The sequence below is a fragment of the Eptesicus fuscus genome, chromosome 7 (assembly GCF_027574615.1).
Source record: "Eptesicus fuscus isolate TK198812 chromosome 7, DD_ASM_mEF_20220401, whole genome shotgun sequence".
Taxonomy (NCBI): domain Eukaryota; kingdom Metazoa; phylum Chordata; class Mammalia; order Chiroptera; family Vespertilionidae; genus Eptesicus; species Eptesicus fuscus.
In genome coordinates this window covers 2,401,033-2,473,121 of record NC_072479.1, presented here as the reverse complement: position 1 = coordinate 2,473,121, position 72,089 = coordinate 2,401,033, and the positions used below count along the sequence as shown (strand labels likewise).

The following is a 72,089-nucleotide window of genomic DNA, read 5'->3' as shown; positions in this document are numbered from 1 at the left end:
TATGAGGCAAGAAGAGCTCAAGAAAAAGTGTGTGTGTGTGTGTGTGTGTGTGTGTGTGTGTGTGTGTGTGTGTCCACATGCTCATATTCTGGTTTAATACATCTAAGGTTTCCATTTTCTTGTACTTCTGTGACCTTCGACTCCTGCCACTGATCTGTGGGTGAGGGTTTTGAAATACTGTAAAACAAAAAGACTCAGTGCCCTAGGGTTAAAGGGTACCTGGGAAGCTACCTGACAAACCTCCTGCCAGTTCATAGAGTCAAAGCCAAACCAAGTTTGTCATTCACTCTACTCCCAGGTGATGTATGATCATAGATGTAGTCAACACAGCAGCCACCATTTTACAGAGGGCCTTTGTGTGGTGAGTCTCCCTCACAGTGCCTTCTCAAAGGATTTCAATGAAGAAGAACAGATTCACAAAGTTTACTATCCCTGAGGTAAAATGTGGATATTCTAATTCAACAGGTGTGGTGTGAGGCCCTTGGATCTTATAAACCAACTAGAGGCCCGGTGCACGAAATTCGTACATGGGAGTGGGGTGTCCCTCAGCCCAGCCTGCACCCTCTCCAATTTGGGACCCCTCAAGGGATGTCCGACTGCCCAGGATTGGGCCTAAATGGGCAGTTGGACATCCCTCTCACAATCCAGGACTGCTGGCTCCCAACTGCTTGCCTGCCTGCCTTCCTGATTGCCCCTAACCACTTCTGCCTGCCAGCCTGATCACCCCCTAACCACTCCCCTGCCAGCCTGATTGATGTCTAACTGCTCCCCTGCCAGCCTGTTTGCCCCCAACTTCCCTCCTCTGCCTGCCTGGTCACCCCTAACTGCCCTCCCCTTCAGGCCATCTTGTAGTGGCCATCTTGTGCTTACATGGGGGCAGAATCTTTGACCACATGGGGGCAGCCATCTTGTGTGTTGGAGTGATGGTCAATCTGCATATTACTCTTTCATTAGATAGGATAGAGGCCTTGTGCATGGATGGGGGCCGGCTGGTTTGCCCTGAAGGGTGTCCAGGATCAGGGTGGGGGTTCCTTTGGGGTGTGGGGCGGCCTGGGCAAGGGGCCTATGGCAGTTTGCAGGCCGGCCACGGCCCCTGGCGACCAAAGCGGAGGCCCTGGTATCTGGGATTTATTTATCTTCTATAACTGAAACTTTTTAGCCTGGGGCGGAGCCAAGCCTTCTGCTCGCTCTGTGGCGGCAGCCATTTCTGTTGGGATTTATATATTCTATAATTAAAACTTTGTAGCCTTAAGCAGAGGTCAAAGCAGCCCAAGGCTGCAGAAGCTTAGCTTCCTCCATCGCCAGGGGCAATCCTAGCCTCCTGCTCTCTCCAGCTCCGTGGCTGCCGCCATTTCTGTTGGCATTTATGTATCTTCTATAATTGAAACTTTGTAGCCTTAAGCGGAGGCCTGGGCCGGCCAGGGTGTGTGGAAAGCTTGGCTTCCTCCATCGCCGGGGAAACCCAAGCCTCCCTCCTGCTCTCTCTGTGGCCACAGCCATCTTGGTTGGGTTAATTTGCATACTTGCTCCTGATTGGCTGGTGGGCATGGCTTGTGGGTATAGTGGAGTGATGGTAAATTTGCATATTGCTCTTTTATTAGATAGGATTCACACAACTTACTAAAGCTTGGATACACTGAAAATGAGAATTCACTTATACAATTTATTATGCTTTATTTAGAATTCTACTATTTGAAAAGTAGACTCTTGAATACATAAAGCATTCTATTTAAAAACAGCCATTGACAATAATAATGACAATTTTGAAAGTCAACCTCAGAACCTCAAATTTTCTTTCTTGGGACCTGTATGTATGCAGTGCAAATCTATAAGCTGAGATACTATTGATATGCTTCTGTTACTTTTCATATTTTACTGTCTGGTAGTAAAACAGTGGCAGACCTAGTTGATGAGGAAGACCAATGATTGATTGATGTGGGGGCAGCATTCGAGTGAGGGCATTTTCATTTTCTCTCTAGCTGTTATGATTAGTTACTGTGCTTCATAAGACACAGGGTTTTTGCCTGCCTCATATTCACACTCTTATTCCCTAAAACTGCCATGCTTGCAAAGATGTCCCTGTATTTACATGGGGGACCCTTTTTCCTGGACTCATGTTCTCCTTTGTCTGTCTGACCATCCTTACCCATCCTATAGTTGCAACTCAAGGTGTACAGCCTATGTGTGTGTGTCCACATGCTCATCTTCTGCCCAAACAGATGTTGTTTCCCTTTTGCACATCATGACGCAGCACAGGCACTACTGGTTCATTTTCTGCTGTCCCCAGTAGGCTGTGTAGACACCAAGAAGGAATATCCCTATAAAAAATTATTATTATGGTTAACTGGGCCAAAATTCATAACTAGAGTCGAGTAGCCATTGTTTCCAAGGGGTGTCTCCTGCCTTAAAGTTTCAGGACAAAGCTGCACTCAGCTGCCTGCCTATTGCATTGTGTTCCTGCCCATTGTGAGGCTCACCCTTATAAAGGAGTTCCTAGGCTGCAAATCAACTAATGAGTTGAAGACCTGCCCCAGCCAATCAGGGCTCCACAGCTCTATCCTCATTTGCAGCATCACAATCAATCAGAATGACTCCATTCTGACCAATCAAGGCAGTGCTATTGGGACTAATCAAACTAAGTGGATTTGGATACCTTATTTGCATATAAATAGACCAATGAGTGATGGGGGTAGGCACTCCTCTCTGTTTAAGCCAGCTTTACTTCCGCATCAAGAGAACACACTTTCAATTTTCATGTAAGACTGTATTTCACCCAGTCTTGCAGAGCTAGAGTTGTCTCCTGGGAATTGGAGCCCAGGATGCCTTGCCCTAGCCTCTTGGTGCCCCAGCCATTTTCACTGAGTAAAGTCTTTCTCCTTACCATATTCAAAATTTGGAACTGCTGTTAGCAGTTGAGTTGTAGACCATGATCTTCGGTTGACAACTGTCAGTTTTCTGAACACAGTGTCCAGGAGGATAGGTTTCTGTTCCTGGAAGTTTGCATAGAGCCTAACAGTTAGTATATATTCAATAAGAATTTGTTGGAAGAATGGATTTATTAAAGGGAGTCAGAATGTAACAGGGCTCAGAGTCTCTGCCAGAGGACTTCAATTCCCAGGAGTCCCTGTTTTATTTAAATGTTCATACAATCAAAACTTAATTCATGGGAGTTATCAGCTTATAGTGTTGTCAATTAGGGAAAAGGGAAAAATAACTCGGAGCCATTCCTCACTTGTGCCCTTAAATCAGAATGAGGGGGCACTTCCCTGAAGAGAAAGCTGAGTGAATGTGATCTAGAATCTGAGAGTCCTGGATCAAATGTGACTTAGTTTGTAGAGCTCAGGAGTTAAGACAGCTGCCTGTTCATGTCTAGGGAGGTAAATAAAGTACTCCAGAAGGCCTTACTTATTCTTCAATTCCTAGGATTCATAAAGCTACTTCATCCTCCTATGGCAGAAAGAAGCATGGTAAATAGTGAGGGGTGTGTATGTGTTTGTGTGCACACATGTGTGCATGTATATACACCCTCCCACACATATAGTATTTATACCTATATACTTTTAAAAATTGATTTCAGAGAGAGGAAGGGAGAAGGGGAGAGATATAGAAACATCAATGTTGAGAGAGAATCATTGATTGGCTTCTAAGGATAATATATTTTTGGGATATATAGTTACAGAGATCATCCTTGCACTTTATGAAGTTATGGGTTATGGGGATGATCTGAACCTTGGTTAACTTTTCCTTTGCTTTCAAAGAAAGAAAAATAAATTAGAATGACTTCAAACAGAATATTCCTGTAAACTGCTTTTTAAGAAGTGGTCATCTTATGTGATATGCTACAGCAGGATTCCAGCCTAACTAGAATTCATAACATTAATGTTATGAGAACTTTTTGTTCTGTGACTTTCTAAGACTGTTAATGGAAAGGGCAACATGTAAATCTTTAAAGAATACTGACTTCTCCATTAAGGTTATACATAAAGTTATAAATAAGTAAACCTCTCTAGATGAAACAGCCTACATCTTTTTTAGGTAATATTTAGATAACGAGTTAGCAAGGTTGCCATGCACAAACCAATTCAGGGAGCCCCTTTCATATAGATGTCAATGGAAACAGTACCTCCCATGGTCATTCACATAACAATGTGTACAAATATCTTTGATGGCATTATTTTTTGCCATCTATCATTTGTATGGGTAGATACAATAGACTTTAGACTGTCTAACAAATGAACCATGTAGTCTGACTGTCTTTCTCCCCTGAGTTAATGTCCAAGAATGACCTGCCCTGGTTACTCAAAATTTCTATTATGAACCTTACTTTTTGTGTTATTTTGTCCTATCATTTTCCATTTGTCTCTCCAGATTTGTTCTCAGCTCTTGTCTGTCATGCCCAGGTGCCTTGTCTCTCATGATGTGTTGCCTGTGTTCTTTGTCTCAGCTTTCTAATTGTATTTGGTTAAAAGGAGCTGACAGACAACTAGAGAGCAAGAGGAACATTTGGATGCGTATGTCTGCTGTTTTGTCCTGCTAGGCTGTAGTTTTGGCAGCAGGTACCTTCTCAGGCTGTAACCACAGCTCTCTTGGGGCAGCCCCTTTCCCAAGGCTACTGTTTTTGTGATATTCCAGTAGCACTTCCCTTACAGATCTAGGTGACAATGGCTACCCATTGTCATTGTCCCTGAGACTTTCACCATTCCTTAATCCCTCAGTACAACTATAACAATACTTTTCCAAAACTCTTGTCGGTCATTCTTTTTAGTATCACATATGTTTCTTTCTGGAATTATGACTGATACAAACTATTTATTTTGCTTCCTCTTACCACTTACAACCTTCATGTTGACCTCACCAAAAACAAATCACATATCATAATTTCCCTTGTGCATCCTGACTATTGTTGGTCACCCTCAGAAACAGCTCTAGAGCTCTCAGTTAATTAACTTTATACCTCCATGACATAGTGTTTAGAACCTCACTTCCCCACTGCTGAGGTTTTAACATGATGCCAAGGTCTCCTCAGATTATCATCAATCACTGTTGGGTACTCCATCTGAGCCTTTTGTTAGAGTACAAACTCAAAATGAAGTGGTTGTGGATCCATTGTGGTATTCTCCATGGCATTTAGAGGAACACTTTGTAAGTTAAGGTTGCTCAATATACTTTATTGTATCAGGAAGCGATATCAGCAAATATGGAGCATCTGATAACTGCACATTTTGATGGTGGTATGTCTCTTCTTTCAGGTATATCTTTTAAAATGCTGATTCAAATGGTATTGTACTATATGTAATTAACTGAACCTGTTTTCAGTTAAGAATATATCTTTGAGAACTGTCCATGCCAGAAGGGAATTTTTAATCTCTTTATTAGTTCCCTTTTTCTGTAACATGAAAATATTATATATATTTTTGGGAAAATCTATAATAAAGAATTATAGCAAATAGAAAATGCTGAGTCAAATATAAGAGATTTTTACCCTATTTTAAGTATAAACATTTTGCCATTCTTTTTTCAAATTTCTTTTTTCCTAATTAAGAACAAAACAATTGACATCCTTTTTGTGCCTTCCCCTGTCTCTCTCTTTCCTCCCTTCTCTTCCTTGCTTCCTGCTTCTCCAAAATCATCATTCTCTAATTGGTGATATCTTTCTCACCCATGATTTTATACTATGCTACATAATAAAGAGCTAATATGCAAATGGTTGTCACGCCCTCACACAGTCATGCTGTAATGGCTCAGACACTCAACACTGGGGAGAGAGGTACAGGTAACATCCAGGCACAAATGAGCTCCTGAGAGAGGAATGGGGACCAGCCAGGTACAAATGAGCTCATGAGAGAGGAATGGGAACCAGTCAGGCTGTAGCCCAAAAGAGGGACAAGCCACCCACCCCACTGTCCAGGGTGCCAGCGGCTGGGGCTGCGACCCAGGAGAGGGACGAGCTGCCCACCCTGTAGTCTCGGGAGCCAGTGGCTGCTCCTGTGGCCTGGAAGAGGGACAAGCTGCCTACCCCACGGTCCTGGGCACCAGTGGCTGCGCCTGCACCTGTGGCCTGGGAGAGGGACAAGCTGCCTGCCCATGATCCCCTGCAGCTGCAGCCTGCCCGGGTGGAGCTGGCCTGGGTAGTGGGTGCCTGTGGCTGGCCAGAGGGAGGAAAGCCCGGATCCAGGGTGCCTGTGACCATCCAGAGGAGAAAATCCTGGGTCCCGGATGCTGAGAGAGGCAGAGGCAGTTAGGGATGATCAGGCCAGCAGGGGAGCAGTTAGGGGAGATCAGGCAGGCAGGCACAGGTGGTTAGGGATAAACAGGCAGGCAGAGGTGGTAAGGGGTGATCAGGTGGGCAGGCAGAGGAGTTAGGGGAGATTAGGCAGGCAGGCCGGAGAGCAGTTAGGAGCCAGCAGTCCCAGATTGTGAGAGGCAGTCATACATCACATGAAGGGTTCTGGATTGGAAAGGGTGCAGGCCAGGCTGAGGGTCACCCACCCCATGCATGTATTTCATGCCCCAGGCCTCTAGTTTATACTATAAATGTATTATTTTTGTGTTTAAAATCATTACAAACTCTGTTGTAAACTCTATTTTAATATTTTAAAACATTTTATTTGATAATAATTTAAAATTTTAAAGAAAAGTTGCAATACCCTATGATTATTAAGAGATCAGGATGTTTTATCTCTCTCCTTCCATCTTCTCTCTCTCTTTTTCTCTGTAAATATCAATCCTTCTTTCTTTTTTATTTATTTTTAAATTTCTTTATTGATTAAGATATTACATATGTGTCCTTATCCCCCCATTGCCCCCCCACTCATGCCCTCATCCCCCTTTTGTCTGTGTCCATTGCTTAGGCTTATATGCATGCATACAAGTCCTTTGGTTGATCTCTCCCCCTTACCCCCACCCTCCCCTACCTTCCCTGTGAAGTTTGACGGTCTGATGGATGCTTCTCTGTCTCTGAATCTGTTTTTGTTCATCAGTTTATGTTGTTCATTATATTCCATAAACTAGTGAGATCATGTGATATTTATCTTTCTCTGACTGACTTATTACACTTAGCATAATGCCCTCCAATTCCATCCATGCTGTTGCAAATGGTAGGAATTCCTTCTTTTTAACTGCAGCATATTATTCCACAGTTTTTTAATCCACTCATCTGCTGATGGGCACTTAGGCTGTTTCCAAATCTTAGCTACGGTGAATTGTGCCACTATGAACATAGGGGTGCACATATCCTTTCTGACTTGTGCTTCTAGTTTCTTGAGATATATTCCTAGAATTGGGATCACTGGGTCAAATGGGAGTTTCATTTTTAGTTTTTTGAGGAAACTCCATATTGTTTTCACAGTGGCTGCACCAGTCTGCATTCCCACCAGCAGTGCACAAAGGTCCTTTTTCTCTGCATCCTCCCCAGCACTTGTCCTTTGTTGATTTGTTTATGATAGCCATTCTGACAGGTGTGAGATATTACTGCATTCTCATTTTAATTTGCATATTTCAGATAATTAGTGACCTTGAGAATGTTTTCATATGTCTCTTGGTCTTCCTTCTGTCTTCTTTTGAAAAGTATCTATTTAGGTCCATTGCCTATTTTTTAATTGGGTTGTTTATTTTTCTTTTGTTAAATTGTAACTGTTCCCTGAAAATGTTGGAGATTAAACCTTATCAGTGATAACATTGGCAAATATGTTCTCCCATGCAATGGGCTTTCTTGTTGGTTTTTTTTTTTAATGGTTTCTTTTGCTGGGCAAAAGCTTTATATTTTGATGAAGCCCCATTTGTTTATTTTCTCTTTAGTTTACATTGCCTTAGGAGAGGTATCAGTGAAGAAATTGCTTCAGCATATGTCTAAGATTTTGCTGCCTGTGGATTCCTCTAGTATTTTTATGGTTTCCTGTCTTATGTTTAAGTCCTTTATCCATTTTGAGTTTATTTTTGTGTATGGTGTAAGTTGGTGGTCTAGTTTCATATTTCTGTATGTATCTGACCAATTTTCCCAATACCATTTATTGTCTATTTCTTTTACCAGGTGGGGGAAGTTTTCTGTCATTATTTCTTCAAATAGGTTTTCAGTATCTTGCTTTCTCTATCTTCTTCTGGCACCCCAAAAATTTGGATATTGGTTACGCTTAAAGCCATCCCAGATGCTCCTTACGCTATCCTCACACTTTTGGATTCTTCTTTCTTTCCGTCTCTCTGGTTGGGTGTTTTTTTCTTCCTCATATTCCAGATCTTTGGTTTGACTCTTCGGGTACAGTGGTCTACAATTGAGTGTCTGTATATTCTTTATTTCAGACAGTGTATGCATAATTTCTGACTGGTCCTTTCCCATTTTTTTTGGTATTCTCATTAAGGTTCTTGAAGGTCTCTTCAAGTTTCTCAGCGGTTTTTAGAAGATTCTTGTGTAACCTTATAAATGTGGTTCTGAACACTGTGTCGTCCATTAGTTTGCTTTCCTCCATCTCTCCTATTCGTGACATACTTCGGTGTCTCCACATTTTGGCTGCCTCCTTGTGTTGATGGAGTGGCTTTGTGTGGTCAGTGACCTATAGGGGCCGGTAGCTCAGCTTCCCCAATCACTCTAGGTGGTCGCTCTTGGTACACCCCTTTGTGGGCTGAGTGGAAAGTCTTGGTGTAGTTAAAAGCCTTGATTGCTGTTGGTACACTGGGAGGAATTGACCTCCAGGCCAATTGGCTGTGAGGACCTGCTATGTCTATAATGGAAGAATTGCTGTGCTGGAGACAGAGTAGGGCTTTGGTGCTCACTGAGTCTGCCTCTTGAATGTGTCCCTTATGAGAGTGGTTGAAATCTGGTGTCGTCCACACCGACCACTAGATACCCTAGTGTCTGGATCTCCAATGGGGTGCAGGTCTGAGGCCTCCCAGCAGGAGCTACAGCAAGAGCTACAGTTTTCTCCTCTTTGCTTGGGTGGTTTTGGAGCAGTCTGACTGGAGCTGCAGTTAATTTGGTTGAGCTGCCATGGAACAGGCCATGTATATGTAAAAGCCACTGTGTGGAGCCTGGGCGGGTTTGTAGAATGTATGGGGCAGGGTCTCAGGGCGGGGCGGGGTCTCAGGGCATCACTAGGCTGGGGTGTGGCCAATGGCCATGGCTGCTTTCAGCCGTCTCTGCCTTTCCGCGTTTCCAAGTCCTTGTGTCCCGCACTCCAGTGCAGCAAACCCTGATTGCTGGGCGCACCTCTGCAGAAAAGTCACTCTCACTCTCCGACAGATGGCTGAGAGTCCAGCTTCTCCCTGTAGGCGTCTGGGTCCCCCGCGTGTTCCCAGAAACTGGAGTTCAGAGTGATCGGGAGTTTGTCTCCCTTTGGTTTGAAGAAAAGCCGTGCGCCCAGTCGCCCGCCGCCAGCCCGCTTCGCGCATGCCTCCGTACCTCAGCTCTCCAGCCTTTGTGCTCCCTTCTCTTCTTAGTTGTAAATATACCACTCAGCCAGCTTTCCCGTGGTTCTGGGTGGTAGATGTTTTGTTTTTTAGTTGTATTTTTGAAATTGTTGTGTGAGGCGGCAGTTTAGTTGTTTAACTTTGCCGCCATCTTGGTTCCAAGAATCAAGGCTTCAATTTCTTGAGAACACTTAGATATACGGGCAGCTGTAGAATTGCTCTATGGCTGCTCCTGTCGTCACTTTCAACCATGCTTATTGGCCTTGTTCTTTTTATATGTGTTGAGGCTAAGGATTCAGAGACTAGAACTTGTGTAATCACAAAATTGTGTAGATGGTTTATTTCTCTTAACTTTTATCTAAACATAAATTGATACATAGGAAAATTTTATAATCATTTTATCACTTTGCATATGGAAGCAGCCAGGCATTTGGATCACTTTCTTCTCACTCTTATGTTGGATGTTGACCTTTTATGCTGTTGCAAGGATATGAATAAGTCAGTATAGTCCTATTTACAAAGAATAGAATCCTATTCTTACCTTCAAATATTCTCAAAACCAATATTCACATTTAGAGCAAATCAAATGTGGTGGAAATTCTTGATATCCCAAAACACTTGTTTTTTTTTTATTAGATTTCTTACTCCTCGAAATTGAAAAGTGGAAATAGTTAGGGAGGAAACAGCCATACACTTTTCAGATATTAATTGTATATTTACTCTGGGCAGTGCTATACTCAGCTTTCAGGAAATAAGGACGAATACAGTATCACCCCTGCCTTTCAGGATCTTAATGTTTAATGGAGTGAAAGATATTGCTCTAATTAACTGGAGTGTGGCAAGTACTCAAAAGAGGCTGAAAAAAGGGGAATGTGAAAACAAAGGTTAGGACTAACATTAAAAAGATGAGTACAAATTATTTCAAGGTAATTGTGAGTTACATGTATGTCATGACAGTATAAATGCTATTAGATAAGTGATACAGAAATGGTTACCATTTGATAAAACATATAGGTGTTGACTTTGGGATATTATATTTACTAATAATGTTAATATTAATAGTAATAAGGGTAGAATTAATACTGGGAAGCTCTTACGTGCCTGATTCTTGCAAGGTGTTACGTGGATGTATCACCTTTGCTCCTAGAAATAAAACTGTATGACAGGAAAACAGTAGAGGTAGTGGGTCATGAAAGCATGTGGGGTCAGACATTCTAGGATCAAAATCTTGGTCTACCCTAAGAACCACATGACTGTACACAAGTTACCTGACAGCCCAAGTCTCCATTGTTTTTCATGGGGAGAATATTGATGATTTATTCAGAATGTAGTTATAAGAAAATTGAATTAATTCATTAAGCACAGTGTGTTAATTTTTTTATCAGATGGGAAAATCCCTGGTGTAGGTAGTTTATATAACTTTATAAATACCACAGGCAAGTTTAGAGGCAGAGCTGATTCAACGCAGATTTGCAGACCAAAATGTCTTAATTCTTTTTATATTGTACTAGAGGCCAGGTGCATGAAATTCATGCACTCAGATTGTGGGGGCGGGGAGGGGGCGTCCCCTCAACCTGGCCTGCACTCTCTCACAGTCCGTGAGCCCTCAGGGGATGTCCAACTGACGGCTTAGGCCCGCTCCCCAGAGGAGTGGGCCTAAGCCGTCAGTTAGACATCCTTACTGCTGCGCTTGTCAGCTGTGAGCCCAGCTTCTGGCTGAGCAGTGCTCCCCCTGTGGAAGCGCACTGACCACCAGAGGGCAGCTCCTGAGTTGAGCATCTGCCCCCTGGTGGTAACTGAATGTCATAGCAATCAGTCGTTCCACTGTCAGGCTGAAACCAGTTCTCTGACATCCCCTGAGGGGTCCCAGATTGCGAGAGTGTGCAGGCCAGGCCGAGGAACCTCACCAGTGCATGATCAAGCCTGGGGAGGGACTTGGGAGGTTGGCCAGCTGGGGAGGGACCATGGGAGGGCTCCAGGGTGAGTCCGGCTCATCTCACTCAGTCCCAACTGGCTGCACCCCAGCAGCAAGCTAACCTACTGGTTGGAGTGTCTGCCCCCTTGTGGTCAGTGCACGTCATAGTGACTGGCTGACCATTCAACTGTCTGCCCCTGGTGATCAGTACATGGTATAGCAAGCAGTTGAGTGACCTTAACATATCGTTAGCATATTACGTTTTGATTGGTTGAATGAATGACCGAATGACCGGACACTTAGCATATTAGGCTTTTATTATATAGGAGTGGACATATTGTAACAATAGGTTTTATATATTTATGTTATAGTTATGTAAATCTTAAAACTTTACATCTCTACTTAAGTTATCTACAAATGAAAGTTGATTTCACTTCCTCATTTTAGATTTCAACTTTGTGTGCATTTTCATGTGTCTAATCAGTTTAGCTTTACCAAAAGACATAATTGTATGTATTTCTAAAAGTTGGCATGTCTAAATCATCCCATTAGCTGATATCAGATCAGATTTAGAAAATGTTATGTTATGCTTGAGAAGCCACTCAGACAATGAGTTCCCTTTCCTACTAGCTGCATAACTGATGATCTGTTTAGTTTTATTAGTTTTGGAACAATTCTAAGAATGTGAACCTAATATTTAAATAATGTTGAAACAAAACCAAAACCAAAGTCTCTCTGTTATTTCCTCTTCTGACATCATTAAAAGGAGCATGTTAATATGAGAGAACTTGGAATGAGAGAAGCTGGAATGAAAAAGTTGGAAGCCATAGAGTACCATGCTTCATGCTGCAAAATTTACAAAATTGCATTCCTGCCACATATGACACTTTTGTAATCAGCTTTAGGGAAGGGTGTCAGACTTCATTTCATCACATGCCATTATAACCATCTTCCATGATGGAAGGTACAGATTCATTTTTATTCTTCTTCTGTTTCATTGTGGTAGCCAAGTCCATGAATATGAGGGTGAATGTAATTCAAAGATCCATGAAATGAATGAATGAATGAATGAATGAATGAATCCTATATAATAAAAGCCCTAAGGGTGGAATGACTGGAATGACCACCAGGAGCCAGCCGCTCAATGGAGGAGGAGGAGGAGGGGGGGGGGCACAGTGAGGCCTGGAGGCACATGTTATGGCCCAGAGATCCCAGGAACCACAAGGCCAGAGCTTTCTTTCCAATAAAAAAAAGAAAATTAAAAAAAAAAAAAAAAACAGCCAATACTGCCACCCTGGGAAGAATGGCTCGAGGAGGGAAAGGCCTCCCCAGGCCCTGCCTGGCCTGGCTGATGTGCTTCAGGCTCACAGGGACCCAGGCAAGCGTTGGATGGCAGCTGCTGCTGCGAGGGTCAGGCCGAAGCTCAGGCAAGCAGCAGATGGAAGCTGCTGCTGCTGTGAGGGCTGGGCTAAGGCTCAGGCAGCCATGGTGCCTGAGAGGATGGAGTCTCAGGTAGCCATGGTGGCCAGCAGTGGCAGAAGCAGTGGCATGATGGGGGCACCACCTTCCCCTGATCAGCTGGTCGCCTCCCATAGAGGGAGGCCAGACTGCAGCTTAGGCCCACTACCTGGGGTGAGCAGGCCTAAGCCATCAGTAGGACATCCCCTGAGGGCTCCCAGACTGTGAGAGGGGGCAGGCCAGGCTGAGGCCACCCCCCCGCTGCCAGTGCACAAATTTTCATGCACTGGGCCTCTAGTAAATACATAAAATAATAATTCCATATTACATTTTTTTAATGTGGGAGGGGACAGAAACTTCTCCTGATTCTATGCAGAATGAACAACTCTAGCTCATGTAAAGGTTGTATTAGAAATGCACGCCATGCCTCCGTTTGCCTCTATTGTTCCTATTGCTGAAGCAGAAGGAATATTGTGATTAGATAGTGGCATTTATGTTTATTGAATCCACACCAAATCTAGGAGCTATATCTCCTAACATTTCATCTCGGTTGGTGTTCTGTTTTCATGATGTCTGCTCTTATCTTTATTATTTTCTCCTTCTTCTACCTTTGGGTATATTTTTATCTTTTCTTCTAGGTTCTTGAAGTAGGATGAATTGTTTGGAATATTTTCTTTTAACTAATGTAAACATTTCATGTCATGAAGTTTCCTCTCAGCACTGCTTTAGCCATGTCCCACAAATTTTTATTTTCATTTCATTTATTGTATTTTTTTTATTTCAATTGAGACTTCCTCTTTGACCCATAGAGTTAGTTTGTTTAATTTCCAAGTGTTTAGAGATTTCTATGTTGTCTTTCTGTTATTGATTTGTAGTTTGACTCCATTGTGGTTATGTAATATACCCTGTGTGATTTCAGTTTTTAAAAGTTTGTTGAGGTTTGTCTAATGATCTAGGATGTGGTCTATCTTGGTGTATGTTCCATGAGTGTTTGTAAAGGAAGTGTCTGCATGGAGTGTTCTATAAATGTTGATCAGATCTTATTGGTTGATGTATAGTTGAGTTTTTATTGACATTTGTTGATTTTCTGTCCAGTTGTTCTGTAAGTTGCTGAAAGAGGGATGGTAAAGTCTCCAACTTTAATTGGGAATTTTCTAGTTTTCCTTCCAGTTCTATCAGAATTTGCTTCACCTATTTTGCAGCTCTATTGTTTGATGCATACAAATTTAGGATTGCTATGGCTTACTGAATTGACCTTTTTCTCATTGTGTAATGTCTTCTCTATTTCTGGTAATAGTCACTCCTGCTTTCTTTTGATTAATGATTGTAAAATACAGTTTTCCCATCATTTTACTTTTAGTCTATCTATATCATTGCATTTGAATTGAGTTTCTCATAGACAAAATATAGTCATGTTTTCAAATTCACTCATTGTGGTCTGAGAAGATACTTGATATTATCTTCTTGAATTTGGAGAGACTGCCTGTGCCTCAATATGTGGTCTATCTTTGAGAATGTCCCATGTGCACTTGAGAGGAATGTATATTCTGTAGCTTTGGGGTGAAATCTTCTGAAGATGTCAATTAAGTCCATCTGATCTAGTGGGTCATTTATGATTGCTCTTTCTTTGCTGATTTTTTTGTTTAGAGGATTTATTCAGTGATGTCAGTTGGGTATTAAAGTCCCCTACTATGAACATATTGCTGTTGATCTCTCCCTTGATATCTTCCAGAAGATTTTTATGTATGTCAGTGCTCCTGCATTGGGTGCATATATACTTACCAGAGTTATATCCTCTTGTTTAATTGCTCCCTTTAGTATTATGAAGTGGCCTTTCTTAACTTTTGTTATGGCCTTCACCTTGACGTCTATTTTGTCAGATAAAAGTATTGCTACCCCAGCTTTTTTTTTTTTTCATTTCCATTTGCATGAAAAATAATTTTTCCATCCCTGCATTTTTAGTCTATGTGAGTCCCTTTTTCTGAGGTGGATCACTTGTAGACAGCATATATATGAGTCATGTTTTCTTCTACATTCAGCCTCTCTATGTCTTTTGATTGAAGCATTTAGTCCATTTACATTTAATGTTAATATTGATAGGTACTTTTTTGTAGCCATTTTTATTCTTACGCCTGTGTTCCTTCTTCCCTTTCTATTTCTTCTTTTTACAACACTCTCTTTAGCATTTTATGCATTGCTGGCTTAGTAGTGACAGCTCCCTTAGCTGCTTTTTTTCTGCAAAGATCCCTATTTCCTCTTCAATTTTGAATGATAGCCTTGCTGGATAGAGTATTCTTGGATTCAGTCCCTTTCTTTGCATCACTTTGTGTACTTCATTCCATTTCATTCTGGTCTGATGTGTTTTTGTTGAGAAAGCATTTGATAATCTAATGGGAAATCCTTTGTATATAACTCTCTGTTTCTCTCTTGTAGCCTTTAAGATTTCCTCTTTGTTGTTAATGTTTGCCATTATAATTAGGACGTGTCTCTGTTTGGGTCTTTTTTTATTTATCTTGTTTGGGACTTTCTGAGCTTGTGATGCTTTTTCTTCCCCAAATCAGGGAATTTTTGTCATTATTTCTTCAAATAGGTTTTCTAATCCTTGCTACTCTTCTTGTCCTTCTAGCATGCCTATTACATGAATGTTACTTCATTTCATGTTGTCCCAAAGTTCTCTTAGGCTGTCCTCATCCTATCTAATTGTTTCTCCAGTTGCTGTTCAGATTGGGTGGTTTTCTGCCTTATCTTCTAACTCACTAATTTAGTGCTTTGTTTCTTTTAGTCTACTTTTGAAACCTTCTGTTGTGTTTTTTATTGTAGCTATATCATTTTTTATTGCTTCTTGATTCTTACAAAAGTTGATCTTCTCATCCATCTGCTTTATGAATTGTATGACCCCTTATTCTGATTTCTTTTTCTGACATAGTTCATGCCTCTGTTTCATTGTATTCCTTTTATGGAGACTCCTTTTCTTTCTTTGGTGGGTTAATTCTTTGTCTCCCCATTTTTGCTGTCTCTTTCTGGCCCTGGACTCCCTGGTTGGGATTTGAGAGGTTGAAGACCCTATCAGGCAAATGGTCCAGAAATCGTTAGCCCAGAGGCTGGTTCTGCCATGAGTCTCACACTTTTATTACCTCTGCCCTGAATTGTATCCCATTCTCCCACAGATCTGGTCCCTCAGTTGTCTGCTTCAGATGCTAATGGTAGGGGGAGTGCATGTGCAATTACTCTGGTGTGTGACTCCCTGTGAGGACCCAGAGCCCTCTGGCATATGATTTGCTATGAGGCTCTGGCACCCATAGCAGGGTGGCACCCTAGGTCCCTCTGGCAGTGCACTTACAAAGTGGTCCTATGTCCCTTGGCTGGGCACACTGGATTTCTCTGGGTCACCCCTGCAAGACTGTCCCAGGGGCATGGGAGAAGCGAGTGGGGGTTGTAGTGTGTCATAGTCAGAGCTCCCCTGTGGCCTGAGTGGGGTGCATGCTTGGTTACCCCAGGTTGCCAGTTTGCCCCGGCAGCATGTTCTTATGCTTAGGGAGGAGTGGGCACTGGTTTCTCTGGGTCACACAGTCCTTGCTTTTTTGTAGCTCAGAGTGAGACATGCACTAGATTGGTCCATTTTGCCCCTCCTCAGTGTAGAGCAGGGGCGGGTTTCCCCTGGGTTGCACTAACTGTGGGGTCTTGGAGCTGGAACCTAGGACACTGGGTCCCAGTGGGATGGTGAGTATCTCTAGTGGGAAAGCTCACTCAGGCAGGGCATGCTCCCTGCAGATGTCTGGGAGCCTGCCATGAGGTACTGTGCCACTCACTTCCGGGGCATGGTGGTGGTTTCAGGCATATTATTGCTGGCAAGCAGCATTCTCTGCCCTTCCTTATGAAAAGTGTCTCCTCAGCTGTGTAATTTGTTAATTCACGGTGTATGTTCTCTAATTTAGGCCCTAGGAAGAGATGCACAACAATGCTGCCTATTCTTCTGCCATTTTCTCTCTTAGCATGATATTCTTTATATATATATATATATATATATATATATATATATATATATATATATATAATTGATTTTTTACAGAGAGAAAGGGATAGGGATAGAGAGCTAGAAATATCGATGAGAGAGAAACATCGATCAGCTGCCTCCTGCACACTGGGCATGTGTCCCCAACCAAGGCACATGCCCTTGACCGGAATTGAACGTGGGACCCCTGAGTCCGCAGGCCAATGCTCTATCCACTGAGCCAAACCAGTTAGGGCTAGCATGATATTCTTATGATTCATTCATTTTGTGGCAAATGGCAGAATTCATCTTTTGTTATGTTTGGGTCTCAATCACCCATTGAAAGAAAATTTGGTTGTTTTAATGTTTTGGCATGAAATTGCTGCAAGGAGCATTGGGGTACATGTATCTTTACAAACAAATGTTTTCAAATTTTTGAGTAGATATCCAGAAGAGGTGTTGCTGGTTCATATCATAATTATAGTCTTACTAGAGGCCTGTTGCACAACATTTGTGCACTGGGAGGATACCTCAGCCCAACCTGTGCCCTCTCGCAGTCAGGGAGCCCAGTAATCAATCACCCCACAGAGGGAGGCCCCTCCCACCCACTGCAGTGCCACTGTCCAGGTAGCCTGGGTCTCCCTCTGATGGGCAATCGATCACGGGGCTCCGTGATTGATCACCCCAAAGAGGTAGGACCCACCCACCAGGCTGAGGCTCCGTGATGGATCACCCCAAAGAGGTAGGCCCTGCTCACCCAGCTGGGGCTCCATGATGGATCACCCCCACAGAGAGATACCCTGCCCAACCACCATAGAGCCGCTGCCAGTTAACCTGGGCTTCCCTCTTTGGGGTGATCAATTGTGCCCTGCAGAGGGAGGCTCCCCAACCTGCCTCAGCCCTCGGATCACTGGCCTGGGCCTCCCTCTTTGGGGCAATAATGGAGTCCCCCAATTGATCACCCCACCGGCCGGTGGCCTGGGCCTCCCTCTGCGGGCAACCAATCACATCACACCCACCTTGGCTGGCCTGATGTCAGTGGGTGTCATAATGTGGTCATCCAGATGGTCATTCCGCTGTTTAGCTGTTTGGTAGATTTGCATATTACACTTTTATTATTATAGATTTTTTAAATAAATCTCTTAAAATATATTTGTATTGATTTTTACAGAGAGAGGAAGAAAGTGGTATAGAGAGACAGAAACATTGATGAGAGAGGAACATCATCAATTGGCTGCCTGCTGCATGGCCCCTACTGGGGATCGAGCCCGCAACCCGGGCATGTGCCCTGACTGGGAATTGAACTGGTGACCTCTTGGCTCTTAGGTCGATGCTGAACTGCTGAACCACACCAGCTGAGCTGAGAAATCTTGATACTGTTTTCCACAATGGTGGTACTGATTTACATTTCTACTAGCAATGAATGATGGCTCCTTTTTCTCTACAACATTTCCAACACTTATAATTACTTGTCTTGTTGATGATAACCATTCTGACAGGTGTGAGGTGGTATCTCATTGGAGTTTTTACTTGCATTTCCCTAATAGCTAGTGAAGTTGAACATCTTTCCATATATCTGTTGGCTATTTGTATGTCTTGTTGGGAGAAGTGTCGAGATCTTCTGCCCATTTTTTAAATTGGATTGTTTGTTTTTGTTGAGTTACCTGAATTATTTATGTATTTTGGATATTAACCCCTTGTCATAGCTGCTGTTTGCGAATATCTTCTCTCATTTGTTGGGTTGCCTTTTTTGTTTTGTTGGCAGGGTGTTTTGGTTTGTTTTTTAAATATGTTTTTATTGATTTCAGAGAGGAAGGGAGAGGGAGAAATAGATAGAAATATCAATGATGAGAGAAAATCATTGATCGGCTGCCACCTGCACAACTCCCACTGGAAATCAAGCCAGCTACCCAGGCATGTGTCCCGACCAGTAATTGAAATGTTACCTCCTGGTTCATTGGTTGATGTTCAATCACTGAGCCTTGCAGATCAGGCTGTTTTTTCTTTGTTTGTTTGTTCATTTGTTTGGTTATATTTTTCTGTACAGAATGTTTTAGTTTGATATATTCCTTTGAGTTCAATTCATAATATTCTATCTAATACCAAGGTTCATAACTTTAGTGCTTATGTTTTCTTCTATGTACTTTATTGTTTTGGATTTTATATTTAGATCTTTGATCCATTTGGAGTTAATTTTTGGTGAAAACAGCAGTATAGTTTCATTTATTTTGCAGGTGACTTTCCAATTTTTTTAAGAGAAAAGACTTTCTTTTCTGTACTGTATGTTTTGACACCTTTGATAAAGATTACTTGATCATGTACATCATATACTATGGGTTTATTTGGGGGCTCTCAATTCTGTTCCATTGGTCTGCATGACTGTTTTTCTGCCAATACCATGCTATTTTGATTATTGTTGCTCTATAATCTAATTTGAAGTCAGGGAGTATGATATCTCTGGCTTTATTATTTTTCCCCGTATGATTGTTTTGGTTATTTAGGGTCTTTTTTATTTCCCCACAAAGCTGATGATTTTTTGGGTCTATCTCACTGAGATTTTGTTGGGAATTGCATTATATCTATATATTGATTTGGTTAATATGACCAGTTTAACTATGTTGATTCTTCCAATTAATAAATACAAAATATCTCACCATTTCTTTGTGTCTTCTTCACATTCTTTTAAGAATGTCTTACAGTTTTCTGTGTATAGGTTGTTCACATTCTTTAAATTTATTACTAGTTTTATTACTTTTCTTGCAATTGCAAAGTAATTGTTTTTTATTTCTTTTTTTTTGGAAATTTCATTTTTAGTATATAGGAATGCAAGGGATTTTTACATTGATTTTCTGTTCTGCAACTTTATTGTAGTTATTTATTGTTTCTAATATGTTTTTGGTAGAATCTTTAGGGTTTTATATAAAGAATCATGTTGTCAATTTTAATTCTTCATTCCTACTTTGGATGCCTTTAATTTATTTATATATTTTTTAAAATTCTTTAATGTATAAAGTATTACATATGTCTCCTTTTGCCCATTGACCACCCTGCAGCCATTCCCACACCCCTACACATGCCCTCACCCCACTACTCTCTGTGCCCATAGTTTATGCTTATATGCATGCATACATGTCCTTTGGTTGATCTCTAACCTCCCAAACCCCATCTCCCCTCCCTTCCCTCTGAGGTTGGATGGTCTGTTCAATACTTCTATGTCTCTGGATCTATTTTTCTTCATCAGTTTATGTTGATCTTATATTCCACAAATGAATGAGATCATGTGATGTTTATCTTTCTTTGACTGGCTTATTTCTCTTAGCACAATGCTTTCCAGGTCCATCCATTCTGTTGCAAATGATAAGAGTTCTTTCTTTTGATTCAGGATTTGAAGTAAGATGGTGACTGGCAGAATGGTAGTGATGGAGAGAGTGAGGGAACTAAAGGGGAGTGTGTGGACATCTGTGGTGTGTGGGTGTGAGTGAGGGACAGTTAGATCCTGCAACACTGTTGTGGGCTGGTGGACCAGGCTGTCTTAGATGGGCAGACCCTGCTGCTGCTGCAAGCACTCACAGGCTGCTGACATTGGCACAGAAACCATGCCATCTTGAAGGACAGAGCTGCTGTGACTGGGATCCCAGCTTTACCACCACCTAGACTGGCCTCAGATGCAAACTGGAACCCTACAGCCACTCTGGACAAAGATCTGCTACCACAGCTGCAGACCTACAGACACTGAGACTCCAGCCATCCTCGCCTTACCACCTGCCCCCCAGGGTGCCCATGACTCTGATTCTCGGCATGAATAGGGGCCCCACCAACTGGCTGCAGCCACACGACTGGACTCCTGAGAGCACCCGTGTTGACCAGGCCTGTGATACTGTCTCTCAGCATGAGCAGGCACATGCACCCATCACTGACCTGTGGTGTCCATGCCACCCGGCCACTAAGTGCCCATGACTCTGATTCTCAGTGCATGCACAGCTGGTGCCATCCAATGGCAGATATCTCACCCAATCCCCGACCACCAGTGACTCTGACTCTTAGTGTGCACACGTGGGATTCCCACTGACACTCAATTCTGACTCTCATTGCACATGCAGCTCCTGCTGATCCACAGCAGTCACACGTCTTGGTGCCTGAGCTCTCTAGTGACTCTTGGATTCTGCTTTGCTCCCACCAAGCCCATCAACATGGCTCAACTTGGTGCTTGGATTGTTTAGGAATAGCAAAAATGGGGAGACAGATAAACAATCCCCAAAGGAAAAAAGGAGGAATAAAAAAAGGAACTAAATGAAATGGAGGCATGTAATGTGTTATAAAAATAATTCAGAGTAATGTTTATACCATTCATAAGATGGATAGAATCAAGAGGAAATCAAAAGTGATATAGCTACTATAATAAACACGATGCAAGGTTTCAATAGTAGACTAGGAGAAGTGAAGGTCTGAATTAGTGAGAAGATAAGGTAGAAAAACAAGCCCTATCTGAACAGCAACTGGAGAAAAAATTAGAAAGCAGGAGGAGAGCCTTAAGGAAGCTTTGGGACAACATGAAACAAAGTAACATATGTATAATAGGAGTGCCAGAACGACAAGAAGAGGAGCATGGATTAGAGAATCTATTTAAAGAAATAATTACAGAAAACTTCCCTGATTTGGGGAAGAAAAAAGTCATTCAGGCACAGAGTCCCAAACATGATAAACCCAAAATAAACCACACTGAGACACGCCTAATTACAATGACAAACATTAACAAAAAGAGAGGATCTTAAAGGCTGCATGAGAGAGCGAAGAGTTACCTACAAAGGATCTGCCATTATTTTATCAAATGATTTATCAACAGAAACACATCAGGCCAGAAAGGGAATGGAATGAAGTATACAAAGTGATGCAAAGCCAGGGACTGAATCTGAGAGTTATCAAATATTAATTGAGCATAATGGCTTGGGTAGATTTCTGGGTTCTCTGTTCTGTTCCATTGGTCTATATGCCTGTTCTTCTGTTAGTACCAGGAAGTTTTGAGAACAGTGGCTTTGTAATATAACTTGATATCTGGTATTATGATCCTAGGTATCTTACTTTTTTTGTTGCAATGATAAATGAGATTCTTTTTTTTAGTTTCTCTCTATGCAAGTTCATAATTGGTTTTTAAAAAGGCCATAGATTTCTGGGTGTTAATTTTGTATCCTGCTACATTGCCGAATTCATTTATGAAGTCTAATAGTTTTTTTTATGGAGTCTTTAGGGTCTTCTATGTACAATATCATGTCATCTGTAAATAATAGTTTGGCTTCTTCTTTCCCAATTTGGGTGCCTTTTATTTCTTCTTTTTGTCTAATCGCTTTGGCTAGCCCTTCCAGTACTATGTTGAACAGGAGTGATGAAAGTGGGCATCCCTGTCTTGTTCCTGTTCTTAGGGTTTTAGTTTTTTCTCATTGTGTATGATGTTGGTTGTAGGTTTGTCATATAAGGCTTTTATTATGTTGAGGTATGATCCCTCTATTACCATTGAGCTGAGAGTTTTTTTTTTCTTTTTTTAAATATATTTTATTGATTTTTACAGAGAGGAAGGGAGAGGAATAGAGAGTTAGAAACATTGATGAGAGAGAAACATTGATCAGCTGCCTCCTGCACACCTCTTACTGGGGATGTGCCCGCAACCAAGGTACATGCCCTTGACCGGAATCGAACCTGGGACCCTTGAGTCCGCAGGCCGACGCTCTATCCACTGAGCCAAACCAGTCTCGGCGTGCTGAGAGTTTTTATCAAGAAAGGGTATTGAATTTTTTCAAAAGCTTTTTGTGCATCAATTGATATGATTATGTGATTTTTGTCTCTCAATTTGTTTTTGTGATTTATGATGTTTATTGATTTGCAGATATTATACCACCCTTGCATCCCTGGAATAAATCCACATTGGTCATATTGTATGATCTTATTAATGTAATGCTGGATCTGATTTGCTAGAATTTTGTTGAGTATTTTAGCCTCAATGTTCATCAGAGATATTGGTCTATAATTCTCTTTCTTTACAGTCTTTATCTGGTTTTGGTATTAGGGTATTGTGGGTTTCATAGAAAAAGCTTGGAAGTGTGCCTTACTCTTGAATTATTTGGAATAATCTGAGGAGGATAGGTCTTAGTTCTTTTTGAATGTTTGGTAAAACCTCCCTGGGAAGCCTTTGGGACCAGGGCTTTTATTTTCTGGAAGTTTTTTTATGACTGCTTCAATTACATTGATAGTTATTAGCCGATTCAGGTTTTTTTATTCTTCTGGGTTGAGTTTTGGAAGATTGTTTTTTTCTAGGAATATGTTTCTTTTGTCTAGGGTGTCCTGTTCATTGAAAGAGTTGTTCATGGTATTATTTTTTACAATTCTTTGTATGTCTGTGGGGTCAGTTGTTACTTCACCTCTTTCATTTCTGATTTGTTTATTTGGGTCCTCTCTCTTTGTTTCTTGGTTAGCCTGGCTAAAGATTCAGCATTCTTGTTTATCCTTTCAAAGAACCAGCTCTTCATATTGATCTTTTGTATTGTTTTTTTTTAATCTCTTTGTCATTTATTTCTTCTCTGATCTTTATTATATTCCTCCTTCTTCTCACTCTGGGCTTTTCTTGTTGCTCTTTTTCTAATTCTTTAAGTTGTACAGTTAGATAATTTATTAACAGTTTTTTTTTTGTTGTTGTTGTTGTTGTTTTTGATTTTTGAGGTAGGCCTGTAGAGCTATGAACTTCTCTCTCAAGACTGCTTTCACTGTGTCCCATAGATTTTGGATTGTTATGTTTTCATTGTCATTTTTTTCCAGGATAATTTTTATTTCTTCTTTGATATCTTTGGTATCCCAATCATTGTTTAATAGCATGCTATTTAGCTTCCAAGTTTGTTTGATTTTTTTCATTGCTTTTATTTTAGTTGATTTTTAATTTTATGCCATTGTGATCTGAGAAGATGCTTGTTATTATTTCTATCTTCTTGAATTTGAAGAGACTTTGCCAGTGTTTCAATATGTGGTCTATCTTTTAAAATGTCCCATGTGTACTTGAGAAGAATGTATATTCTATAGCTTTGGGATGAAATGTTCTGAAGATGTCAATTAATTCCATTTGATCTAGTGAGTCATTTAGGGTTGATATTTCTTTGCTGATTTTTTGTTTAGAGGATTTATCCAGTGATGTCAATGTGATATTAAAGTCCCCTACTATGATTGTATTTCTATTGATCTCTCTCTCTCTCTTTACATCTTCAAGGTTTTTATTTATGTATTTGGGTACTCCTGCATTGGGTGCATATATGTTTACCAGAGTGATATTCTCTTTTTGAATTGCTCCCTCTAGTATTATGAAATGGCCCTTCTTATCTCTATTATGGCCTTCACTTTGAAGTTTATTTTGTCAGATATAAGTATTGCTACCCCAGTTTTTTGGGGGTTTTTTTTGCCAAAAGTTTTCCCCATCCCTTCACTTTCAGTCTGTGTGCATCCTTTGTTCTGAGGTTTGTCTCTTGTAAACAACCTATATGTGGGTCATGTTTCCTTATCATTTCAGCCACCTGATGTCTTTTGATCAGAGCATTTAATCCATTTATGTTTAAGGTTATTATTGATAGGTACTTGTTTGTTGCCATTTTATTCTTTATGCCTATGTTCCTTCTTTCCTTTCTATTTCTTCTTTTTACAACAGTCCCTTTAGCATTTCTTTCATTGCTGGCTTGGTGGTAATACACTCCCTTAGCCTTTTTTTTGTCTGCAAAGATCCTCATTTCACCTTCAATTTTGATTGATAGTCTTCTTTATGGTTTTTTATATAAAGGATCATTTTGTCAATTTAACTTTTTCATTCCTACTTTGGATGCTTTTTATTTGTTTGGGATTATTCTTGTTTCTTGAGATAGGCCTGTAATGATATAAACTCCTTTTTTATTATTGCTTTTACTACATCCCACATTTTTGATATGTCATATTTTCATTCTCATTTTTTCTATGTATATATTGACCTCTCATTTTATTTCTTCTTTGACCAAGTCATTTTTCAGTAGCATGTCGTTTAATCTCCATGTAAGTGTGGTTTTCCCCACTGTCTTTGTGCAGTTCATTTCTAATTCAGAGCATTATGGTCAGAGAATATGCTTGGTATGATTTCAATCTTCTTAACTATTTTAAGGTTAGTTTTGTAACCCAATATATGGTCTATATTGAGAATGTTCCATGTGCACTAGATAAGAATGCATAATTTTGTGTACTGGGATGAAAGACTTTGTAAATATTGACTATGTCCCTTTGATCTAATACAGGCGTCCTCAAACTATGGCCCACGGGCCACATGCAGCTGTTTTTGCTGTTTTGTTTTTTTAGTTCAAAATAAGATATGTGCAGTGTGCATAGGAATTTGTTCATAGTTTTTTTTTTTTAACTATAGTCCAGCCCTCCCATGGTCTGAGGGACAGTGAACTGGCCTTCTGTTTAAAAAGTTTTAGGACCCCTGATCTAATATGTCATTTAAGGCTGATATTGTCTTAGGGTTTTTCTGTTTGGATGAGCTACCTATAGCTGTCAATGGATAACTCATCCAAACACAATTATAGGGCTACTATAATTGTATTTTTGTAGTTTCTACCTCTGTGAGTAATTGCTTTATATATTTTGGTGCTCCCTGATTGGGTGCTTATATTGAGAAATGTTAAGTCTTCTTGATGTATTGTCCTTTTTATTATTAGAAAATGTTCATCTTTTTCTCTTGTTACCTATTTTATTTTGAAATCAATTTTGCCAGATATAAGTATGGCTATACTCTTCTCTGAATGCCATTTGCTTGGAGAATCTCAGTTTTCAATTACTTTGTGTGTGTGGTCAGCAGTTGGTTTATGCAAAAGAAAGTTTCATATATACAGTAGTTCTTTTTCCTCTGAATGCATTTTGTTTCCATTCCCCATTGCAAATTCCAATATTAACCCTCCTCTTCTTTTATGTTTGTTTTCTGTAACAAATAATCTCTATTTATGTTATAAATATATGTTTCCACATTGCAGTAGCTATTCTCTTCTCTATTCCTTTAAAAAAGTTTTTACCTCCTTTACGCTGCATATAATATTTAAGTGTATAATGCCCTATTATGCAAAAGGGTTGCAATATCCTGCTCCTGTATGTATGTTAATTGTCTTACTTGTAGTTTTGTATCCTTTTGTCTTTTGTTTCAGGTAACATAGCCCCCTTCAATATATCCTAAAATGGAGTTGTGATAAATTCCCTCAGCTTCTATATGTTTGAAAAAGTCTTTACTACTTTTTTATATCTAAAAATAAAGTTGTGGGATATATTATTATGTCTTGTCTGGTAATTTCTTTTTTTCAATAATTTGAATATTTTATTCCACTCTCTTAGTTTGTAGGGTTTCTGCTGAAAAATCAGATGATAATATAATAATATTTCCTTTATAGGTTACTTGCTGCCTTGAGAATTCTTTCTTTGTCATAATTTTTGACAGTTTTAATATAATGTGCCTTAAAGAGGCCTTTTTAGATTGAGATTACTAAGTATTCTGTTTTCTTCTTGGATTTGAGGACCTATATCTTTCCATAGGTTTGAGAAGTTCTCGTCAACTACTTGTTTCTTTCTTTCTTTTCAGATATTTGAAATACAACTTTATTCTGATTCTAAAAGAAAAGGAATGGGAATGGCAGTAACAAAAAAGTTTTCACCACTGAGTATTGTGATGCGACTGCAGCATTCTTATAGTTGAAACTCAATAAGGAAACAACTGCGTTCCAAAAGAGCTAAATATGCAGGTTCAAAAAGTGGAGGTATTTTTAACTGCCACAGTCACTCCGAAGCCCACTCATCTTTCATCATTCCAGGATCAAGCACAGGTTCTGGTTAGCTATATATTAATGTGGCAAACAAGTGGAACCACTGACATCACAGGACAGTTGCCTATAAAACTAGACTTCTGAGGCTGGGCTCCAGCTTCCCTCTCACAGGTCGTCATCCTTGTCTGGGAACGAGATGGTCTGAGAAACCTTGAGATCGTGCTCCTACTGTGCTGCCAGCACTGGGTCCATGACCACCTCTGGAGGGGCAAGAGTAGGCATGGTGACGAACTCCAAGTTAGGGTCTCCGATTAGTTTTCTAGCAAGACAGAGGAAGGGCTTTTCAAAGTTGTAGTTACTTTTGGCAGAAATGTCTTAGTACTGAAGGTTCTTCTTTCAGTGGAAGACAATTGATTTTGCCTTCACTTTCTTGTCCTTGATGTCCACTTGGTTGCCACACAAGACAATGGGGATGTTCTCACACACACATACCAGATCTCGATGCCAGTTAGGCACATTCTTATAAGTAACTCGCAAAGTTATATCAAACATTATAATGGCTCACTGGGCTTGGATGTAGTAGCCGTCTTGCAGCCCCTCCACCCCCACCCCCAACTTCTCCTGGTCGGTCGTGTCCCACACGTTGAAGGATGGGCCTTCAGTTGGTGTGGAACACGAGGCGGTGCACCTCCACGCCCAGGATGGCTACATACTTCTTCAATTCGCCCTTCAGGTGACATTTCACGAATGTTGTTTTCCCAGTCCCTCCGTCACCAACCAATACAAGTTTGAACTGAACTCAGGGCATCACCTGCATGTGACACAGCCCTACCCAGGCTGACCTGAGTTAGTGTCTGCATACATTATAGTCAACATTAAATACCAGACACAATGACAAAATCCAGTAGGATCAGGCCTAAACGGGCAGTCGGACATCGCTCTCACAATCCAGGACTGCTGGCTCCCAACTGCTCGCCTGCCTGCCTTCCTGATTGCCCCTAACCGCTTCTGCCTGCCAGCCTGATTACCCCCTAACCACCCCCCTGCCAGCCTGATTGATGCCTAACTGCTCCCCTGCCAGCCTGTTTGCCCCTAACTGCCTTCCCCTGAAGGCCTGGTCACCCCTAACTGCCCTCCCTTGCAGGCCTGGTCACCCCTCACTGCTCTTCCCTGCAGGCCTGGTCCCCACCAACTGCTCTCCACTGCAGGCCTGGGTCCCTCCAAACTGCCCTTCCCTGACAGCCCGGTCACCTCCAACTTCCCTCCTCTGCTGGCATGGTCACCCCTAACTGCCCTCCTCTGCAGGCTTGATCACCCCCAACTGCCCTCCCTTGCAGGCCTGGTTCCTCCCAACTGCCCTCCCCTGCTGGCTATCTGTGGCGGTCATCTTGTGTCCACATGGGGGCAGGATCTTTGACCACATGGGGACAGCCATCTTGTGTGTTGGAGTGATGGCCAATTTGCATATTACTCTTTTAGTAGATAGGATAGAGGCATGGTACACGGGTGGGGGCCAGCTGGTTTGCCCTGAAGGGTGTCCCGGATCAGAGTGGGGGTTCCCTTGGGGCATGGGTTGGCCTGGGTGAGGGGCCTGTGGTGGTTTGCAGGCTGGCCACACACCCCCGGCAACCCAAGCGGAGGCCCTGGGATCTGGGATTTATTTATCTTCTATAATTGAAACTTTGTAGCCTTGAGTGGAGGCCTGGGCCATCCAGGGTGTGCAGAAAGCTTGGCTTCCTCCAATGCTGGGGAAACCCAAGCCTCCTGCTTGCTCCGTGGCCGCAGCCATCTTGGTTGGGTTAATTTGCATATTCACTCCTGATTGGCTGGTGGGCGTGGCTTGTGGGTGTAGCAGAGTCGTGGTTAATTTGCATATTACTCTTTTATTAGATAGGATATTTGATGACCAGATTATCTGCTGAGGCAGCAATAGAGAAAAATGCATTTTGTGTTTGGGCTCCAACTGCTCCTCCTTCTGTCTTTCTTCTGTTCCGGCATTCAATTTTCTAAACACTTGCCTATTATGGGTTTTGTCTTTGTTTGTTTTTTTATAGATTGATAAATATGCCTTTTTGACATCCTCTTTTCTTTAATATTTTCCTCCAGGTTTTTCTTTGCCTGATTTTATGGGCATCAGACCCAGCCTGTTTTATATTCTTTTTTGCATCTATACTCATTCCAAAATGTTTCATTCCTTTATAATCATTATTCTCCTTCCTTTGCTTTCTCTTCAGAGAAATGTCTCCTTCTATATCTTTAAAAATATTCTTTTGTCATGTTAGAAGATGGCGCTCAGGTCCTTCCTCACACATTTTGCTGCTGAGTGACATGCCATTTGTTTTGAGCATGCTTGCATCATTCTCTCTTCTCCACTGAATCAGACAGAAACTGTGCAGGAGCTTTGTGTGTTTGCATGCCTCTGTATGTGCCAGTGTTTCAGTCTGTGGGTCTGTGCAGCTATGTGTAATGCAGGGTCCATGCACAGAACACTCCATTGTGCTTGGCCATGTTTATTTTGAAATGTCATTTCCAATCACATCTAACATTTATAACTGCCCCCCCTTCATGGCTTTCTGGGCCACAGTTTAAATGCCCAAGAATAAACATGTCAATTCTAAATGGAAGATTATGGCCACAACCAAGATAGATTGCCATCTCATCCGCTGCTTAAGAATTAAGATCTCCTTCTGTGGTTAGACTTGCTTAGAACTCTGTCTACGGGCTTGGAAAAAAAGCAGATATTTAGTGGACTGAGTGGGATACAAACGATAAAATGTTAAAAATACATAAGATACCTTGTATGCTAGTTTGGATAGTCTCAAAGAATGCCAAGTTGAGTCTCCAGCTTTTATTTTTTATTTTTAAATATATTTTTATTGATCTCAGAGAAGAAGGGAGAGGGATAGAGAGAGATAAAACATCAATGATGAGAGAGAATCATTGATTGGCTGCCTCCTGCACATCTCACTCTGGGGATCGAGCCCACAATCCAGGCATGTGCCCTGACTGGGAATTGAACTGTGACCTCCTGGTTCATAGGGCAATGCTCAACCACTGAGTTACACCAGCTGGGCTGAGTCTCCAGCTTTTAAAGAAATTTCTAAAAAATCTTTGTAATCTAGTAATTTTAGATTCTAAGAAGATTGAATTGTGGGTGGGATATGTATAATTTAGATATTAAAACCCAAAGTCATATATACATGTGTAAGGGCATACATTCTAAAGATGTTTGCTTACAAAGAGAAATGTAATTTAAGTTTTATTTCCTACCTAAAAGTAAAGTATCACAAATAACTACATTCCACCTACAGATACATTCTCTGGATTTATAAAGTAAAATAGCACAGTGTCAAGAGAAAAAATTTGCCAGGGTCTTCAGTAGTATGAACTTAATGTGTGTTTTACTAGTATATTCAAGATGCCATCAGAAGCTGTCAACTTGTGAAATGAAGGGTTGTCCCACTGAATTGGGTTAATATTTTCAAGTGAATGCGTAACATATGATTTCACTGATGATGGCACATTGTGATTCTTTTGGAGGTTTCCCTTAGTTTCTATGGCTTTCTGTGATTATTATAAAATACTAGAGGTCCAGTGCATGAAATTTGTACACGGGGGAGGGGGAGCAGGCGGGGTGGTCCCTCAGCCTGGGCTGTACTCTCTCCAATCTGGGAACCCTCTTGCAATCCAGGACTGCTGTCTTTTAACTGCTCGCCTGCCTGCCTGCCAGCCTGATTGCCCCTAACCACCTCTGGCTGCCAGCCTGATCACCCCTAACTCCCTCAGCCTGATGGCCTGATCGCCCCCTAATTACTCCCCTGCCAGCCTGATTACCCCCTAACTGCTTCCCTGCCAGCCTTATTGCCCCCTAACTGCCCTCCCCCAGTGGCCTGATCACCCCTAACTGCCCTCCCCTGCCAGCCTGATCACCCCTAACTTCCCTCTCCCACCAGTCTGATTGCCCCTAACTGTCCTTCTCCACTGGCCTGATCGCCCCTAACTGTCCACACCTAACTGCCCTTTCCTGCTGGCCTGATCACCCCTAACTTCCCTTCCCCACCAGTCTGATTGCCTCTAACCACCTCTGCCTCAGCCCCTGCCGCGTGGCTTTGTCTGGAAGGACGTCCAGAAGATGTCTTGTCTAATTAGCATATTACCCTTTTATTAGTATATATATTGATTCTTGCCCTTTGCTCTGGCCATCTGAAGGAGTCTTAAAAAGGTGTTTCACAAACAATTCAAATGTATTCTTTAATATGGAATGCTAGCCTTAGTGATATCATAAGTTTGGGCTTTATCTGCTAAATTAAGGAATTTTGGGGATTTTCTTGCAAAATAATAAGGTAGAAGTTGATCCCTTTAAAAATCAAGCTGTGGCACTGGGGGAAGTGACAGTGACCAGAATCTTCATGAATGTTTCATCCTGTCCTCACATTCTTTATTTCTTTTGCCAAATTTTTGCTTTTTAAATTTTATTTATCATTTTCAGTTTTCAATATTATTTTGTATTAGTTTCTGGCATACAGCACACTGGTAGTGGCTAGACAATCATATACTTTACAAAGTGTTCCCTGGATATCCCCATGTCCTCATACTTTAACTTTTGAGAGACCAGCCTTCCAGTAGCTGTTGAGCTAGAATGGTGGGTTGTGCTCCTGTCTGTAGCCTGCATTACTTCCTTATCTTTGCAGTTGTGTCCTATTGGGTTTCGAACCCAGCTGTCCCAAAAGACAGAACACTTAGAGCTGTGGCACATGCAGCAGTCAATCTGTTTTATTTATAAAAAGGTAGCAGAGATGGAGATGCACTAAGATGGATTTGCCCAGATCAAATAAGGAAGAGCAAACAAACCATGCACTTACATAGTCAATAACTTTCCTCAAGGAACACTTAGCTTGTTAAAGGATCATTTAAAAAACATTGCTTCCATGTAGAAAGTCTTATATGTCTTTAGATGCAGAGCAGGAAATAATGTTTATTTTTTCTTTAATATAAGGTCTATGTTCATCTAAACAAAATTAAATAAAACATTGAAGTGTTATCTGTGCAATTCAAGTCCCTAAACATATCTTTAACTAAATATTACAAGAGAAAAATCTTGGTGGATGTAAATAGGGCCTAAATTATCTTCAAAATTGATCTAATTATAATTTCATTGTTTAATGTTTTCATAACATACAGGACATTATTTTTAGAAAAATAAAAAGAAGACATTATCCTATATAATCCTATATAATAAGAGAGGAATATGCTAATTATCCATTATGCCCTGAGGTGTAATGACTGACCACATAATGACCAGATCATGGATCTGCAGGAGGGTAGGGCATCGAACTACAAGCAGGAGGTGGAGAGCTACAAGAGGGGGCAGGACAGCAATCTATGAAGGGGGAGAAGGGGAAGGGGGATGGGGGAGCTACAGGAGGGCAGCAGTGACCTACTGGCACATGGATTTGTGCGCAGGGTTACTAGTTTAATATAGATTACAAAATTGATAGTAAAAACTGTATCAAGTTTGGATGTAGCAATCTTGATAAGGTTTAGTAGCCTGTCACCTTAATCTCAGCTGTCACCAGGTAGACATAATCAGTGTTACTGTACCTATAAAATTTGGACTCTAATATCTATAGTCTCTACAGTGCTAAAATTTTAGAGTTTCCCCTTGCTCTATTTTCTTTAAATTTAAGTATTAAGTATGTGTTTACAGATAATATTTCCCCTGTGGCAGTTATGCATAAGAATCACTTTCTTCCCCAGGCTTACTGTAAAAATAAAATTTACTGATCCTATGTAATAAAGAGGTAATATGCAAATTAACCCTCATGCCCTCACAAGATGGTTGCCTATGACCAGGCCGGCAGGGATTGTTTAGTGAGGGACAATCAAACAACTGAACAAGCAGGCTGTGTGGGGTGACCAGGCCTGCCGGGGGGTTGTGAGGGGTGACCAGGTCAGCAGGAGGGGCAGTTGGGGGCTACCAGGCCAGCAGGGGGGCAGTTGGGGGTTATCAGGCTGGTGGGGGGGCAGTTAGGGGCGACCAGGCTGGCAGAGGGGAACAGTTGGGGGCAACCATGCCAACAGAGTGGGCAGTTGGAGGTGACCAGGCCGGCGGGGGGAGAAGTTAGGGGCAACCAGGCCAGTGGGGGGTGCAGTTGGGGGTGTCCAGGCTGGCAGGGGGGACAGTTGGGGGCAATTAGGCTGGCAGGGAGGAAGAGGGACAACTAGGCTGGCAGGGGGGCTGTTGGGGCAACCAGGCCAGCAGGGGGGGCAGTAAGTGGTGACCAGGCCTGGGGAGGCTGTTAGGAGCAACTAGGCCAGCAGGGAGGGAGTAGTTGGGGGCAACATGGACAGTAGCGGGGGCCAGTTAGGGGTGACCAGGCAGGCAGTCAGCTGAGTGATTAGGAGTCAGCAGTCCAGGATTGTGAGAGGGATGTCTGACTGCTAGTTTCAGGCCTAAACTAGCAGTTGGACATCCCCAAGGGGTCCCAGATTGGAGAGGGTGCAGGCTGGGCTGAGGGGACCCCCCCCTCCCCGTGCATGAATTTCGTGCACCAGGCCTCTAGTGACTATATAATGATATATATCTGACAATTCCCTAGTCACAGTAAATTTCAAACATGCTGATATTACTTTGAGAAAAATGATTTGTTTCCTCACTCCCATCACAGCAGAGTGTCCTTACTTTCTCAATAATGTTTAGTAAATGATATCAAGAAATGGGTCAGCTAGTGAGCACATAGACCTATAAAGCAAATCAACTTGAAACAGCTCAAATTCACAAATAAGTCACACCATAGAAGGTATTTTATTTATCAAAAACCATAATGAACACTGACATCATAATTCTCTTCAAAGTGGTCTTGGAACAGTGGGTTTTTCCTTCTTATGGTCTTTATGACTCTGAAACCCCCAATTGAGACAGGAGCAAATCACTGAGGACACTTGGCCAATCTGGGATGCACCTTGCACAGGACCTGCATCAGCAGCCAGTAGAGCATTTATTGTTGAGTAGTAGGTTAGCTGCCTCTCTTGTGAATTTAACAATAAATTTCTCCATTGGTTGGTTTGAAACCTTTCTTCACCTTAAATGGCACCTGAAAGAAAGTTGTAGACATTGAAGATTTAGAAAGAGGATTGTTACATTGTTGGTGTTTCTTAGTGCATATAGACCATTGCACTTCCATGATTAGTATTTAACATTTGTGAACACTTTGTGTACCAGGTGCATTGGCAAGAGCTCTATATCCAAATTGGAAAGTACATAGACTAGTGGTCCTTTCTCCTCATAAGAAACTGGGTGGAGCTTAGTATAGAAACCCGCGAATTTGAGTGCATCTGACACAGGGGTTCCTGACTAAAAATGAGACAGAGATAGGTAAGTCATTGCCTTGATCCATTCATGCTGATATAACAAAATATCATTGACCTAGTAGCTTATAAAAACATAAATTTATTTCTCACAGTTCTGGAGGCTGGAAGTCCAAGATCAAGGCACCAGCATGGTCACATCTGGTAAAAGTTATATTCTTGGTTCACACAGCCAGCACCTTCTTCCATACCTCATATGGAGGAAGGAGTTAGGGATTTCTTTCATGGGGCTTTACCCTCACAACCTGAGCTCCTCCAAAAGGCTCCATCTGCTAATACATTGCCTTGGCGGTTAGAATTTCAACATCTGGATTAAGAAGAGAGGTACATAACCTTTCAAATTATAGCAGTCATCCTACCTTATAATAGAGAAACATGCAAATTGACCGCACCTCCGCTATGCCCATGATTGGGCCTGCGAGAGGCTGGGGGCGGGACTCTGGGTGGCCTATCCGGCAGTTGAGAAGACCAAGATGGCGGCGCAGAATCCTCTTAGTTAAGGGGGTCCCGGGGCCGATCGCCACCCGGGGGGGCGTGGCTGGGCCAAGCCGGGCGCTCCCCAGGGGGTCCCCGGAGCCGATCGCCACCTGGGGGGGCATGGCCAGGCCTAGCCGGGTGCTCCCCGGGGGTCACCAGGGCCGATCGCCACCCGGGGGGGCGTGGCCGGGCCCAGCCAGCCGCTCCCAGGGCGGGGGTCCCGGGCGATCACCACCCTGGCCTAAATGGCTGGTGCTGAGAGGGATCAATGGGGCCAGCGGAAGGAGCGGGTGGTAGTTGACCACCGAGGGCATCTGCAGCCGCTGGATGCAGAGCTGGGGTCCGCGTTCTCCAGGTTGGCCTCTGTGAGGTCCGCGTCGCACCCATAGTAGCTGATTGGGGACGCTGGCATCGTAGCCCCAGCACGATGCCAGCTTCCCAAGCCAGGCTGCGGAGGGAGGGATGGCCTCTGGGCTAGGAGCACTCCCCTACCCCAGTGGACAGGGCAAAAGGAGAGAGCAGCAGAGAGCTACTAGCGGTGGTGGGTGTGGTGGCCTGGCTTCCAAGAGGCTAGCTTCAGCTGATGTGGCCTGCGCTGAGGTGGCTGGTGGAGGGGGCAACTGCGGGGGCGCATCCGAGGCTGGGGCACTGGGAGACGTGGGACAGCAATACAGAAAGCAAGGCTCCGGAGGACCTGGTCACCGACCCCCCGCATTGAAGCCGCCTCCTACAAGATGTATCCTAGCCTAGGTGTGTGGGAAGCAGGTTCAGGAACCTCTCCCTTTGCGGCGCCAGAGCCCAGGCCTGCCAGCGCCCCAGAGGAGACCCCCGCCAGGATCGGGGGCTTGACCAGTCTCTAAACCAGGGTGGCCATTAGCCCAGGCCTGCCAGCACCCCAGAGGAGACCCCCACCAGGGTCGGGGGCGTGACCGGCCTCAAAACCGCCAGTGACCCTAACCCAGGCCTGCCAGCGCCCCAGAGGAGATCCCCACCAGGATCGGGGGCGTGAACGGCCTCCAAACTGCCAGTGACCCTAACCCAGTCCTGCCAGCGCCCCAGAGGAGATCCCCACCAGGATCGGGGGCGTGAACGGCCTCCAAACCGCCCGCAGCCCTAGCCCAGGCCTGCCAGCACCCCAGAGGAGACCCCCGCCAGGATCGGGGGCGTGACTGGCCTCCAAACCGCCCGCAGCCCTAGCCCAGGCCTGCCAGCACCCCAGAGGAGACCCCTGCCAGGATTGGGGTCATGGCCAGCCTTCAAACTGTGGCGGCCCCTAGCCCAAGGAGGCCTCCTGGCCGAGGACGCCTGAGTCTGTTCTTGACCTAGGGCCGGGCTCTCCCCGCAAGGGACTCAGAAGCCGCCAGAGTCTAACTGCCAGTCTCTGGGAGTGCATCCACTGTCCACCAAAAAGTAGGGCCATCAAACCGTTCAGTTTCAGTGCAGGCACAGGTCCGTGGCTGACGGGGTGGAGGCCAGACCAAAACAAAACAGCAGAAACACCCTGCCCACCTGGGCGGGTACTGCTGTAGTCCACGTGGCCTGGGCAGTGTAGAAAGCGCTACCTTCTCCCAGGTCCTGTGCTGGCACCGCCGCCTCGCTCACCCTCAAGCCCCCCTGAGTCCTGACAGCAAAGTGTGTGGGGCATTCTGCAGGAGTTGTGCCATTCTGGGTGCTTTTGCCCAAAGACACACTTTGGGATGAATTCAGAGCCACATCTCATTTCCTATGAGACTGGAAGAACCATGTAAAAGGATTTTGACAAAAGCTTTCCACATCTCTGTTTATTCTTTTGAATCCATAAAACGACCTTAAAAAATGCATTCGGGCCACCTAAGAAAGAATGCACTTTCTGGCCAGAGCACGCAGGATTCTTTTGCCCAACAGGTTAAAGGGAGCAGAGCTGGCATAGTGGGAATGGCCCTGGTGCCCTATGAGGAGACCGGGGGAATGGGGTTGCCAAAATTCCATAAGCCTCTTGCCACCTTCTCCTTTGCAAACCACACCATCCAGATCCACCAGGACTGGAGGCAACTGGGAATCACAGCTGTGATTTGGGACATGGTAAGCAAATCTTGAGGGGCCTCTGAAAACATCTGCAATTGATTATAAGACTGGTCTTTATTTAAAAAGAAATAAAAGAACAGCTTTGTTGAGATATAACCCATATACTGTACATGTCACCTAAAGTGTACAATGAACTGGTTTTTTAAAGTAAATTCAGAGTGGTACAACCATCACCATGCTCAATTTTTAAATATCTTCATGACCCATCCCCTCCAAAAAAAACTTCTACCCACTGGAATCACTTTCCTGATCATCTTCCCCAAAATAGATTGCACTTTAAAGGTGGGTAAAGGAAAGTTGAGGGAAGTTAAAACACTGCACAAAGGATATTGTAAGATGACAAAGCCCAGAGTGAAGATCATGTGTTTTCTTTAAAAATATATATATTTTTAAAATTTCAGAAAGGGAGAGGGAGAGAGAGATAGAAACATCAATGATAAGAATCACTGATCAGCCGAAACCGGTTTGGCTCAGTGGATAGAGCGTTGGTCTGCGGACTGGAAGGTCCCAGGTTCGATTCCGGTTAAGGGCATGTACATTGGTTGCTGGCACATACCCCAGTGGGGGGTGTGCAGGAAGCAGCTGGTCGATGTTTCTCTCTCATCGATGTTTCTAGCTCTCTATCCCTTTCCCTTCCTCTCTGTGAAAAATCAATAAAATATATTAAAAAAAAAAAAAGAATCACTGATCAGCTGACGCCCACAGGCCCCCTACTGGGGATTGAGCCCGAAACCCAGGCATGTGTGCCCCTGATCAGAATCAAACCTGGACTCTTCAGTCCACAGGCCGATGCTCTCTCCATTAAGCCAAACTGACCAGGGCCATGTGTTTTCTTCAAGTTCTGCGTGGTTGTAATGGTCCCCAAATCTATACTAATAAAAGGGTAATATGCTAATTAGAGTGGTTGTCTTCCGGACATCTTTCCAGACAAAGCCACAGTGGCTACAAAGGCCAAGGCTCAGGCAGCCATAACCAGCTGCAATGGCAGCAGCATTGGGGTTATGGGGGTGGTGCCTCCAGAGGGAGGCCAGACTGGGGGCCAAGGCACAGGCAGTTTGGGGTGATCAGGCTGATAGGGGAGGGCAAGGTAGGGGCAATCAGGCTGGCAAGAGATCAAGGTAGGGGCGAGCAGGCAGGCAGGCAGGCAGTGGGGTTAGGCAGGCAGCAGGCAGGTGAGTGGTTAGGAGCCAGCGGTTCTGGATTGTGAGAGGGATGTCCGACTGCTGGAAGTTGGACATCCCCTGAGGGGTCCCAGATTGAAGAGGGTGCAGATTGGGCTGAGGGGCACCCCCCCCAGTGCACGAATTTCGTGCACCGGGCCTCTAGTATATATATAAAACCAAGACTTATTTAAGGGCACAAGAAGTGGTATGGCATTTATTTTACGTTACTGAAAGAGAATTTCCTTTTTCACTAAACTCTCTTTTTTTGTCCCATTCAATGTGTCTTCACTCCATCAGAGACTAAAAAAAAAAAAAAAAAAGCAGCATGATGATCAACCTGTCCTTGGGAGCTGGCCTAAATGTGGCAAGAGAATGTGTTCAGGGGAAATGTGAATTTCATTTATTATAGAGTCAAGATATTGGCCTAATGACTATACCCAAATCAAAATTAGATAAAATATCATTAGATCATTGTAGTTACTAAAAGTAGCATAAAACTAGAGGCAAAGAATAAAAAATGTTATTAAACAACACTAAGTAATTATATTAATCTTCCCCTTTCTAATTTAAACCCAGTGACTACTAATAGCTATTCTCTATTCCCAGAACTCCAGTAGAGTCTGTACATAGCTCCTGTCCTGTCCCTCAGCAGGTCATCTCCTCTAGTTACAGAGATAAAATTTCACAAAGATGTGGAGCAATGAAACTTCCTCACTTTTTAATTTCAGCTTTGCCTGCTCAACAAACCTCCTCTTTAGTTTCTATGTCTCTGCCCCAAACCAGTCTCTCCTCAGGGACATTGGTCCCAAATTCTTTTTTCTAGCATTGTGTACCCCAAATTTATCCCCTCTTTACTAATTTCTTTTCTTTAAAATATACACTTGGTCAAAGAGCCTCTCTTTAGAGAAATTATTGCTTGATCTTGAATTATACTAGTACTCTAACTGGTGTTCTTTCTCTTTCCTTATCATTCATTGTTGTTTATTTATTCAATAGAGGTCATTGAGCATCTATTATGTGCTAAACACCATGCTAAATACTTATTTTTAATACTCATCTGAAGATTATATATATATATATATATATATATATATATATATATATGCTGTAAATATATACTGAGTGGCTAGATTATTATGATCTCTGAATGCATAATAATCTGGCCACTCAGTGTATATCCTATATAAATATGCAAATTGTCCTCTCGACCAGGATTTCAACCAGCAGGCAGGCCAGCCAACCACCCATGTTCCCTCCCCCAGGGCAGCCAAGCTGACTGGACCCCACTCATGCATGAATTCATGCATTCATGCACCGGGCCTCTAATTGTGTATATATATATATATATATATATATATATATATATATATGCTGTAAATATATATTGAGTGGCCAGATTATTATGCATTCAGAGATCATAATATGCTGTAAATATATATTGAGTGGCCAGATTTAATATGCTGTAAATATATATTGAGTGGCCAGATTATTATGCATTCAGAGATCATAATAATCTGGCCCCTCAGTGTATATATTAATTGATTTTAGAGAGGGTAGAGGGGTGGGAGAGGGAGAGAGATCTATTTGTTATTCCACTTATTTATGTACTAGAGGCCCGGTGCACGAAATTCGTGCACTCGGTGGTGGGGGGACCCTCAGCCCAGCCTGCTCTCTCTTGCAGTCCAGAAGCCCTCGAGGGATGTCCAACTCCCGCAGGGAGCAGGCCGAAGCCGTCAGTCAGACATCCTTAGCGCTGCTGTGAGCCCAGCTCCTGGCTGAGCGGCGCTCCTCCTGTGGGAGCGCACTGAACACCAGGGGGCAGCTTCTGTATTAAGCATCTGCCCCCTGGTGGTTAGTGCACATCATAGCGACTGGCCAACTGGTTGACTGTCTGCCCCTTGGTGGTCAGTGTACATCATAGTGAGCGGTTGAGCAGCCTTACCGTATAATTAGCATATTACACTGATTGCTTGAACAGATGACTGGATACTTAGCATATTAGGCTTTTATTATATAGGATTCATTGGTTAATTTCTATATGTACTCTGAACTTGGATCGAACTTACAATCTTGGTGTAATCAGTGTAATTTCAGGCAGAGTGGTGGTAGACAAAGAGATAGAATTATAAACATTACACAATATCAAAGGCTGCGTTTGGGGAGAAACTGAGTCACAGGGAGTTTTCTTAAATTCATTTGCCTAAATTTCCCATGTGGTAAGTGATTAAGCCAGCATTAGAACTCAAGCAGTCATATTCTAGAGCTTTGCTCTTAGCTTCTGTACTATACTTCGCCATTGTACAAAGGAGAAGATGGTGGGGTAGTGCTTGGAAGGCTGCCACAAAGTCTAAAGAAAAATCTCTGAACCTGCAAAGTTCTGAAAGACATATTTGAGGCCAGATTGAGAAAAGATGGTGAAATGTTGAGGAGATGATATCCAAATCCTGTTTCCTATTGTCAGGCTTCTAACAATAGAGTAAGGAAAAATAATGGATGTTACTTCTGAGATAAGGTCACACAAAAATGTGTGTTATATCTCATCTCACTGTTTGGTTGTGTTTCCACTAGGGGAAAAAGGATTCTTTATGCACTGAATATTTTAATATGCTGTAAATATATATTTTCTTTTTTATTGTTTAAAGTATTACATATGTCTCCCTTTTCCCTGATTGACACCCCCCCATCCACTCCCACCCACAAAGGCTAGCCGCCACCACCCCAGTGTCCCTGCCCATTGGTCATGCTAATATGCATGCATACAAGTTCTTTGGTTGATCTCTAACCTCCCCTCCCCTGCCAATTGTCTCTCTATCTACTTTTGTTCTTCAGTTTATGTTGATCATTATATGCCACATATGATTGAGATCATGTGATATATCTTTATCTGACTAGTTTATTTCACTTAGGATAATGCTCTCCAGTTCCATCTATGCTGTTGCAAATGGTAAAAGTTCCTTCATTTTTATAGCAGTGCAGTATTCCATTGTGTATATGTACCACCATTTTTTAATCCACTCATCTGCTGATGGGCACTTACGCTGTTTCCATATCTTAGCTATGGTAAATTGTGCTGCTATGAACATAGGGGTGAATATATCCTTTCTGCTTTGTGTTTCCTGTTTCTTGGGATATAGTTCTACCAGTGGGATTACTGGGTCAAATGGGAGTTCCATTTTTTTTCTTTATTGATTAAGGTAAAAATGGAAATGAGAAAAAAGCTGGGGTTGCAATACTTATATCACACAAAATAGACATCAAAGTAAAGGCCATAACAAGAGATAAGGAAGGCCACTACATAATACTAAATGGAGCAATTCAACAAGAAGATATAACTTTAGTAAACATATATGCACCCAATACAGGAGCACCCAAATACATAAAACAACTTCTGGAAGATTTCAAGGGAGAGACCGATAGCAATACAGTCATAGTAGGGGACTTTAATACACCACTGACACCACTGGATAAATCCTCTGAACCAAAAATCATCAAAGAAACAGCAATCCTAAATGACTCACTAGATTAGATGGACTTAATTGACATCTTCAGAATATTTCACTCCAAAGCTACAGAATATACATTCTTCTCCAATGCACAAGGGACATTTTCAAAGATAGACCACAGATAAGGACACAGGCAAAGTCTCTTCAAATTCATGAGGATAGAAATCATAACAAGCATCTTCTCAGATCACAAAGTCATAAAACTAGAAATTAACTACAATAAAAACAATGAAAAAAAATCAAACACTTGGAGGCTAAATAGCATGCTATTAAACAATGATTGGGTTACAAAGAGATCAAAGAAGAAATAAAAAGCATCCTGGATACAAATGACAATGAAAACACAACAATCCAAAATCTTTGGGACACAATGAAATCAGTCCTGAGACGGAAGTTCATACCTCAAAAAACAAGAATAACGGGTAATAAATTATCTAACCTTGCAACTTAAAGAATTAGAAAGAGAGCAACGAGAAATAGCCCACAGTATACAGAAGGAAGAAAATAATAAAGATCAGAGCAGAAATAAATGACATAGAGACCAAAAAATCAATACAAAAGATCAATGAAAGCAAGAACTGGTTCTTTGAAAGGGTAAAGAAGATTGATGAACCTCTACCCAGGCTCACCAAGAAGCAAACAGAGAGGACCCAAATAAACAAAATCAGAAATGAAGAGAAGAAATAACAACAGACCCCACAGAAATAAAGGGTTGTTAAAAAATACTATTCTAAAAAACTAGACAACCTGGAGAAAATAGACATATTCCTAGAAAAATTTAATCTTCCAAAACTCAAAAAAAAAAAATCTAAAAACCTGAATAGGCCAATAACTATGGAAGAAATTGAAGCAGTCATCAAAAAGCTTCCAGCAAACAAAAGCCTGGGCCAAATGGCTTTACAGGAAAATTTTACCAAACATTCTAGGAAGAACTAAAACCTATCCTCCTCAGACTACCCCCAAAAATTCAAGAGAAAGGAACACTTCCAAGCTCATTCTATGAAGCCAGCATCACCCTAATACCAAAACCAGATAAAAACAACACAATGAAAGAGAATTACAGGCCAATATCCCTCATGAACATAGATGCCAAAATCCTCAACAAAATTCTAGCAAATAGGATCCAGCAGTACATCAGAAAGATCACACACCATGACCAAGTAGGATTTATCCCAGGGATGCAAGGATGGTACAATATCAACAAATCAATAAACATGATACATTACAAAAACAAATTGAGAGACAAAAATTGCATAGTCATATCAATTGATGCAGAAAAAGCATTTGACAAAATCCAGCACCCTTTAATTGATAAAAACTCTCAATAAGGTGGGAATAGAAGGATCATACCTCAACATAATAAAAGCCATATATGACAAACCTACAGCCAACATCATACTCATTTGGGCAAAAACTAAAACCATTTCCCCTAAGAACAGGAACAAGACAGGGATGCCCACTCTCACCACTCCTGTTCGACACAGTACTGGAAGTACTAGCCATTGCGATCAGACAAGAAGAAGAAATAAAAGGCATCCAAATTAGAAAAGAAGAAGTAAAACTGTCTTTATTCGCAGATGACATCATACTGTACATAGAAAACCCTAAAGACTCCATCAAAAAATTATTAGACTTAATAAATGAATTCAGTAATATAGCAGGATACAAAAAATTAATGCCAAGAAATCTATAGCATTTCTATACACCAATAGTGAACTTACAGAAAGAGAGACTAAAAAAGCAATCTTATTTACCATCACACCAAAAAAAAAAAAAAAAAGATACCTAAGAATAAACTTAACTAAGGAGGTAAAAGACCTGTACTCAGAAAATTACAGGACACTGAAGAAAAGAGATAGAGGAAGACATAAACAGATGGAAGAACATACTGTGATCATGGATTGGTAGAATCAACATCATTAAAATGTCCTTACTACCCAAAGCAATCTATAAATTCAACGCAATCCCCATTAAAATACCAACAGCATATTTCACAGATCTAGAAAGAACTCTCCAAAAATTCATCTGGAATAAAATAAAATAAAAAACCAAATAGCTGCAGCAATCCTGAGAAAGAATACAAAAGTACGAGGGATCTCAATACCAGATTTCAAACTGTATTACAAAGCCACTGTTTTCAAAACTGCCTGGTACTGGCACCAGAACAGACATATAGATCAATGGAATAGAATAGAGAACCACGAAATTGACCCAAACCACTATGCTCAATTAATATTTGACAAAGGAGGCAAGAACATACAATGGAGTCAAGACAGTCTCTTCAATAAATGCTGCTGGGAAATTTAGTAAGACACATGGAAAAAAAAAAACAGAAACTAGACCACCACTTACACCATACACAAAAATAAACTCAAAATGGATAAAGGACTTTAACATAAGACAGGAAACCATAAAAATATTAGAAGAATCCAAAGGCAACAAAATCTCAGACATATGCTAAAGCAATTTCTTCACCAATACAACTCCTAGGGCAATGGAAACTAAAGGGAAAATAAACAAATGGTACTACATCAAAATAAAAAGCTTCTCCACAGCAAAAGAAACCATCAATAAAACAACAAGAACATATTTGCCAACATTATCTCCGATAAGGGTTTAATCTCCAACATTTACAGGGAACTCATACAACTTAAATAAAAGGAAGACAAACAACCCAATAAAAAATGGGCAAAGGAACTCAATAGATACTTTTTGAAAGAAGAAGAGACATGCTCAAAGTCACTAATCATCTGAGAGATGCAAATCAAAACAACAATGAGGTAGCTTTTCACACCTTTCAGAATGGCTATCATCAACAAATGACAAATGCTGATGAGGATCCAGAGAAAAAGGAACCCTCGTGCTCTGCTAGTGAGAATGCAGACTGGTGCAGCCACTGTGGAGAACATTATGGAGTTTCCTCAAAAAACTAAAAATGGAACTCTCATTTGACCCAGTGATCCCACTTTTAGGAATATATCGCCAGAAACCAGAAACACCAATCAGAAGGATATATGCACCCCTATGTTCATAGCAGCACAGTTTACAATAGCTAAGATTTGGAATCAGCCTAAGTTTTCATCAGCAGATTAGTAGATTAAAAAACTTTGGCACATCTACATAATGGAATACTATGCTGCTGTAAAAAGGAAGGAACTCATACCACTTGCAACAGCATGGATGCAGCTGGAGAACATTATGTTAAGTGAAATAAGTCAGTCAGAGAAAGATAAATATCACATGATCTCACTCATTTGTGAATTATAATGAACAACATAAACCGATTAACAAAAAATAGATCTAGAGACAGAGAAGCATTGATCAGGTGCTCAAATCTCAGAGGGAAGGCAGGGGAGGGTGGGACTAAGGGGGAGAGACCAACCAAAGGACTTGTATGCATGCATATAAGCATAACCAATGGATACAGACACTGGGGTGTGAGGGCATGAGTGGGGTAATGGGGGGACAGTGGGGAGATAAGGACACATTTGTAATACCTTAACCAATAAAGGAACATAAAATAAAATAAATGCAGATGTTTCACCCTCAAAAAAAAAAAAAAAAGAAAGAATGTCTCCAAAATGTTGAGGATAAATAACATTTAGGCAAATTGATTCTCAAATATTTACTGACCACTTTTCATTTGATTAAGTCTATACTCAGAAATTTGGGGAAATTTACAATTATGGTCCTTATGAATACATAAGTTAATTTAGCATGGGAGAGAAAACATACACACACAATGTATGTGGTACATTCTGTTACGGGAGGACAAAGAATATTGGGGACCAGCTATAATGATAAGAAATATTAATCATGCTCTGTTCACCATGACTGTTTTGTTCTGATTAAAGAAAGCACATTCCAACCAGGCTGGGAGTTGCATGTGGGACCTGAGAGCTCACTTGGAAATGTGGTCCATCCTCCACATCCAGGAGCTGCCTATTATCATTGAAAGGTTAACAACCTTGTTGCAGAAACCAGAGGCACCTCCAGGCCTTTGCAAACCCCCCGCCCACATTACATTTAAACTGCCCATTTTGCATATCTATTCTTATCCCTTTTGCCTACTTGCCCATGTAATCTTTGTCCTTCTACCCAATATAAGCAGCTGGCTTATGGTGGGGGGCAGAGCAGGTTTTTGTGGATGACCTGCTGCTCTCCCATACTGCAGGCAGTATTGGAATAAACGCTCATATATGATTCAACCCTGTCTCTGCTGAATTGGCTCAAGTAGTGACAGGCAGCCTGGACTCATTGATTGTCTGGTTACAATTATAAGTGACTAATCAAAATTTGTAGAATCAATGAATGAGTGAGTGAAAGAATGCGATGGAGTTAATAGGTAAAAAATAACAAATGAAAAGTTGAATACTGTATGATATATTCATATACAGATTTTTAACAATGAGAAGAATGGTTGTAATTTGGTGAAACCAAAACCTCATCAATATAATCTCACACTATAACCTTGCAAATGGAAAATAATATGCAAAGTAGCTCAATAATACTAACGACTGGGTGGAGGGTTATTACAAGTAATTTTTATGTTTCTGGGTATTTTCTGTTTTCAATGAGTATATATTATCCTTGAAAGAAAATAATTTATTTTAAAAAGTGGAATAGACAGGAAGTGCTTTGAGTTCCAAAGAGAGATATCACTTTGGACTAGAGTTATTTGGGAGAGCTTCTTGGGTTAAGGAATTCTGAGCTGGGTTCATGCAACTTAAATTGGAAGAAAGGTGGCAATGTGTTTTAGGCATATAACCTGGCAGGAATAGGGTAAATCAAATGATATTTTCAGCAGTTTTCTAGAACATTTTTAAATAAAATTTTATAAAGACAAAAAAAAAATCAATATTTAACAAGGTGTAAAAAGAAAGGAGAGAGAAACACTAAAGCAGGAACAGAATAAGAGAAACAAAACAAAAAAGGGAGAAGTCTGGAAGAAAGTGAAAAAAATGAGATAACTAATACAGGGAATAAGAAAACAAAAGACATTTTGAAACTTAACTGATATTTTTGACTTTCTGTGTGTAAAATATGAATGTTTATTAAATTGAGGTTTTCTTAAACAAATCAAGACATTATTATTTTCATAAGACCTTTCTTTGTAAGGTCAACAATTATAAATTGAAAATTGGAAGGAATGACCACAGAAATAAATGCCTAAGAGAAAAGTACAATTAAAGCGGTAGATTCTACAAAACACAGAGACAGTGAAACAGCAATTCTCTAATACTGCCCTGATGACCTCAATTATTTGTTCACATAAACAAAGGTATATATATATATATATACCTTTGTCACTCACACACACACACATACTAGAGGCCCGGTGCATGAAATTCATGCACGGGGGTGTGTGTCCCTCAGCCCAGCCTGCACCCTCTATAATCTGGGACATCCCTCTCACAATCCAGGACTGCTGTCTCCCAACTGCTCACCTGCCTGCCTGCCTGATTGTGCCTAACTGCTCACCTGCCTGCCTGCCTGATTCCCCTAACTGCTTCTGCCTGCCAGCCTGATCACCTCCTAACCACTCCCCTGCCAGGCTGATCGATGCCTAACTGCTCCCCTGCCGGCCTGGTCACCCCTAACTGCCCTCCCCTACAGGCCTGGTTGCCCCCAACTTCCCTCCCCTGCTGGCCTGGTCACCCTAACTTCCCTCCCTTGCCACCATGGTCACCCCTAACTGCCCACCCCTACCTGCCCTCACCTTCAGGCCTGGTCGTTCCCAACTGCCCTCCCCTGCTGGCCCTGTCACCCCTAACTGCCCTTCCCTGCAGGCCTGGTCACTCCTAACTGTCCTCCCATGCAGGCCTGGATGCCCCCAACTGCCCTCCCCTGCAGGCCCGGTCACCCCTAACTTCCCTCCCTTGCCACCCTGGTTGCCCCTAACTTCCCTCCCCTGCAGGCCTGGTTGTCTCCAACTGTCCTCCCCTGCAGGCCTGGTCACCCCCAACTGTCCTCCTCTGCAGGCCTGGTCATCCCCAACTGCCCTCCCCTGCAGGCTTGCCCCCCCCCCCAACTGTCCTCCCTTTCAGGCCTGGTCCCTCCCAACTGCCCTCCTCTGCCGGCCATCTTGTGGTGGCCATCTTGTGTCCACATGGGGGCGACCATCTTTGATCACATGGGGGCGGCCATCTTGTGTGTTGGAGTGATGGTCAATTTGCATATTACCTCTTTATTAGATAGGATACCTTTGTGATCTATCTTAGAACCTGTTCTGTGTACACTTGAAAACACTTTATATTTTGCTGCTTTGGGATGAGATGCTCTGAAACTATTAATATAATACATCTGGTGCAGCGTGTCATTTAAGGCCATTGTTTCTTTTTTGATTTTTATGTCTGAAAGATTTGTCTATTGATCTTTCACTTTATATCCTCAAGATTTGCTTTATATATTATGGATCTCCTATGTTGAGTAAATAAGTATTTACAAGGGTTATATCCACATTTTGGATGGATCTTTTTAGCCCTTCTTTAGCTCTCTTTTTTTTAAAAAAAATACATTTTAGTGATTTTTTACAGAGAGGAAGGGATAGGGATAGAGAGTTAGAAACATCGATGAGAGAGAAACATCGATCAGCTGCTTCCTGCACACTCCCTACTGGGTATGTGCCCGCAACCAAGATACATGCCCTTGACCCGAACCGACGCTCTATCCATTGAGCCAAACCGGTTAGGGCTATCTCTTATTATAGCTTTGTTTTAAAATCTATTTTGTCAGATACAAATATTGCTACTCCAGCCTTTTCTCTCTTTCTTTTTCATTTCCAGTTGTATGAAATATCTTATTCCATCCATTGTCTGTGTGTATCTATTGTTCTGAAGTGGATCTGCTTTTATTTCATTAGGTGTATGTTTCTTTGTCTTCCCAGGGCTGCCTCTTTGTGTTTGTTTTTATGTATGAGGTGTATTTGCTATGATTTCCATTCTCAGTAGGGTGGCCTTCTTTGGTAGGTGTCCTGTGTGAACCAGTGACACAGTCTCTGAGCTGGGTGCTCCAGGAATGTCCTTTGTGTGGGTTATGTGTGCCCTCTTGTTGTAATTGAGTATTTATTGGTATTGGCCCATTCATACATGGGTTCATTCTTCAGATAGTCTGAATGTGAAGATTGACAATGACTAGAGTGTACTGTGTAGGTGCTGACCACACTGAATGGAGTTCCCCACAGGGTATACTGTCTGCTAAGATCTCCCTTTGGAATATGCCATTTGTGAAGCTATCCACAGTTTGTGGCTGGTGTGAGAGAAGAACCAAGCTGTGCACCAAGGCCTGCTTCCAACAGCACTGAGTTTGGGTCGGGACAACAAAAAGCCCAAGGCATCCTGAGATCCACCTTCAACTGCTTCTGCCTGATAGCTGCCTTTTAGATTCAGCCACTGAAAGAACCTGTGATTGTATTTGAGTTGTTTGAGGTAAGTTCTCAGTGAGTCACTAGGTAGGGGTGAATGGTGTTCACCAGACTGATACACATTCAAATGCAGCACCTGGATTCATGGAGCACTCACAATGATCAGGCATTATTGGCAAGCTTTCAGTGATACAGTTCAACATAATAATCTAATGATTGCTCCTTGTGGGGGAGAAAACCTACTCCACAAATGTCTTTAAAAAAGACATGAGTTTAGAGATGAATGTTTTGAGCCTTTGAAAGAAGGATATATTGGAGGATAGAAAATGGCAACCGAATAAACAGAGGTGTCATGCATCTCATCCCAGGTCCAGACTGGAAAAGCAACTAAATCAGAGAACATTTACCAGGAATTAAAAAATTAGACAGGGCTGAGAAGACAATTTACAACAAGGAAGGGCAAAGGAAACCTGGAGAACAGTAGGAATGGGAACCTGAGCTAGTGAGGGCCAGCCGGCCAGCAAGCCAAGGGAGTGAGGAGGAAGCTGTGGTGCACCAAAGCTACATCCCTTGGCAATAGGCATAACAGCCAACTGGAAAGGAAAAGCCACAGGGCTGCTGCTGGCTAGAGAATTTGGATATAAGACCACAGCCGCAAAAGGCCGAGGTGGCCCAAGCCGTGCAGTGCTGGGGGAGAGAAACCCACAGTTTTGTGGTTGTTTGGTTTTGTTTTGTCTTTGCTTTTATTCACTAAACCCAGAACATAGGACTTTTCAATTGCAAACACTCAACCAAGGCTTTAGCCCGGGGAGAGGTGCAGACTTGAGGTGTCGGGGAGATATGGCCAGGACTCTGGAATTGGGACATTCTGAAAGCTTCCAAACCTAACGGGCCATTTCTCCCCTTAAGAGCTTACCCCTCCCAGTAGCCTCAAGACAGGTAATACAGCCTGCGACACCCTGCCCTGCATTTTGAGCTATACAAAGGAAACAAAGGCAGAGGCTAAGTTATAGGTCTAAATAGTACCAAAGAGCCCTCAGTAACTGGATTGGAAGAGGGGCCTGAGAACTAGACTGATAAAAGTTCCAGTTTGCCAGCCAACCCTATTGGTCTCCATACAAGGATCCCTGACCAACCAAAGCCAGAGTAATAATTTGGGCCAATCACAGGGAGTAGCTCTGGGTCAGGGAAAAAACATACATCTTATTCTCAGGAAGTGAAACAGCACGACCCCCACCTAAAGCCCTTTCAGTGATTAAGATTGACAGCTGGCAGACAGGCAAAGCAGGCAGATTGGGCCCACCTGCAGCAACAAAGGCCTGTAGAGACAGACACAAGCAGAGGAGCAGTGGATCACTTGGACCTTCAAAAGGGAGCTAAAAGCCAAAAGACAGTGCCAGACAGTGGTCAGCACCCAACTACCTAAAAGAAAGCCCTGAATTGGCAGACAGAACAGAATAGTGGAGTCCTAAACCAGATCCCATGGGGCATCAAAACTCCACTGAAGCAAATGACACTTAATTTTTCTAGTGTGTGTGTGTGTGTATGTGTGTGGGAGGGGGGTTAATTTTTAACTTTTTAAATTATTTTTTATTTCTTATTGTTATTGCATTTTATTTTTTTGTTCACCTTTGTCTATCTCACTTCTCCTTTTTTCATCCTCTTTTTCTTCTTTCCCCATTTTGGTTTTTCTCTTTTCTTTCTTTTTACCCCTTTTTATCTGCTTTATTGATATGTTATTATTACTGTAGTCTCTGTTGGCTTATTCATATATCTAATTTCCTCTTCCCTGCTCCTTTTCCCCTTCCCTTTTCTTTTTCTTTACTACTCACTTTTTCCCTCTGCTCTCTTGCTCTTTTCTTTCCCTAATTTTTAAATTGCTTTCACTTCCAGTATCTGCTCTCTCCTCTATTCTCCTTTTCAAAAAAAAAAAAAAAAAAGGAAAGAAATATATATTTTTTCTTTTTGTCTACTCATTCTCTTTACTATAGTGGTCATTCCCCTGTTCATCCAATTCCTTAGCCTAACTTTTTGTATTTAAGTCTTGCCTCTAAAGATTCTGCCCCTGTCCCCTTTTTTTCTGGGTGATTTTTGTTTGTGCTTTTTGGTTTACTTGCTTGTTTTGTTTTCCCCCGGTATTCTTTTGTTTTCTTGATATCATTTTTGTTCTCTTTCCTAATTCTTTTTTCTCAAGTAGTCACTTTTATTGGAGTTATAGGTGTCTTGTGTACATTCGCGTTCTGTTCCTTCTGTGTCATGTCTTGTCATGTTGCATTTTGTACTGTTTGGTCAGCACCTCCACAATGGCTGGTACAACATGGTAGAGAGAGAGCCATATAATCAGACACCCTGAGAGGAGACTCCATGCATGAACAGGACAATAACATTCAAGACTCAACTACGTCAGGAGAACCCAAATATCTCAAGTAGGGTGCCTCCCTAGAACACCCAGCCTAGAAGATTTTAGAGACTACACCTTTGGGTCCCACAAAACAACTACTACATAAGACCAATTCAAAAAATCTGGATGGCATAGCAGTTTTATCTAATACATAGAAACAATTACAAAGGAACAGAAAAAAATGGGGAGACAAATAAACAATCCCCATATGATAGAAAAGGAGGAATCACCAAAAGAGGAAATAAATGAAACGAGGCAAGCAATTTGACAGGGAAAGAATTCGGAGTAATGGTTATACTAGTAAGGATGCTCTAATGTATGGATGAGAAATTCACCAACATATCCTATCTAATAAAGAGGGAATATGCTAATTGACCATCACACCCTCACAAAGATGGTGCAAACAGAGCCAATAAAGAGGGAATATACTAAGTGACTTCCATGCCCTCAAATATGACAGTGCCCACAACCAATAAGGAGGGAATATGCTAATTGACTGTCATGTTCTCAAGATAGCGGCACCCAGTCCCTTCAGCCCTGCTGGGCTGGCAGGCACACAGCATGGCCAGGACCATCCCCAGGTGGGTCCGGCTACTCTGCATGCCTGCCTCCAGAGTTCCCCAGTCCCCTCAGACCCCCAGCCACCCAGGGCCGGCCTGAGGCACAGGAAAGCCTCAGATGGCAGCTGCCCAGCCAAGGCACAGGCAAGCCATGGATGGCAGCTTCCCAGCTGCTCAAGGCTAGCCAGGGCAAACTGAGGCTTGTGCTGCCAGCATGGCTGCAGCAGAAGTGTGATGGGGGTGTCACATTGCCCTGATCGCTGGGTCGCCTCCCACCCCTGAGGGTTCCCAGGCTGTGAGAGGGGGCAGGCTGGGTTGAGGGACCCCCACTTCAGTGAATGAATTTTCATGCACCGGGCCTCTAGTGTAAGAATGAAGAGAAAATGAAGACTGACATAGAAGCAATACAGAACACAATGCAAGGTTTCAAAAGTAGACTAGAAGAAGCTGAGGACCTAATGAGCAAGTTAAAAGACAAGGTAAAAAAAAAAAACAAAAACCCAAGTGAGCAGCAACTGGGGAAAAAACAACAACTTTAAAAGCAGGAGTAGAGTCTAAGGGATCTTTGGAACAACACAAAATTAAGCAACATTCACATAATAGGGGTGCCAGAAGTGGAGGAAACTGAGAAAGGAATAGAGAACCTGTTTGAAGAAATAATGTCAGAACATTTCCCTGACTTTGGGAAGGAAAAAGTCACACAAGTCCATGAAGTACACAGAGTCCCAAACAAGATGAACCCCAAGAGACTAATAATAAGACACATCATAATTAAATTGTCAAATATCAAAGGCAAAGTAAGAATCATAAAGGCTGCCAGAGAGGGACAGAAAGATACCTATAAGGGTTCTCCCATTAGACTATCAACTGATTTCTCAACAGAAACACATCAGGCCAGAAGGTAATGAAATGCAGTATACAAAGTAATGCAAAGCAAGGGACTGAATCCAAGAATACTCTATCTAGCAAGGTTATCATTTAAAATTGAAGGTGAAATCAGGAGCTTCACAGACAAAAAAAAGGTTAAGGGATTTTACAGCAATACAAAATATGCTAAAGGGACTGTGGTAAAAAAAAAAAAAGAAATAGAAAGGGATGAAGGATCACAGGCATAAAGAATGAAAATGGCAAGAAACAAGTACCTATCAATAATAACTTTAACTGCAAATGGATTAAATGCTCCAATTGAAAGACATAGTGTAGCTGAATGGTTAAGAAAATAAGACCCATATATGTGATTCACATAGACTGAAACTGAAAGGATGGGAAAAAATTCAGGCAAATGAAAAAAAAAAAAATCTGGGGTAGCATTACTTATATCTGACAAAATTGACCTCAAGGTGAAGGCCATAAAAACAGATAAGGAAGGCCACTTCATAATACTAAAGGGATCAATTCAGCAAGAGGGTATAACTCCAGCAAATATATATGCACTCAATACAGGGGCACCCAAATACATTAAAAAAAAACACAAAAAATTTCTGGAGGATATCAAAGAAAGATTCACAGCAATACATTCATAGTAGGGGACTTTAATACCCCAATGACACCATTGGATAAATCCTCTAGGCAAAGAAACAGCAACACTAAAGGACTCACCAGATCAGATGGAATTAATTGACATTTTCAAAACATTTCATCCCCAACACTACAGATTATACATTCTTTTCAAGTGCACATGGTACATTTCCAACGATAGACCACATATTGGGACACAGGCTAAGTCTCCACAAATTCAGGAAGATTGAAATCAAATCAAGCATTGTCTCAGATCACAATGGCATAAAATTAAATGCCAATTACAATAAAAACAATCAAACACATGGAGGTTAATAGCATGCCATTAAACAATGATTTGGTGACCAAGTCGATCAAAAAGAAATAAAAAACCTCCTGGAAACTAATGAAAATGAAACACAACAATCCAAAATCTATGGGACATAGTGAAAGAAACCCTAAAAGGGCAATTTCATAGCACTATAGGTCTACCTCAAAAACAAAAACAAAAACAAAACAACAAGAAAAATTGGAAATATATAAGTTATCTATTCCTACAACTTAAAGAACTAGAAAGACAGCAACAAGAAAAGCCCAGAGTAAGTAGAAGGAAGGAAATAATATAGAATGGAAATAAATGACATAGAGACAAAAGAAAAAATACAAAAGATCAACAGAACCAACAGCTGGCTCTTTGAAAGGGTAAACAAGATTAATGAACCTCTAGTCAGGACCACCAAGAAACAAAGATAAGGGACCCAAATAAAGAAAATCAGAAATAAAAGAGGTGAAGTAACAACTGACCCCATAGACATACAAAGGATTGTAAAAAAAAAAATATATACTATGAGCAATTTTATTCCAACAAACTGAACAACCAGAAAAACTTAATAGGCCAATAACTACCAATGACATTGAAGCAGTAATCAAAAAACTTCCCAAAAACAAAAGCCCTGGTCCAATTGGCTTCATAGGGGAGTTTTACCAAACATTCAAAGAAAAATTAACTCTGATCCTCCTGTGACTATTCCAAAAGTGCAAGAGGAAGGAACACTTCCAAGCTCATTCTATGAAGCCAGCATTATCCTAATCCCAAAACCATATAAATACACTACAAAAAAAGAGAATTACAAGCCAATATCTTGATGAAGATAGATGCTAAAATCCTAAACAAAATATTAGCAAATTGCATCCAGCAGTATATTAAAAAGATCACACAATATAACCAAGTGGGATTTATTCAAGGCAGGCAAGGCTGGTACAATATCTACAAATAAATAAATGGGATGCATCACAAACAAATTGAAAGATAAAAAACACATGATCATATCAATTGATACAGAAAAAGCTTTTGACAATTCAACACCCTTTCTTGATAAAAACTGTCAGCAAAGTTTGAATAGAGGGATCACACCTCAACATAAAAAAAGCGTTATATGACAATCCTACAGCCAACATCATACTCAATGGGCAAATACTAAAACTGTTTCACCTAAGAACAGGGACAAGACAGAGATGTCCACTTTCACCATTCCTGTTCGCTATAGTACTGGAAGTGCTAGCCATAGCAATTAGACAAGAAGAAGAAATAAAAGGTATCCAAATTGGAAAAGAAGAAGTAAAACTGTCATTATTCACAGATTTCATAATATTGTATGTAGAAAACCCCAAAGATTCCACACACACAAAAAAATGAATAGATTTAATAAATAAATTCGGCAATGTATCAGGATACAAAATTAACACCCAGAAATCTATGGCCTTTTTATATACCAACTAGAGGCCTGTTGCATGAAATTTGTGCATGGGGTGTGGGGGGAGGGGGTTTCTCAGCCCGGCCTGCACCCTCTTACAATCTGGGACCCCTTGGGAGATGTCTGACTGCCAGTTTAGGCCCGATTCCCCAGGGATCCCTGTAGAATCCCTGGCTCCTAATTGCTCCCCTGCCTGCCTGCCTGATTGCCCCTAACCACTCTGCCTGCCTTCCTCATTGCCCCTAACCACTCTGCCTGCCTTCCTCATTGCCCCTAACCACTCCTGCCTGCCTGATCGTCCCTAACTGCTCGCCTGCCTGCCTGATCGCCACTAACCACTCGCCTGGCTACCTGAAAGCTCCTAACCACTCTGACTGCCTGATCACTCCTAACTGCTTGCCTGCCTGCCTGATTGCCCCTAACCATCTCTCCCTTGGCCCCCGGCCATGGCAGCTTCATCTGGAAGGACATCCAGAATGATGTCCAGAAGGTCATTCAGCTGTCTGGTCTAATTCACATATTACGCTTTTATTATTATAGATAATGAACTCACAGAAATGGAAACTAATAAAACAGTCCCTTTTACCATTGCAACAAAAACCAGTAAGATACCTAAGAATAAACTTAGCTAAGGAGGTAAAAGACCTGTACTCAGAAAACTACATGACGTTGAAAAAAACAGATAGAGTAAGATATATACAAGTGGAAGAATATCCTGTGTTAATGAATTGGTAGAATCAACATCATTAAAATGTCCATACTACCCAAAGCAATCTATAGATTCAGTGCAATCCCCATTGAAATACCAACAACATATTTCACAGACCTAGAACAAACTCTCCAAAAATTTATATCAAATAAAAAAAGACTTTGAATAGCTGCAGAAATCTTGAGAAAGAAGAACAAAGTTGGAAGGATCACAATACCAGATATCAAATTATATTGCAAAGCCACAGTTCTCAAAACTGCTTGGTACTGGCATAAGAACAGAGACATATAGACCAATGGAACAGAACAGAGAACCCAGAAATCGACCCAAGCACTTATGCTCAATATTTGACAAAGGAGGCAAGAGCATACAATGTAGTTAAGACAGTCTCTTCAATAAATGGTATTGGGAAAATTGCACAGATACATGCAAAAAAAGTGAAGCTAGACCACGAACTTACACCATACACAAAAATAAACTCAAAATAGAGAAAAGACTTAAACATAAGATGTGAAACCATAAAAATCTTAGAAGAATACATAGACAGCAAAATATCAGACCTATCATAACAATTGTTTACCAATACATATCCTAGGAGAATGGAAATTAAGATAAAATAAACAAATGGGACTACATCAAAATAAAAAGCCTCTGCACAGCCAAAGAAAGCATCAACAAAACTACTAGGAAGCCCACTGCATGAGAGAACATATCTGTCAATGTTACATCTGATAAGGCTTTAATCTGCAAAATTTACAGGGAACTCAGACAACTTAACAAAAGGAAGATAAAAAATCCAATAAAAAAAATGGGCAAAGGACATAAGTACACACTTTTCAAAAGTGGACATACAGAAAGCCAAGAGACATATGAAAAAATGCTTAAAGTCGCTAATCATTCGTGAGATGCAAATCAAAATAACAATGAGGTACCATCTCACACCTGACAGAATGACTATCATCAACAAATCAACAAGTGCTGGAGAGGATGCAGAAAAAAAAAAAAAAGATCCCTTGTACACTGCTGGTGGGAATGCAGACTGGTGCAGCCACTGTGGAAAACAGTATGGCGTGTCCTCAAAAAATTAAAAATGAAACTCCCATTTGACTCAGTAATCCCACTTTTAGGAATATATCCCAAGAAATCAGGACCACCTATCAGAATGTACATATGCACCCCTGTGTTCATAGCAGCACAATTTACAATATCTAAGATTTGGAAACAGCCTAAGTGCCCATCAGTAGATGAGTGGATTAGAAAACTGATGTAAGAAAAGAAAAAAGAAAAACTCTTACTGTTTGCATCAGCATAGATGGACCTGGAGAACATTATGCAAAGTGAAATAAGCCAGTTGGAGAAAGATAAGTATCTCATTATCTCACTCATTTGTGGAACATAATGAACAATATAAACTGATGTACAAAAATAGATCCAAGAGACAGAGAAGTATTGACAGACCTTCAAACCTCAGAGGGAAGGCAGTTCAGGATTGGGGAGGGGGGATAAGAGATTAACCAAAGGACTTATACACATGCATGTAAGCATAACCAATGGACAAAGACAGAAGGGGAATGAGGGGCCGTACTTGGGCGGAGGGAGGGAGATGGCTTGCTGATGTCAATGGGGGAATATGGAGACATTTTAACAATAAAGAATTAAACAAAAAATAAATTAAAAAATAATCAAAAACAAATGCACCACCTGTGCTGGGTCTGAGGCTACTCTACAACATTCCCTGGGTAGATCCAGGTCAGCAACCACCCTTTAGGTGCCCACAGACCTTTGTAGTGGGGCAATGTTTCAGGGAGTTGTTAGGGTAAGGCCAACAGAGTTCATCAGGTACAAACAGTTCAAGATTTTGCCATGTGAATAGAGGGTTCGACACAAGAATGGTGATATAGTTCAGGCATACAGAAAAGCCCCACAACTCAGTTTTTCCCATATTCTGCTTGAATCTTCTGGAGAATCTTCTGCATTTCTACACCACAGAAGGCTGGCCACAGACCACTGACTATATTCCAGAACACCAGCTTGGTAGGGTGATAGGGTGGTGCCATAGGAAGTCATGAGGTTGGATAAATTTGGCTATTAATGAGGAAATTCTTAGTGATAATATTTGAATACCTCTGAATATGTGTGTTAAGATATAATATTTTTAAAATATATTTTTATTGATTTCAGAGAGGAAGGAAGAGGGATAGAAACATCAATGATGAGAAACATTGATCGGCTTTCTTCTGCATACCCCACACTGGGGATCAAATCCACAATCCGGGCATATGCCCTTACCGGGAATTGAACTGTGACCTCCTGGTTCATAGGTTGAGGATCAATCACTGAGCCAGGCTGAAATACTGTATTTTAACTCTTATTCACAGATTTGAATGCCAACAATATTTTCCTTAAATATGTTTATTCATATCTGGTATATCTAACTATATGAAAATTACAAATCATATCTAAATGATCAAGAAATGATATTCATTTAAATTTATTATAAAGTAACTAGAGGCCCAGTGAACGAATTCATGCATGGTTGGGGTCCGGCCGGCCCACCCCGATGGGAGCGGATAGGGGCAGGCCGGTGGTGGGGAGGGGATGTGGGAGGTTGGCCAGCCAGCTCCACCCCTTATTGGGGTGGGGGATTGATTGGGGGTGAGGCCGACTGGGGGAGGGGCTGTGAGCAGTTGGCTGGAGGGCCTGGTTGGAGCCCCAATTGGATTGGTTGGCCGCCAGAGTGCACATCATAGCAACCGGTCATTCCAGTTGTTCTGGTCATTCCGTCCTTCCAGTTTCTTGGTTTTTATATATAGATTAGACCAGTGGTCAGCAAACTCACTAGTCAACAGAGCCAAATATCAACAGTACAACCATTGAAATTTCTTTTGAGAGCCAAATTTTTTAAACTTAAACTTCTTCTAATGTCACTTCTTCAAAGTAGACTCGCCCAGGCCATAGTATTTTGTGGAAGAGCCATACTCAAGGGGCCAAAGAGCCACATGTGGCTTGCCTGCCACAGTTTGCCAACCATGGGATTAGACTATGTGGTAATAGTAAAACTCAATTATTTGGTACATAGCTATAGATATTCAAATCACTGTCCCTTGACCTTGACTTGTATTAATATTTCCTGTGTAACAAAATGCCTCACATTTCTCAAAGATATATAGAGCATTGATTCTTCCAGTGAAAATGTATGATACAATTTTACATACACCACAACATGGCAATGGATGCAGTTTTCTGAATTCTGGCTAATTGTGTCTGTATAGAACTTAATTTAGGTTGCTATCTTGTTTAATTCATTATCTTAATACCTTTACCTTCCTCTATATATACTAGAGGCCCAGTGCACAAAATTTGTGCATGGAGGTGTGTGTTCCTCAGCCCAGCCTGGACCCTCTCCAATCTGGGACTCCTCGAGGGATGTCTGACTGCCCATCAGACATGCCTCTCACAATCCAGGACTGCTGGCTCCCAGCTACTCGTCTGCCTGTGTTCCTGATTGCCCCTAACTACTTCTGCCTGTCAGCCTGATCACCTCCTAACCATTCCCCTGCCAGCCTGATTGATGCCTAACTGCTCCCCTTGATCGCCCCCAACTGCCCTCCCTTGCAGGCCTGGTCCCTCCCAACTGCCCTCCCCTGCTGGCCATCTTGTGGTGGCCATTTTGTGTCCACATGGGGGCAGCCATCTTGTGTGTTGGAGTGATGGTCAATTTGCATATTACTCTTTTATTAGATAGGATTTTAAATTATCTCCAGGATGAAATAGAATGCTCTAATTTAAATGGTAGAAAAACATTACTTTTGAGCCATTTTTAAGTCACTTGTCAAGAACTTTAATGGCTGGTGTTCAATTTGCCACCTATGGCAGGGTGGATGTAGACATTCTTATTGGCCAGAGAGACTCATCAAAGCCCTAAATACCACCCATCATACAGACAAGCATCATTATGGAGGCAATAATCATGGCATGTTTTATTGTCATCTACATCTGATGATGAAGTTTGGTTCCCTGACAGGCATAATCACATTCACAGATTAAACTCATTTTCTATGGCCTAAAGGAGCTTTTCTAGATTTAGTCATTACATGTTTAGTTTAATCACTTTCATATGTAGAAAAAATGGTGTTTTTCTATAGAAATGTAATGATTATCCCTACGCTGGAGAAATTTATTGCATTATATTGCTGAGGTTTAATAGAGATTTAGGTTTCATGTGTGGAATATGCTGAAGATAAAATTTAATGGTGCATTGAACCACAAAGGTGGTTTGTTGTTATAAGTCATATGGAAAAACTATGAGTGATAAGACTTGCTATATTCTCACTAAAAGAAAAACATTAAAAAACAAATTTAAAATAATGCCTTGTAAATTAATTTTTATTTCTGTGTACTTTTTGCCTATCACCATGTATCATAGAAGAGTTTTCATTCACTGTAAAAATAACAAAAGTCACATGGTTTCCTATAAACCTAAGATTTAAATATATTTTTCCTCTTTGTACTTTACAACTCTAAATACAAGCAGATGGATTTAAATTATTCAGTGGGTTTTCCCTAAGATTTAATCCTCAAAATGAATTTCTAGACAGTCTGTATATCTCCATAGAAATGTATTTTTCAACTCATTTTGGTCCCAACAATACCTAGCTTTTCTATGCAGTGCTGTTTGCTCTGGGCCCTTTGTTTCTATTCCCTCTATCAAAATTTGTCAGTTCTGTGTTTTGTCCCCTCAGATGTCTTTCAGACAATCATTTAGAACAAAGCTATCTGATATTTCTGCAACAGTGAAGATATTTTACCTCTGTGCTGTCTAATGTGGTGGCCACTAGTCACATGTGGTCATCTAGCACTTGAAATGAGGAGCTACGTTTGTGATTTCATGAAATTTTAATTAGTCAACATTTAAGGAATCACATGTGGCTACTGTGCTGGACAGTGTTGTATAGATAATCAAGTGACAACACCTGCTTATGTTAAACATATTGTTCCTCTCACTATAAAATTACTGTGTCCTTGGGCATTTGCTTGTTTTATTTCAGTTTGTTGAGTGCTTGTTATGTGCTAGCAATGTGCAAAATTCATCATATTTATTTCCATGACTTTTACTTATTTCTAAACTCTAATTAGCTACTGAGCTTTGTGGGGAACTATTTTTTACCTGAGTTACCCAAGGATGCCTGCCTTTGGTGCTTCTAGTGGAATACCAGCATTCCCCCAGCAGTTCATCCTTGAAAGCTAAGTGTTCACTGTGGTCTGTCTCCCTCACAGTCAGATATGCAAAGGTTTTCCATGCAGTCAATAGAACTGCACATGTGATTCAATGGAGAGCATGTTAATAAAATGACTGTTTGTGTCTCTTTTTTGTCTTCTCCCCAAATTCTCTGAGATTTTATATTAAAAGAGTGAAATTTTTTTTCCTAATGAAATAAGAACCTCATATAGTCATGTCCATGGCATTTTTATAGATTCTATGACAACCAAATCCTAAATTCCTAGATACAAAAAGACCTAATTAAAAACATTTTCCTTAAAAATATTCAGGTATTATAATAACAACTGCATAAATTTTTCAGAACATTTCTGCCTGGTTGGATTAAGATAAAATTTATTACAATATGTCTGAACCAATTAAATGAATTGTGAATAATATAAAGTACAAAACACCCACCATTAATAATAATTTCTATCAACATTTCACATCTGCAGTTAACTTGATGCAGATGCTATAATATAAAATAGTGGGCATGGCCCATTGTTTTATATTTACATGTTACAACATGTTTTTATGTTTGCTTTTTAATTGTAACATCATGTAATACAGCTTTTTAAAAGTGCATGTGTGTTAAGTGTCAAAACCTGAGTTAAAATTTTCATTTGCAAACTCTTTGAGACATTTCCAGTGACTTTCTCCATGCACTTGACAGGAATCAGCAGATTTAGATGGCTGAGAATGGAGTTATGGATTTCATACCACTGTTAATGGACACACATACATTTTGCTTTTGCTGTTTTCTATAGGCAGATGATGAATCAACACTGCACAGTTATTTTTGTTCACAGAGAAAACTTTTCTAGAATTCACAGGAAGTGGCTAGTGGTATCTTGTCGCTCAGTGACAGTCATATGATTGACAAATGAGAAGATGAATTCTGATGAAAACTGGGGACTGTTATCATTGGGGAGCAAGTAGGAGAACCCACAACTTCCTTTTTTTCTTATTTGGTCTAAAAGTGACTGTGCATGGAGGCAGAAGAGAAAAAAATTTAGAAAGATCTATTAATGAAAGTACTTATTTTTACTAAGATATATATCTGCATAAAATGAACTAAAATTTAATGGTTTGCTTGAGATAGAATTGAGTAAGAGGCATATTGGCAGTATAAATGTACAGACATTTTATTAGCACACTTTTTAAAAGTTTAAGTAAATATTTGCACAGAAACTATAATCCAATAGCATAAATGGACATAGAACTCCATATATCAATTATATTTGGGAAAAGTTTGTCCAGCATAAACTTTCTAATATGGCTATAGAATCAACTTGGTATAATGCAATATTTTGGGAATATTTTTATTAGTATAGCTTTAAAACAAAACAAATGCCTAACTCTGCTTTAATATTTCTCTAGATTAAAAAGAATCCTTCTAAAGAAGTAGAGGTCTCAACTCTTTGTATTATGATCTTACTGGGAAGAATATAAAAGTTGAAAAGGCAAAATCTCTTATGTCTCTAGAGACATTAGTGTTTCCCTCATTTCCTGAAAGAACCGGTAGTATCTTGTGCATTGGACTTTACTTGTAGTTGAACTTCAGTTCATTCAAACATTTTGTTTCTATGAGACCCTTTTTAAAAATGCCTCTTGATGGGACAAGTGTTTCGAGGTGACTCCGAAAATGCTTTCAATGTGTCTCTGAAAGCTGAGGATGATGATCCTGTTATCTTTGGAAAAGTTTTTGTTACCTAATATCTTGATGCACAATAATGTTCCACGGGGATCAGCAATGCTGCCCACATCTGGGTCAGAAATGTAGAGTCTCAGGCCCATCCTCGTTTTAACAAAATCTTAAAATGATTTGTACTCATATTAAAATTGGAGAAGCACTGTCTGACATGTTCTCTTCTGGGTGAGTTCCTTTTGTCTTCTTGCCTACTTTAAGGGAATAAATTAAGGGAAATTTTCTTAGGCTGTTTGAATGAGCCTTTTCATTGGAATGAGGGAAAAATCAAAGGTTATTGGGCACTTCCTATAGCCTCTCCGTAGAGCCAGAATTTGGACTCAACTTTATGCTCTTTTCATTATACCATATCACCTAAGAGATATAAAGGGGCCAGTATTAACACAGAAAGCCTAGAAGACAACCTGATCAGATTATGACCAGGTGTCGGTTATGGTGTCCCCGTGTCACCTTCTAGTACTCCCTCTTTCCACTCTGTAGTCACATGCTCTTCTTCAGATTTCATCCTTATCTAAAAGCTCCCTCAGCACTGACAAGAGCATACCTACAGATGGGTTGATTTCCTAGAGATTTTTGTTACAGCCTTTTTAAAATGAGGCCCCCAGCTGAAACCGGTTTGGCTCAGTGGATAGAGCATTGGTCTGCGGACTGAAGTGTCCCGGGTTCGATTCTGGTCAAGGGCATGTACCTTGGTTGTGGGCATATCCCTGGTAGGGGGTGTGCAGGAGGCAGCCAGTCAATGTTTCTCTCTCATTGATGTTTCTCTCTCATCAATGTTTCTAGCTCTCTATCCCTCTCCCTTCCTCTCTGTAAAAAAAATCAATAAAATATATCTTAAAAAAATAAATAAATAAATAAAATGAGGCCCCCAAAGTCTTAAGGCCCAAAGGAATGAATGTATAACTGTGAGGTTCTAGGCTTTGGTGTGGAGATCCCTATCTTGAGCTATTTAAAACATGTTGGGATGATGACTGTTGATTTTTAAAGTCTGTTTAAATTTCCCCAAACTGTATTCCATGTCAAAAATGTAGGGTAAAGCTGCCATATCCATGACTCTTAGAATCTATATTCTTCTTGGGTTTACCATCTTGTAAGGTTTCCACCAGCAGAAAACTAGGGTGGACCCAAATATGTAATGTAGCTGGTGCCCCCTGCTGGAATAAGGCTGCTTAAATTTCCATCTTTTGGGGTATCTGTGCCAGCAAGTCTGATAAGACACAGCTTTGCCAATATGCCTACAGGTTTCTGGGTAAATCGTTAATTAACCACTCTGCTTAATTCTCTGAAATGTAAGAGTGGAATAACAATAGCAGCCAATCCTAAATTTCGTATTGGAAGGTAGAATTAATTATGAATCACAGTGAAATACTTTATGAAAACTAGGTACTAAATAGTGATCAATGTTTAAACATGCCTCCAGTACTCCTACAGCAGGAGAATGAGGTATTATTAAGTCTTAGGTTGCTAATTTTATCTCATTATTAGTTTTTACTACTCTCAAAGTCAAAATGTATAAATATGCCTTGCATATCCCAGCTGATATTACGTCAGCCTAGGACTCTCTGGTAGAGTGCTCAGGTGCTCATGAGTGGTGAACAAAGTGCTTTCAATGGAGAGGATGAAATAACTCAAGTCAGAAAGTGCATTTGTGTGTGATAGGCATAATGCTTTGGAAACCTCTTCTGATTTATAATCTCTTATTGATAAGGGGGCTTCTCCCCACCTTATAGAGAGAGTGCCGTTAAAGTCCCCAAGAATGAATCTCACTTGAATGACATTAGAGATGACCTTCCTGACACAGGGAGAAAGAAGAGCCCCCTCATTTTCTGGCCAAGTAGCTGATGTGGAAAAGCAAAGCAAATGAATTAGAGTGAAAGATCGATGTGGGTACTCACTTTTTCTTTCTTGAATTAGAACCCTCGTGGGGGTAGTCAGGCAAAAATCCAGGAAATTCCAGGAGGGGAGGCTATGGCTGGTAGACTGCTGGTCTCCAGTAGAAGCTGTGCCCGTGTTTGCACCCAATCTGATGTGCAACCAGCAGAAGTATCAAATCTCCTGGTCATCCTGTGTGTTGTGTGCCAGAGATGAAAAAAGAAAAACAAAAAACCCTGCAAAAAATGGTGGAGTGAATGATACTGGGCTTGGGACCAAGGGTAAGTCTGCTAATTCTCAGGTTATGAAGCAGATGACTGAGACCATGGAGTTCCATGAGAAAAGTCATCACAATGCACAATGGTCATGGAATCAGACACACCACAGGGGCTGTAGATCTGGGGATAGATCAGACCACCCACTCACACTTGAGAATGTGATGGCTTTGTGAAACGCTGCACTCTGGCCACAGAAAGGCTATAAATGTCCACCCCAATTGCTCAGATGTTATCTAGGAGAGGAGTAGGAGGGGATCTGAAACACTGAGAATTTACCTAAAGAAATATTTAAATTGTTAGATAAGATGAAATTCACCACATTGAGACATTAGATAAGCTCTAAGAAATAAAGAGGCTTCATTGTTCTTCACACATTCCACTTTAGTGGATACTTTGTGATCCTTCCACATAGCTGAAAAATTGTACTCCAAAATGCCAGATTTCCACTGATAACCCAATCATTTTAAGCATTACCAAGACAAAATCATTGCATTGCTCCTACATTGATTAATCCTATGTTGATTAAGTGCACACCTTAGAATTTGTTACCACCTGGTCTATGTAAGCAGATGAGCTCCATGGATTTTTATAGGATCTTAAAGAGGAGAAGAAGCCCTTACATATGATGTCATGTTAGTAAAATGATTGTGAGATATGTGTTAACAGAAAGGATATGGTACTGGCTTGTGATACTCAGTGGCTAGAGCATCGACCTGCGCATCAAAGGATAATGGGTTCAATTCCTGGTCAAGGGCAAGGACTGGGTTGCAGGTTTGATCTCAGGCCCAGTCGAAGCTCATGCTGGAGGCTACCAATTGATCTGTCTCTCTCACATCAATGTCTCTCTCTCTCTCTCTCTCTCTCTCCACTCACCTCCCTCCCTCCCTTCTACTCTCTCTAAAAATCAATGGGAAAATATCCTTAGGTGAGGATTAACAAGAAAGAAAAAAAGGAAGAAAGAAGAAAGAAAGAAAGGAAGGAAGGAAGGAAGGAAGGAAGGAAGGAAGGAAGGAAGGAAGGAAGGGAAGGAAGGAAATGCCCACACAGGGAAAGGAATAGGGGATGGAGAAGAGAAAAGGAAAAAATTAAGAAGACAATTGTGTTTACTATAATGATACACAGGAAGAAACAAGAAATGGAATTCACTGATGTTTAAAAACAAGTGGAACCTGTGCATGTCTCTAATCAGTTTGACGCTAACTTTATAGAATGGAAGCCCACTTTAAAAATAAAAGTAAAAATAAATTGTTTAACCGATTTGGCTCAGTGGATATCACATAGGCCTGCAGACTCAAGGTCCCAGGTTCGATTCTGGTCAAGGACATGTACCTTGGTTGAGGGCACATCCCTAGTCGGGAGTGCGCAGGAGGCAGGTGATTGATGTTTCTCTCTCATCAGTGTTTGTAATTCTCTATCTGTCTCCCTTCCTCTCTGTAAAAAATCAATAAAATATATTTAAAAAATAAATGTATCAAAGGTACAGATGAAGAAAGAACCTTTCCTACTTAAATACATTGTTACTGATATTGATATGAATGGCATGACCATTATGAGTGTTGCAATTTCATAATATGTATTCAGTTAACTGAACAACAAGGTGGAAAAAGATCCATGGGTTTTGGACAAAAGTGTCACTGGGGAATCCTAGTCTGGATAAGATAGTGTATACCCATATCTTTCTGCTCCTCCCAGCTAAATATTGCCAGAGACAACCAAAGTAAAATGCCAAAAGGAAGAATGAAGAAGGCAGGTTGACTAAGGACCTCATAATGGGTGAACATGAGGGGCCAGGTGTCCTATCTTATTCAGTGAGAAAAAGCCATCAAGCTGGTGTCTCCTGACACATAATGGATGGGGCACATTTCTCCCCTGGATTAAATGGGAAGCCTGCTAGAAACACCAGATAAGGAGATAGAGCAGAGTACCATTGAGCACAAGCAGCCAGGGTAGGGATTCCTCTTCCCCACTTGGAAGCACCTAGCAACTAGTCACCTACCCAAGAAGTGCTATCACATTGATCCTCAGAACCAATGCTGATTAAAAACAAACAAGAGAGCTCAGATGGCATGGCTCAGTGGTTGAGTGTTGACCTATAAACCAGGAAGTCCTGTTTCTATTCCCAGCAGGGCATATGCCAAGGTTGCCAGCTCCGACCCCAGTTGAGACATACAGGAGGCAGCCGATCCATGAGTCTCACTCATCATTGATGTTTCTATCTCTTTCTCCTTCTCCCTTCCTCTCTGAAATAAAAAAACAGAAACAAATATATTAAAAACAAACAAACAAACATGCAAGAGACTAGTGTTTTATATATCCTACCTAATAAAACAGTAATATGCAAATTGACCGCACCTTTGCTACACCTAAGCCCCGCCCAGCAGCCCCGCCCACCAGCCAAACCACACCCACCAGCCAATCAGAGTGAGTATGCAAATAAACCCGACCAAGATGGTGGGTAATTTGCATACATAGGTGCCCAGAGCTGACCTCTGCCATCGGAGGCGGGGAGCTGGGTGTCCACTCAGGCTCCAGGCCAAAAGCCGCTGGCCACGGCTTTTGGCCTGGTGCACCAGCGGACCCCCTGCCATTGATTGCAGGGAGCTGGGGGTTTCTTCGGCCTGGTGCTCCAGCGGACCCCCTGCCATCGATTGCAGGGAGCTGGGGGTTTCTTTGGCCTGGTACACCAGTGGACCCCCTGTGATTGATCACCCGGGCAGGGAGCTGGGGGTCTGCTTTCGGCCTGGGCAGGAGCGGACCCCCTGCGATTGATTGTAGGGAGCTGGGGGTCTGCTCCTGCCCAAGAGGCTTTCGGTCTGGGCAGGCCTGGGCAGGGGCTGAGCCAGTGATCAGAGGGAGCTGGAGGTCCCCTTCCCAGGCCTAAAGCTTCGGCCAGAGGCAGGGCCCAGCCCTCCATTGGTGTGAACTATAGAGGAAACACCTTTTCTGACTGCACATTGGCTAAGCTTCCTGTATGCCACTGGTAATATTCTTAGTAACTTGGGTAATAAGAATCCAAAAAGGTGATCTAGGGTTTTTCCACCACACTTCTGGAGAAAAAAACAAAGGTCCGCTGCTGGAGGGGCTAAGAAATATCATATCCTGCCCTAGCAGGTTTGACTCAGTGGATAGAGCCTCAGCCTGCAGACAGCAGGGTCTGGGTTTGATTCTGATCAAAGGCATGTACCTAGGTTGCAGGCTCCTCCCTGACTGGGGCCCAGATCAGAGCTCATGCAGGAGGCAACCAATCAAAGTGTTTCTCTCTGTCTTTCCCTTTCTCTTCCACATTCTCTAAAAGTCATTGGAAACATACCCTCAGGTGAGGATAAAAAATAAAGAAAGAAATCCATGTCCTATGAAAGACACATCTTGAAAATGCCTAAAGAAATTTGTCATGTTTCCTTGGTGAAGGGACTGGAGTCCATGTTGATGAAAACATCTTGGTGGCTGCGGTGACTGACAGTGGCTGCAGCAGTGGGGTGATGGGGCTGGTGCCTTCCCCTGACCAGCCCGGTTGCCTCCCACAAAGGGAGGCCAGACTGCGGCTTAGGTACACTCCCCATGGGGCGTGGGCCTAAGCCATCAGTAGGACATCCCCTGAGGGCTCCCAGTATGTGAGAGGGTGCAAGTTGGGCCCAACCCCCAGTGCACGAATTTCGTGCACGGGGCCCCTAGTGTGTGTGTGTGTACATATATATATATAAATGCAAAACTTAACTGTTAAGTTTAACAGTTAAAACGTTAACAAATAAAATCCAGAAGAATATAAAGAAATAATATAACATTATTAATACATTTATTTCAGGAATACAGCTTGTTTAACAAATCTATTAATTTCACATTGACATTAATAAATTCAAATACAAAATCCATATGAAACTCTTCCTAGGAATTACAAAAATTAATATTAGATCTTGATAAAAAGAAAATTCCTAATAAAATTACAGATGGATGCCTGGCTGGTGTCGCTCAGTGGGTGAACGCTGACCTATGAACCAGGAAGTCATGGTTCAATTTGCCCTCAGGGCATATGCCCAGGTTGCAGCCTTCATCCCCAGTATGGGGCCTGCGGGAGGCAGATGATCAATGATTCTCAAATGGTAAGAATACCTTCTTTTTTACCGCAGGTTAGTATTCCATTGTGTAGATGTACCATAGTTTTATAATCCACTCAATCTGCTAATGGGCACTTAGGCTGTTTCCAAATCTTAGCTATGGTGAATTGTGCTGCTAGGAACATAAGTGTGCATATGTACATTCTGATAGGTGGTCCTGATTTCTTGGGATATATTCTTAGAAGTGGGATTACTGGGTCAAATGGGAGTTCCATTTTTAGTTTTTTGAGGAAACTCCATACTGCACCAGTCTGCATTTCCACCAGCAGTGCACGAGGTTTCCTTTTTCTCCACATCCTTACCATCACTTGTTATTTGTTGAGTTGTTGATGATAACTGTTCTGAATGGTGTGAGATGGTACTGCATTGTCATTTTGATTTGCATCTCTCAGATGATTAGTGACTTTGAGCATGTTTTCATATGTCTCTTGGCCTTCCTTCTGTCTTCTTTCAAAAAGTATCTATTTATGTCCATTGTCCACTTTTTTATTGGATTGTTTATCTTCCTTTTGTTAAGTTGTATGAGTTCCTTGTAAATGTTGGAGATTAAACCCTTATCGGAGATAACGTTGGCAAATATGTTCTCCCATGCAGTGGGCTTTCTTGTTGTTTTGTTGATGGTTTCTTTTGCTGTGCAGAAGCTTTTTATTTTCATATAATCCCATTTGTTTATTTTCTCTTTAGTTTCCATTGCTCTAGGAGCTGTATTGGTGAAGAAATTGCTTTGGCTTATGTCTGAGATTTTGCTGCCTGTCTCTTCTTGTGCCAGTACCAGGCAGTTTTGAGAACAGTGGCTTTGTAATTGGCTTGATATCTGGTATTGAGATCCCTCCTACTTTGTTCTTTTTTCTCAGGATTGCTGCAGCTATTCAGGGTCTTTTTTTTTTATTATTCCAGATGAATTTTTGGAGAGTTTGTTCTAGGTCTGTGAAATATGCCATTGGTATTTTAATGGGCAGTGCATTGAATCTATAGATTGCTTTGGGTAGTATGCACATTTTAATGATGTTATTTCTACCAATCCATGAACATGGTATATTCTTCCATTCGTTTATGTCTTCCTCTATCTCTTTTTCCAGTTTTCTAGTTTTCTGAGTACAGGTCTTTGATTCTCTTTCATAATTGATGTTTCTATTTCTCTCTCCCTCTCCCTTCCTCTCTAAAATCAATATATATATATATATATATATATATATATATATATATGTAAAAATACAGATGGAGTCTTCATTGACATTATAAAATATATTTCCAATAACTCCAGAGCTTGCATATTGATTAACAAAAAATAAATAAATAAAAATTAAAAAAACTATTAGAAATATGGGGGGGAGGAGATATATGTACTACTATGTGTAATACTTTAAACAATAAAAAAATAAACACTGGTCTTTCTGATGATATATATATATATATATATATATATATATATATATATATATATTCCCACTGAAATAAGAGATAGGACCAGAATGTTTGCTGTGACTATTGTTTAGTATTGTTCTGGACATGTATGTAAGCCAATGCAATCTGACAACAGAATAAAGTTAAATAAATTAAAATTGGAAAAAATGGAGTTTACAGTTTTATTTATTGACAGATTACATTATAATATATATAAAAATATCTTAGAGAATTAACTAAAAAGATGTTACAACAGGTAGGGACATTTGAATCAATATACAGAATGTACATAGGAAGAGACAGCCCAATTTACAAAATCACAAAAGATTAAATTATCTTGAAGTAAATTTAATAAGAAATGTTCTAAAATAGAAATATCCTATTTCTGGACTTCTTATTATGTTTAATTGATATCTTTAACAATACTTGTGCCACTTCTAATCATTTTAGATTTATAATGTTTTAAAATTTGGTAAAACTAGTCCTGTCTCCATATTCTCAACAGGAAACTTTTTTGTGTTATTTATATTACTAGAGACTCGGTGCACGAATTCGTGCACCAGTGGGGTCCCTCGGCCTGGCCTGAAGGATCAGGCTGAAACTGGCTCTCCGACATCCCCCGAGGGGTCCTGGATTGTGAGAGGGTGCAGGCCAGGCTGAGGGACCCCACTGGTGCATGATCAGGGCCAGGGAGGGATGTGGGACAATGTCCAGGGAGGAACTAAGAACACAGACCATAACTTTCTACAGTACATTATTATACTTTGTTTTACTAAGTTAAATTTAGTAAATTGATTCAGGCTTTGTCTTTGTTGGTTGAAATATATGAATATAAAATATTGAATGTGCAACATACAGTTTATTATTTTCACTAAAATAAAGTAACTGTGTCATCTTGTCCTCAATCGGTAATGCCAGCTTCAACTATGAATTTGTCTGACTGAGATCAGATTCCACTTAAATTTCATAACTTCCTGTTCTGCATTCTCATCATAGTTTTCTGCTCAAGGAATTTTTAAGTGGATAAAAATTTTGTGCCACATTTTTTATCATGTTAGATTTTATATAATTGTTTTTTTAATGGTACAATTCCACAAAACCTCAGAAGTTGTTTCTGTTCATCTGTTTTGTGTTATCTCTGGTATGAAATTTCTGAGGCCAAAACAAGCATTTTTGAAATTATGATTTTACATCACAATATTATTTCTTGTGATTTCTTTCAAATGCTATCTCCTTTCAATTATTAAGGTTATCTCATGGTACAGTATGTGAAATCTGTAAAGGGAAGTTAATATCGAGATGCCTAAAACACTTGTTGACTTTTTTGCTGTCCAGGGAAATGTGGGGGTTTTCCTTCTAGATCAGTTTCAAAACCCTTAGATGCTCTGCTGCCCCTTTAACCTGCCGCTTAATTTAGGTATAATTTTTAAATCTTGAAAGGGATATTTCAAATTTAAAAGTTGAAATGTATTTCATCCATTCTGTTTTTCTTTTGTCCCTCTCTACCTACCTGTCCATCCCCCATCCACAGACAATTTTTCCAGTCCTTTGACAATCCAGCCACACATCCATCATGGGAGATGTGGGTTTGCTATGCCCACTTTAAGACCAATAATATAAAGATATGTAGTTCATACTAAAGCAAATATTTGTTTAACACAAAAATTTATAAATTTTAAAAAGCTGACAGACTCCACATATCATAAAATGCAGAAAAACTCTGTTATTTATTAATTGTATAACACACCTTTATAACTTCTTTTATTTTCCTAATTTTCTGGCTTCTTAATCTTCGCCTTATCAGAGGACAACAATTTTGAAAAACAAGTTTCTATAGAGAAAATATGAAAAAGATAATTCAACCTTTTTTTCTAAAATGATTGACTGAAATAAATCAGGGTAGTTGTTTTTAGCTTCACAACATCCATGTGAAGCCAAACGGATTATTATCAAATTTGGTTAAGGATTGCTATTTTGACTTGGGTAAACTGCTATTGACTTGTTTTCATGCATGAGCCATAAGAGTTTAAGTC

General features: G+C 41.1%; 1 long non-coding RNA gene and 1 pseudogene across 1 annotated transcript; both read right to left on the bottom strand.

Annotated features, from left to right (window-relative positions):
* Positions 1 to 26,728: 26,728 nt before the first annotated feature.
* LOC129149896 (GTP-binding nuclear protein Ran-like) lies at positions 26,729 to 31,148 on the bottom strand (annotated as a pseudogene).
* A 2,189-nt stretch (positions 31,149 to 33,337) lies between these two features.
* On the bottom strand, positions 33,338 to 64,548 carry LOC129149885 (uncharacterized). Its single transcript, XR_008556693.1, has 2 exons — positions 64,286 to 64,548; positions 33,338 to 33,657 (listed from the first exon to the last, which is right to left on the bottom strand). It is a non-coding gene; the product is annotated as an uncharacterized LOC129149885 (long non-coding RNA).
* Between the last annotated feature and the right edge of the window lie 7,541 nt (positions 64,549 to 72,089).